The sequence below is a fragment of the Spermophilus citellus genome, assembly GCF_964194105.1.
Source record: "Spermophilus citellus genome assembly, chromosome: 1".
In the NCBI taxonomy this organism is placed as follows: Eukaryota; Metazoa; Chordata; class Mammalia; order Rodentia; family Sciuridae; genus Spermophilus; species Spermophilus citellus.
Genome location: NC_138182.1, coordinates 89,695,048 through 89,767,136, shown reverse-complemented (window position 1 = coordinate 89,767,136; position 72,089 = coordinate 89,695,048).

Here is a 72,089-nt window from a genome sequence, read left to right as displayed (position 1 = left end):
TTTTCAATTCATTGTTTATATTTGCGAAGGGGCTGGCCTTGAGCTTGGGATACTCCTGCTTTATTTAGTCCCTTATTAGCTGGAACTTCCGGATGTGTACTGTCATATTGAGTAAATATTGTAATTTTTATCAACAAAAATTTTATTTCTCGCATTTAAAAGATAAGCATTTATATTAAATATATCCTTCAAGCGCCACAGAAAATACTTTTGAATGGTGCCCAATTTCAAATCTCTCTTCTCACAAACAATCCAAATACATAGAAATTATAAATACGTAATGTTTAAATATAAATTTATAGCTAAATCAAACAAATAAACTTATGGTATAGCTATTGGGCCCAAGTTGGAAAGATTATGAGTTTGTACAATCTCAAGGAACCAAGGTGGGAGCTACAGAAATTGGAGGTTTAGATTCCCAAGCACACAGATCAACAGAGACTGGATATCAATCAAGACAGTTCTGAAAAATATAAACGTAGCACAGGGTTTTGATTGAAAGACAATTTTTGTTGTAGGCAAAAATACTTTAAATATTGAAAATATTATAGAATAGTATACCTATATGTTGGTTCTAGATAAAGCTATACCAATATTGAAATATACATGTAGAGATAAAATATGTGAACTCAGAAATATAAGGCTTTATTATCCCCATAGTTAATCATCATAGTACTCTGTCAAATTACTACCTTTTAATGTATTCTTTAAAAGGAAGAAACACTAGCCTTATGGATGTTAGTTTCTTTAGTAATAATTGCTAAATATTGATACTAAATTTCTTTTTTTCTTATGATTAACTACAATAATTATAAATAAATGAGTCTTTCAGAATAAACAACCTCTCCTTGGATTTATATGTAAATTAATTTCATTAGTATTATTTAGAATTTTAAAAAGTAATTTTAAAACCTAGGGCTTTATTTTAAATTTAGAAAAATACTAAGCAAAATTAAAAGTAAATTGGCTTATACCATATTCTCATATGGTAGTACATTTAATCTGAGTCTAAGTAATTTGCCATCTCTTCATTATAATTCTAAAAATGTCAGTCTGACATTTGCTGCAATAATAAATTATAGACTTTTCAATAAAAACAATTTATCTGTTGATTATGGTTAATTCATTGACCTTTGTAAAATGAAATGTAAATTGATTAAAGGGTTTCAAGTTATATTAATAAAATTTAATCTATGGCTAATATAATTTTCCTGCACACAACATATTTCTCTAAGATAAAATATGTGAAATAAGAGTAAATGCAGATAAAAGTACCATTCATTATAACCAATAAAGCATATTGTATTTTTTTTCTGATGAATGAGGAATTACAATTTGTTATGCACAATATCTACTGTAGATAATACTTGGTTAAGTGGGCTAAATAGTTGCACATGAAATTTAGAAAAGAGAAGTTCTGCATATGGTGCAAATATATAGGTTATCAATCAACTTATAACTTTTCTATCACTTCAAAAACTTTCCAAAACAAAAGACTAGTTATTAGTTATAAATTACTACATTACAATGTATAATTCTCACATTATACAAGTTTCATTTCAGCCCAAAGGTATCAAGATCTGGCCAGAACATTGTCCTTACTTCTCTCTGAATAAAACATGGACAAACTGCCATTGATGACATTTCTTAAGCTTACTAGAGTTCTGAAATCATAATTTTAACAGTGAGGATGGGGGACAAAAGGCAGTAGGTAATGAATAATTGAATCAGAAATATGGGAGCTGATTCAGGAAAAAAATAAATTGTTAATAACTTCAGGACACTTCCTCCTCCTCCACTGTTGCTAGAGTAACCTGCCTCAACGGATTGTTCCTGCTTCCAAGAAGCTCTTAATGAATGAATGCCTCCTGGGCTGCTCCCTACCTTTCTTGCTCACAATCACTCTACATTTGGCCACCTTCTGGTCACTAGTCAAGCACACAGGATGGAGGAGGAGAGGCCACAATAACAAAAGAATTCTAAAATGCATAAAAGGGACAGGACACCCCAACTTCTGTGGACACCCAGCTCTGGGGCCCCTTTTTTGGTGGAGATGTCTATCACTGTTCTAGCCATTAAATAAAACTTGCTTTCTATGCTTATCTCAGCCTTTCTCAGATGCTCAACAACATCGGGGGTAACAGAACTAGACCCTAATGGATTCTCATCACTGATATCAGCAGCTAACTGAAAATTTAGGGACAGCTAGATACTTTCAGGGAGAGATACACCCCAAGCATGTGCTGCCCTCAAACAGAAGTCTAAATTTCAAAATACAGTAGAAAGATCCATCTGCAGTATTATATTGCCAAAGGATGGGTGTGAGCCAGAATAAAGCATGAAGATTCTTGAGATCCACAGACATACAGGAGGATTTGTCATATTTTATAGGTTCTTATCAAAATATATTATTAGCCATTCACTCTCAGGGGGAATTAAGAGAGAGTTTATTGGGAAAGGAGGGCAGGAGCCACAACTAAAACCCACCAGACCAATCTCACCTGTCTCCACCAAGGACTAAAAGTTCTTATTCTATGAAGAGAAGGACAATGCAGTTTGTAGTCTGGTGGCAAAAGCAAAGAAGCTGTGTAGCTGGGAGTGGAGAGCTGGACAGGAGAACAAAAGCAATCCCAAAGGAATTTCATAACTGCTTTTTCTATCTCTATGAAGAATGTCACTGGAATTTCATTGAATCTATGTGATGCTTTTGCTAGTATCACCATTTTAACAATATTAATACTGCTTATCCAAGTACATAGGTGGTCTTTTATCTTCTTTTTCAATTTTACTTGTTAGTTTTCTGTAGTTTTCTTTGTAGAAAAAGGAAAATTTTTGTTTGGCTTATTTCCAAGATTTTTGTTGTTGTTGTTGCTGTTGTTGTTTTTGTTACTTTTTAGAGTATCATGAAGGAGATGGTTTTTCTAATTTCCCTTTCATCTAATTTGTCATTGAAGTTTAAGAATGTGATTGACTTATGAGTATTAATTTTGTATACTGCTACTTTGTTGAATTCATTTATAAGTTCAAGAAATTTTCCAGTGGAGTTTTTTGGTTCTTCTAAATATAGAATCATGTCATCAACAAGCAGATAGTTTGAGCTCTTCTTTTCCTATTACTATCCTATAATTTCTTTCTTTTTACTAATAGATCTGGGTAGAGATTTAAGGACTATGTTGAATAGAAGTGGTAAAAGTGGGTAACTTTGTCTTGTTCTGGTTGAAAGGAAATAAATGAAGTTAAAATGAAAGTATTTTAATGTTTTTAATTATTTTTTAAGATAATTTTAAAAGAAAAATGATTAAAAAATATTGGTTTTTTAAAAATATATGTAAAATGAAAACTATGGCAATATTGGCACAGAGAATAGGAAGGAGAAGCTGGAAATGACTGCTATCACATCTGAAATGTTTAATATACCTGAAGTGCTATAAATTTCTTGGAAATAAATGTATTATTTTATCACATATAAAATAAAATCAGAGAAATCACTGTTTTTTGTTTGTTTGTTTGTTTGTTTGTTTGTTGTTTTAAAAAGGTAGGGGTGATTTGGAATATAACACAGAATTATAAAACAGGCTTTGTTAAACCCATAAGAGGCAGGAGAAAAAAAAGGACAGTATAAAATTTTTAAATACATAAGACTGGGACACTTCAATTTTGCCACATCAGTAATTGTTTTAGATTTGAATGTTCTACATCAGTTAAAACACATTTGTCAGGTACATTTTCAGAATCAAAAAACTAGATGCAGCTATAGTTGTTTATAAGATAAAACATTCTTCAGAGAGAACTTCACAAAATCATATCAGATTTCCTTTTTGTATGTTTCCATAATAGCACTCTACTCCCCCTTTTGTGATACTCAGCATGCTGCAAATTACTTAGAGATTATTTTCTATGCTACAACATGAAGTGTTTTTGTTTTTCACAAAAGAATCCTAGTGTATATCATAATACTGAACAAATCCCCTTTTGTAAGCTCTCAGTGTCAAAAATGTACTATAATCAAACAGAAAAGTCATATAAAAATGTGATTATATGGAGAGAATTCTCTAAAATAGCTTGGGAAAAAAGTATACTACAGAAGAATTTAGCTCCTATGGTTGACTTATCTTTGCAAAAATATTTATTTAAATGCAGAATGGAAAATGCTACAATTCCTCATTTAATTGATAAATGAAAAGAAAATCTTAACCCTAACTCTGTAAAGTCATGAAAATATGATAGCATTCAAATTTTATATAACAAAGATAATACAAACAAATCAATAAAAATTCACATGGAAAACAATGAAAAGTTTATCACAATACTTTATAACATTTGGAAAAGCAAATATGATTGCAAATAAAAATTAGAATATTTTAATGTTTTTTTTCTTTGGCTGATGAACTCTAAATTACCTGTAAAATGAAATCAGATCAAGAACAATTACTCAAGAACACATTTGAAGTTTGACAGATACAAAATTTATTAAATAGAAGTTTGTCCTCCCTCAGAGTAATTTATTATCCTGACCAGTAGGTATTAGTTTTATTTTATGTATTTAATTTTTAGCTCATTCTCTCAATCTGATAATATGGATATATTTCCATTAGTTAAAACTTTCTTATAAATTCATTTTGCTCTCAGGTTTGACATGATTTCTAATTATAAACACTATGATATTATTGCTTTATATGATTTATTATCAGAGAAATTCATATTAAATATTGAGCTTTATATCAAGAAATAATATAATGTCCCCAAATCATTAATAAAAGAATACTAAATGACACAGGTTAATGAATAGCTAAAGCATACTTTAAAAGAACATAAGAGGAAGCAAAATACAATTCTTCCTAAAAAAAAAAGTAAATAAAATAATATGTGAAAATCAACAATTGATTCACTATTAGGTAATAGAATTATCTAATAGAATTAAAACATAAAAAACATTTGTTTATATTTCATCTTTATACGTAAATCAGTTAAAATATTCATTTCTCTATGAGAAAGGCACTGTAACAGTGATAGAACAACAAATATTTATAATGTATAAATTTCATAAAACAAAATTATAAGGTAAAAGTGTATACCCATCATTGATGTATAGGATAAAAATCCAATCATGATAATCATATGCCATTATCCTAGATTTATTTCATTGCATGTTTAGCAATAGCAGGTTTAATGGTTATGATTTCCTGGAAGACAGAAGCAGAAAAATGTATTGTTTCTCCTTAGACATACTTTAAATGGTATCTAGTCATGCATGATAAACGATATAGAGATTGATATCTAAAAATAAAAATATATGTATTATTTTATTTTAGAGCAATATACTACCTTTAAATGCCAATGTTTATCTCATTATATTAATGTTTAAGCCAGGGAATGCCTCCAAATTATGCACATACCATCAGCCCATTTTCTTAATCAACATTGATTACAAAATTCTTGCTAATTGACTCAATTGTGTTATGCCTGTCTTGACTCATTCAAATCAAGCAAGGCTCATTAAAATTCAAGTTTCCTGTAATAACATCAAATTATACATTAATATGATCCATTTGTTTAGAGACAAACTAGATTGAAATGTAATATTTTATGCATTAAAAATAAAATTTGACCACTAGGCATAACAATTTTTAATGTAGAATTAGAGACATTGGAAGTGGCATTTTTTTCATAGTTTTAGTTATTCTTGGGATAATGAAAGGGGTAAAGCATGTATAAACAATAAAAATATATTGAAATTGATTATTTAACTAATTGAAAAGAAAAGTGAATATTTTATAAAATAGGATCTTTAGATCTGTTGATTTTTATTTTAAAATTATGAATATTACATGGTTGAAAATGCTAACTTTTGTTGTTGACTAAAGTAAAGAGAGTGCACCTAGAAAAAAATAGAAAATTATCACTTTCTCAGTTATACCTATAAAATGTTTGATTTTTTAGATTGTTTTTAAATTATAAGATAAACCTCTTTTTCTTTCAGTGTATAATTCTATTAATTATAACAAATGTATAATTTACTGTGCCACCACCTTAATACTGATAGAGAACATTTTCATCACCCCCAAAATCCTCACACTATCTCTTTTTAGTCATAACCTCCTGCGACTTCTGACAAACACCAATGTTCTCATTGTAGATTGGTTGGTTTGTTTTTAAGATCACATACATGGAGTCATATTTTACATAACCTTTTCAGAATGACTTCATTGACTCAGTAGAAGACATTTGAAGATAAATCCAAAGTGGTTGCATTTATCAATGTGGGTTCAAATTGCTGCATATATTGGTGACTAATATTCTACTTCATGGATATTCCTCAACTTGTTCATTCACCAATTGATCATCTTTTCCTTCAGAGCTTGTAAAATGTACTTATATATTTGACCAGTTTTCTCATAATCAATAATCTATCACTCCACCTAGCCCCTTTTACTGTCTTTCTTTTTCACATGGCTGGTTTTTTTTAATTTTTTTAATCTATATATTTTGAAACTCTTATAAAAGACTGAATTATTGTAGTTTTTGCTTTGAACTTTTGAAAATACTTTAAAGGAACAAAAATGTAGTTCAGTAGTAGAGCATTTGCTTAGCTTGTGTGAGGCCATGGGTAAAATTCATAAATACACACAAACACATACAAACACGAACGCACATACACACATGTGCACACACAAAAGAAATAAAGACAAGAAATAATGTCCATTATATTTACCATATATTTACAGTTTATGTTCTACTTTATTCCTAATTTTCCATATTTCCTTCTATAATTTCTCTTCTGTGTGAAGAATTTCCTTCAACAATTACTTGAGAACATTTTACAGACTAAAAACTATTTTATTGCATCCAAGAATATCTTTATTCCAATATCATCCCAGAAAATATTTTTACTCAATAAGATATTCTGGGTTAACAGCTCTTTTCTTTTACTACTCAAAATAAAAACAAAAACAAAAAGTACTGTGCCCTGGTTTCTGGCCTCCCAGATTTGCAGTGAGATGCCTGTGGTCATTGAAATCATTGTTCCCCTACAGGCAATGACATATTTTTATTTGACTGTTTTTAAGATTTTTGTTTCGAGTTTACAGCTATCTGATTATATTTGAAGTAAACTTTCTTGTGTTTATTCATCTTTGGATTCATAGGCTATATGAATCTATAAGTATTTATAGTCTATAAATCTATAATATATACGTCTATGTATTTCAAGAAATATGGGACTTCAGATGCACTATTTCTTCCAATATTTTTTGAGCATCACTATTTTTCCTTTCCTTGTGAAAGTCCAAAGTTTCCAAAATTGTTGTTGTCTCCCAGGTTCCTAAGGTTCTGCTCATTATTTTCCTTTAGTGTCTCTCTTTCCCTCCATCCATCCCATTCAGATAGAACAACAGCTTTTGATCTATGTTTAAGTTCCCATTCTCACTCACTCTTTCATTTCAATTTTTCTATTAAGTGTGTTCGGTGGAGTTTTCAGTTCCAAAACTTCCACTCTGTTCTTCATATTTTCTATTTGTTTTGCACATTATATTTTAACATTTGTTTTAAAAGTGTTTTCATTGCTAACTTGAACATTTTTGTAAGAGTTGCTTTCATGGATTTGTCAGAAAATTCCAATGTCTTTATCATTTTATATTTGTCTTTCCCTGGCAAATTAACATTATCATGGTTCATTAACTCTTTGTAATTTCATATTGTATATTTGACATTTTAAATTTTACATTATAAGACACTAACTCTGGTTCACCTCACATGAAAAATTCCAAATTTTATATTTTAGAATGAAATTAACTTGATTTGGTTCAGGCAGCAAGAAAAATCCACATTCTCTGGGACTTAGTGCCAAGGTTAGTTCACTTTTCAAGGTTGGTTCATTTTTCAGATCATTTACCTTGCTATACTTAGGTGATAAAGTGTGCAGCATGATGTTTAGAGAATGACTGGGGCAGAAGTCTATTGGCTGAGTTCTTAAAGGTTTTCATATGCTAATTAGAATTAGATCCCTACAGGCATTAGCCACAAATGGGCCCAGTGGTCCATATACTACTTTTATGGGATTGGTTTTTCAAACTCCTTCTCTCCACCATCTCCTCAGCTAGACTCCATTTTGATATTTCTGGCAGAAAGCAATTATTTGGGCAATTAAGCCTTGTCTGTGGTCAAAAGGTTGGGGAAATCTATAGGTTTATATAAAGACAGATACAGACATAGATATAGATATATATAGTACAGATAGAAATGGATGTAGATATAGAATGATAGGTAACTTACAACTATTAGAACACAAGGGGAGAAAAAGAGAGAAAGAGAAAGAGTGGGAGAGAGAGAGAGAGAGAGAGAGGTTTGACCTACCCTCTGAATCTGCAGTCCCAGAGATGATACCCAGAGGTTCCCACTCCTGCAGGTCTGCCATCATTGTGACTGTCTTCATCATACCACCAACCTTCACTTCAGTATTGTCTGGGATCTGTAGTAGGGGAAAAAAAGAGAGGCAGAGAGAAAATGGGAATAAAATGTTGTTTTTCCTCTCCTTTAAGAATTCTCTTACCTTTTTTTGTTTGTTTGTTTCATTGTGTGTTTGTTTATTTTTCTGAAGGCTTTTATTTATTTTTGTTGTATTTTGTTTTTTGCTCCACAGTCTAGTCTGAGGTTCCCAAATAAGTCAAGTTTTACCCAGAAGTATGTCAAAGGGATGCTGCCTTTTTGGAGGTACTTTGATTTAAGGTAATATGTCTTCACCTGTCTGGTGCTATTTGTTTTCAGTCCTCAAATGTCATTTCACATACTTTGTCAAGGTTTTAAAATTATATTGTATGGGGCAGGAAGGGGTACACTTATTTTTACACAGACACAATTTTCTATAGATAGCATTAACATATGGAGAAAATAAAATAAATAGTGGATGTGCTGCATTGATTTAATGCAGAAAATCCCAGGTATATAACTTTTCATATATTACTTTGCTTTCAAATAACAAATGTATCATTTTTATGCCTAGGATATAAGAAGCTTTAGATTTTTAAATCAGATAAATTTGTCACTATAGAATGACACTGGAGGATCAAATACATATAAAACCAGCAAGTATCTTTGTAACTTTACAAGCATTCTTGGTCTAGATTAAATCTAGGCAGAAAATTTATTTTCCTCATATATTAATACCATATATATCAAAATGTTTATTATATTTTCACTGGCATTAGCTTAATACCACTGTATATTAGTATATTTTAATATTAGTCTTTTAAATAAGCACCTTAAGGGCATACATATAGATGTATATATGTGTGTATGTACAAACATACATAGATATATGTTAACAAGTTAAAATAGCTTGCAAACTACAAATTACTATAAATAACAAATATCCAAAGGAACAAAGTAGCATTCATTTGTGTAAATAATGCATTTATTATTTTTTCAGACCATGTGAATTCTCCCCTTGCCACTTGTGGAAAACGATTTATTTCTACTATCCTTTTATCAGTATGTTAATTTTAATTATATTGTTATAAAATAAGCAAATTTAGTATTTTTTTTACAGATTAAGATATTGAAACTAAAATCATCTACCACAGCTGGGCATAGTGGCACACACCTGTGATCCAAGAAATTAAAGAGGCTGAGGCCAGGGCATCACAAACTAGTAGGCAGCTTTAGCAATGTAGCAAGGCACTGCTCAAAAATAAAAATAAATAAATAAATAAATAAATCCGGGTGTGATGGCACATGCCTGTAATCCCAGCAGCTCAGAAGGCTGATGCAGGAGGATCATGAGTTCAAAGCCAGGCTCAGCAAAAGTGAGGAGCTAAACAAATGCAGTGAGACCATGTTTCTCTATATAAAACACAAATTAGGTCTGGGGATGTGGCTCAGTGGTTGAGTGCCCCTGAGTTCAATCCCTGGTACCAAAATAAATAAAATTAAAAATAAAATAATAACTAAAAATGCCTGGGGTTGTAAGTCAGTGGTTCAACAACCAATACTATTTCAAAGAGTAAGAAAGAAATTATCCTTTAAAAGTGCCAACAGAAGCCAAATCCTGATCTACTGTATTCACAGAACATACGAATGCAGGCAGCTCCCAGTGCTACCCATTATACGAAAGTGCTACCTACTTTGTCAGCTGTTAATGTGTCATTTGAATACTTATCAAACATTCAGTTATAGAACCCCTGTTTTTCAATAAATATAATTAGTATTATTTTTCCAGGTGAATTTGTCAGTTCTTTAGGGGATTTGAAGTATTGACAAAGGCCATTATGTAGGAATACAATAAGTTCTAACATAAAAGAAAATATTATTTTAAATGGTAAAAACAGAGTTGCATCATTCCCATCTTCAGGCTGTGAAAAAATTTCAGGAGCAAATTCAAGCTTTTAGATGAACTTGTCCTCCACTTGTTCTTATCTTTTCAGATTAGAAAAGACTGTGACCTCTGAACTTCAATGGCTTTCTCAAATGATAAGGAGAATGTGGTCCTTTATCATCTGTGTCAGGGATCAATGTTCTATCATTTAGACATGTCAGGTACTTACATTGCCACAATCATATAATTTAAATTGGTGTTGTTTGATGAAAAAAATGACAAAGTACCAATCAACCACTGCATTTTATTATACTAGAATAGATTCATCCTTAGAATTGGGTTGATAGAAACTCAGAAAGCAATTTAAATGTGCTGTGTTTTTTTGTTTTTTCCTTCATGGTTAACTAACATCAACAACTGTATTTTGAAGTCTCTATTTTTAAAGACTGTCCCTTGTGGTCTCTTCCTCAAATGTGAGTTCTGGTTATATTTTTAAATTTAAGAAGCATAAAATTATTTCAAATTAAATACTCACTGAGTGTGAGCATATTTTTATAGTTGAACAAAAACAGTGATTGATTCATACTTTTAAGTAAGGAAATTTGATATTCAGCTTCAAGTGTAACTTTGTTTTAAGAATTAAGTGATGACAATCAATCATCTAAAGTCAGATTACATACAGATATCTGAAGATCTACTTTCTGCAACTATAAGTTTTGAGAACATCAGCTATACTTTGTAAAGTCATCTATGTCATCATAGTAAAAAAAATGTCCTTGGAAGTGAGTTTACTTCTAAGACCCTGTTTCATTAATCAGTAATTTATGGTGTCTTTAATATTCTTCATAGATCCACTTATTTTAAATATGTATGTGTATAAAATTCATATTTTTCAAATCAATTTATATTGGTAAATTATATATTAATACTATACATGAAAAATAAGAGTACCAATGTGCCTCCTGCCAGTCCCACTCCTTAGTCCTCTCTTACATCAAGCAATGGCATATCTTTTGAACCTCTTTGCATTGGTGTTTGTCCCACAGTTTTTAATTAACATGCATAATGTATCTTCTCAACCTTAGTTCATTTCTTTTAAGATTTAGCACTCTAAGTCATCGCCATCTTCCTTAGCTTTGGGGAGAAGGGCCTACTTCCTCCTGGTAGGAAACAGGATTGAGGGCTTTTCCCTATGCAAGGTTAAATCTACTTGATTCAAATAAATAATACTCTGAAGTCCATGTCACCAATTTTGTCATAAATTCAAGATGTTTGACATTTGGACTTATTATGAAACTAGAAACTTTTTCTTATTACAAATTCCATTTGGACAATAATATTTTAAAATGAATAGTAAATCATTTTTAAATATAATTGGAACATACAATTGAGAGGAAACACAAAACAGAGTCACCCAAATTACATTAAAATTAATGTTTTCCATCAGGATATGAGGTGGATAAGGAAAAATGAATCATGGATATTACATTCTTAAGTAACACATCCTATTGCTGACTGTGCTTTGATATTTTGTTTCATTTACGAGAGAGAGAGAGAGAGAGAGAGAGAGAGAGAGAGAGAGAGAGAGAGAGAAAGAACAAGTTTGATCCTAAGGAAAATTTGAAGTATGAGGCATTCAAATATATTCATGTCTGTTTTGCCAACAGTTCTCAAGTCATATTTTATGCCACTAACAAGAGGATAATATAGATCTAGGTAAGTTTTACATTGATGTTATTAGCAAGCTCTCTCTTTAAGATAACATTGTGTATATTACAAAATCCTAACTTGATTTATAGCATTTTAACTAAAATTCAATAAAGCAAAAAAACTTAAAAGTGGCATTTGTTAAGAAGCACTAAGATTTGAAAGTAGATATCAAACTTCCTGAATTGTTACAGGCAGGTTATTTACAGATTATATCTTATATATTAGCTTCATATTACCTTGGAATCCTTGTTAATATGCAATGAGTAAAAGACAAAAATAAAATTTCCAATTAAGCTGTTCTGAATTATAGAAAATTAAGAACAAAAATTAGGAATAGAGAATTCCCTTTAAATGGACAGATATACAAATTTTATTAAAGAAATATCTCAGAATTATCTCACCTAAAGAGTTATTATTCAAATATCCCCTTCATTTCAAGCAAACTTTGAGCATCATTTGTACCTCTTAGTAAACAAAAATTTGAATACATAACAAATCAATATTCTAACTATTTATTCTGAAGGTCTAGAAAAACTTGTTTGAATGATCAGTGTGATATATCGAACAACTAATCCATCATTATTAGAATTTTAAATAAGTATGTCCTTATTCAAAAAAGAGATTTTAATTCATTTACAATAGCACTTCTGAAATGCTAGTGAAGTAAAAATATTAATCCCATATCATCAATAAATATAGTTTTTAGAATAAGCTATAATTATTTGTGAAGAAAACTCTTTAACTGGATACATATTTTCTTGAGTAATATTTATTAGATAAAGGAGTGATTAGTATATGGTATATATTTCCAGAAGTGCAGTTTACACAACGAGAATGGGGAGATGCAGTTCCCTTGAGGATCAGTTCATGAAAATAAAATCTGAAGATATTGTGCTGAAAAACTCCAGTTTCTGTCACTCCAAAACTCAACACCAAAAATACAACTTTGAATTAGAAGTATTTCAAAAATATTAAAAATCCACATTTTTTGAGATGAGGAATATTAACAGATATTAGTATGAAACAAATTATTATTTCTTAAGCAATAAAGACCCCAATTTTGATGAAACAGGAACGATTTTTACAGCATGTTCCCAGAGAGAATTGTACTAGAAACACACAAGTTTTTCCTGATAGAAACAGTTAAAACATACTGCCTAAATTAACACACACACACACACACACATACAATGTATTCATGTCTTCTCTATCATTTTCTTCACAAGACAACGTTAAAATGCAATGATTAACTAAGAAGACAGGCTGGATATTAGTAAGGCCAAATGATACTAGTATGACTTCTTCATGTTACCTCTAATACTTTGCTCAATATACTATCAGCTAATCATTTTGCTACTCTATAATTTTGTTAGCCATGATTTAGCTCCCTGAAGTGTAGGTAAGAACATTTCAGTAATATTGGGATGCACAAAATTCTAATTGACATTTATGCTAAATATTTTGATAGTAGACACTTGAATTCCAATGCATTGGAAAATCTTATTTCTAGTGATCCAGCATGATTTGAAACATGATCAATTCTTGCTTCATCAGCATTTGTCAACCATTATTAAGAGAACTTAAAGGTGAGATAAAACATGGTGTCCTTGAATTGTACCAAATAATTAATTGCTGACACTTCTTTCTTTGAAAAATGTCTTCTGATATGTATTATTATTTAGAACTACAGAGCTTTCATGAATTGGATAACTCCATTATCAGCATCTCCTGATTTAAAAAAAAATGGAAAAATATGCAATTTATCCATATTTACTTAAACAAATAGATCATATATAAACAAGTTTTTGACATACAAAGAAAAATAACCCAATTCCTAAATCAAGTTGCTCTGTATTTAACATCCTGTTTAGCTAATGAAATCTTCCTATTCTGGAATATATCTTCTTGACTTTTACATGAAAATAACAGTATTATTTTTTTTATCTGTGTCACAGAACGCTACCTGAACATCCACACTGAGAATAAGCAGGGAGTATATTGAAAAAAAAGTAATGGTTTATATTTAATAACTAGAGACTGTATGGGGTACTCCCTTATTAAATATTTACCATCTGCTACAAAACCAGATGGCCAAGTTGTTCTTTGATAATATGGTTCACAATAATGAATTAGTTTTGCTTCAGTATAAACAAAATTTTTAAAGTGAAATAAAAAGAAAGCCTTCATATAAAAAGTTTCTATATCAATATTTTTACCATTAAATTTTAAGCTTTTAGAAGCTGAACTTATTATAGTGGTTTTCTAGTATTCGGGGGTTTTTTTGCAAAAAGCTACAAACTCTCTGAAAAGGAATTAAATGAGCCAAAATGTCAATGGGTATAACCTTTAGGTGCATTGATATGATCTTATGACTTTTCCAAATGATAAATACTCAGTTGTTATTGTAGTTTATTTCATCATTTTGAGATCTAGGGAATTGTGGGTTTTTTTTTTTTTTTTTTTTTACTCACCAACTCTATACAGTAAAGACAAGCAAAACTTTCTCTTCTGAGACTAATAGGAAAGATAACAAATGTTTAGTCAGTTTGAGTACGTAGTGTATAGTAGGCATAAGTCATTTGCTTTTAAGACATTTGTATTCATTTTTCTTTCTTAGAAATAATTATACTATATTTTCAATTTTTAGCAATGAATAATATGTAATTTATTTTGAATATTCTACTCAGTGCTAAATTTATGAAAACCTATAAATCAAAATGCATATGTAATGAAATTTTGTAAAATTGTGGTAACATTTATCATAAGTGACTTGCATGATTCATTAGAATCATGGAAGGAAAAATATTTATAAAAATATATTTTATCAGTATTGTATAAAAATGGAAAATAGATGGTACATAAAAATTATGATTAGTTTATTAATTCACATATTTGGGAAGACAATTTATTATTACCTTATGACCTTCCTTTTTTTACACTTTTTTATATATACCTCAGTGTATGTGTGTGTGTATGTATATATATACATATTTATATATAACATATAACATATAAAATATATGTATTATCAGTACTGAAACTTACAAGCATAGTTTTATATCTTACAAAACTTTTCTTTTGTTTCCTATTCTTTAGGGATGACTCAGTAATGATGTACCTAATAAATGAGAAAAATTCTTGAATTCAAAGTGTTGAGAATACATTATGAAGTAAGGTTTTGCGGATCATGATCAAGTAGGAGAGTAACAACTAGTACCTGAGTTGTACCAGTGCTTCATTTATTCGTAAAAACAATATTTAGAAAAGATTTTGTGAGTGATAAATCCTCAGGAAATTAAAATAAAAAATATTCAAGATGGTGTATTTGCATGAACAGTTTGCAAAATTATTAATTGTGATCACCACTGTTATAGAATTTACTTACAGTCTATTAGCTGGGTAGATTTCATGTATAAGAAAATTAAAATAAAAAATACTTTGTGTGTTTTGTTCATAAATTAATTATCATTGACATTTAAAAGTATATAAGGAAGTAAAATTTTTAAAATCTTTTTCTCTGTATTATAGATTAATAGATTGAGAAAAGTAATACTTATGTCACACACTCAGGGTAATATAGATAGTACATGACAAAGGATGAACTTCTGATTCTTTATCATGTAGGATAAGAAAAAATATAAATGACTATGAAATTGCATTTTAAATATTTTCAGATTTTGTACAATTTGCACAACTATTTCTAAAACTAATATCTGGCATAGTGTACAACATAATTGCTACCAGTTTAAGTAGAAATTCCAAAGTCCTTAAATGTACATATGAACATTTTCCTCAGCCATTGTAGGGGCTCCGACCGTGGGAACATACAAGGCATGAGCGAAATGAGTTTGGTCAGCAAACTCCTGGGGGCCCAATGGCAGGTAACAGGCACCCTGTTTCCCATGGTTGGAATATTCTGCAGTTTCTCTTAGAAACTAATACATGGGCAATGCCTAGCTGCTGTGGCAATGCCCTGCATGAGGAGACTCTCAGCCTCAACCTTGATCTCAGGCACACAGCTCCAAGGAATAAAGAAACTCTGTTGTTAGACAGCCACAATGTTTCACCAAGCTTTGCTGCTTCTGAACCTGTCCACATAACAGTAACTTTTTTTTTCACTTTTTTTTTTACTGGTTGTTCAAAACATTACAAAGCTCTTGACAGTAACTTTAACAATGGATTTTCTTGAGAGCTATACAAAGCTCCTAACATTGCACATTGCAACTGTACTATGTAACTGAGGGATAAGCTGCATAATGTTCCTAACTCTAGAAGCTACCTAATGACACAATGAACAATAATGTAGTACTGGTTCCAGTGACCTAATGTAACCTATTGATATAAATAAAGTTGGCAGCTTGGACAAGGAGCCTTTCTGCCACTTTGCGGTTCTGCCTCTGCACCTTGCTTCTGTCTCCTTTTGCTTTTCTTACAAGCCATATTAATATGAATCATCTGGAAGAATTTATCATGATTTATTTGTACAAAAACCACAGAACATGTTATTTCATTGCAGTTAAAAAAATTGTTAAAGATAATCACTTTGTTTGTTAAAAATGTGTATAGGAAAATAGATTGCATAATTTTGCTTGTTTAACCTTTTCCAGTATCAGAAACCTAGGGCAGAATAAAACAATAAACCAATATAAAAAGTGCATACATAGTATCACTCCCTTTTTTCAAAATATGTGGTCTGAATGTCTTGTTTGTCTGATTTTTTCTGTTTTAACAGCATGCTGTTTGTATGTCTATTTTGAAGCTACTAAGAGTGAAATGATTTGATTGCTGGCTTCATGAAAAAGCTTCCTAAACACATTCTTCCTAGCTTCCAAGGAAATCATAACTATTGTGATGCAGAGGTGAAGTGTGTAATATATCTCGATGTTTGATGATAATCAGTGCATTTCATTAAGAATTTTAAAGAGCCTTGTGTATCGTTTTAGATAAAAATATGCACAAATACATTCTGTTTAAAGTCTACTAGAAGAACAATGTGCACAGACAACTAGAGTAGAAGGGGGGATATAATCCCTTTTTATTAAACATAGTCAAAATAATGGCATGGCATCAAAGAAGGAAGAGGTATCTTTTAATACAAAGTTTTGAAAAGGGATTCTTGAATTCTGTACCCGTTGTGTAAGCTCAAAGAATAGCTATGAGTTCAACCTGTTAGCTGTTAAGGAAGGGAAATGTAGGTAGAGAAAACAACAACAACATCAACAAATGAAGAGCTTTCAGGCAATACTTGCATTTCCTTGATGAACTGAGGTTATAATATAGATAAGGTATGTATCTTTATTTATTTTACAATCATGTTTTTAACTTCTATGTTAATATCATTTTTATGGATCTTGTTTTTAAAACTTGATAGATTTATTTTTGCAAAATGTCCTTATATTAGTGCACAAACATATAACATTACTAATTGTTCTTAAAAGTTTTAAATTGCAAAAGTGTGAAGATGGCAAAAGAATATCATATTGAATGGATAAAACATGTAATAAGTAAATGTATTTTAAATGTAAATGGAACATAATGAAAATTTTCATGGTGAAAAGTATACTGAAATAAACAGAAAAGCTATAGAAAATATAATAAAATACTCAGGAATTAAAGTTTTCAAACATCAGTTTTAAAATAGTTATGAACTTTAAACTATATTTAAAGCAATAGATAAAAAGATGAAAGATGGAGAATAGAATTAAAATTTTGTGGATAAAATACCCTACTTTTGGTCAGCACATATTATTGTACAATATACAAGCAAAAATGCATATAGATAGAGATTGATTTTTTTTGAGACACTCTAAGTCAGGCAATATATTACTTTCCTGGGGCTGCTGTACCAAAGTATTATAAATTGTGTAACTTAAATCGCTGAAATTTATTGTCCCACATTTCTGGATGATAGAAGTCCAGGATCAAGATGCTCATAGTTAGCTTCTTTCTGCACTGATAATTTTCTCCCTGCCTCTTTTCTAGCTTCTCTTATCCTCACGTGTTATGTTCCTGTACATGGCTTTTTCCCTAGGTCCTCATATCTTCCCTCTGAATGTTCTCCTTTTTATAAGATTAGTCTCATAGGATGAGGTCTCACCTAATGACCTCAACTTAACTCCTTAACTTCATCATCAGAAAGCACTAACTGGCTAATTGGAGTGGGGGGGCACTAAAGATTATCTATCAAATTATTAATCATAAAAATGTCAAAAAGAAAAGAAACAAAATCCTAAGGTACCCACGTTAGTGGTATGAAATACAGACAAAATAAAAATCCAGTAAAATCAGATGTTGACAATAAAGTAGAAGACTAGAACCCTTAAAGCTGCTAGCATGAATATGAATTAGTACAAAAATTGGGCAAAGAAGCTCACATTATGTTGCAAAGTTTTTACTATATACACTTCAAGACTTAGCAAGTCCACTCCTGGATATGTGTCCTAGACAAAAGCTCACACAAATCCATGAAAAACTACACACATGATTATGTATAGAAAAACTCTGTCTGATAGCAGCATGTAGAAACTTACTCAAATATTCATCAATGTCATAATAAATTAATAAAGTTCTTAATTATTAATCTCAGTCATTAAAATAAGTTAATTATTTTAATTACATTCAACAACATATATTTATCTCATATAATATAGTTAAAAGTTCAAAAAGCAAGGCATAAAATATACATATGGTACTATTATAATTTCACAAATAACAAAAATCTGGGTACAATGTATTATGCCTTTATATTAAACATGTAAAACAACTATGAAGGAAAACAAAAAAATATTAAATATAAGAAATTTAGGCTACTGTTTACCACTTAGGTAGGAGAGAAAGAATGAGATCAGTTAAAGGAACATGAGAGCCAATGAAGATATTTATTTATCATTTGTTTTCATAACCTTGGTATATCTATATATGCCACATTCTTATAATTCTTTTAACCTACATGACTTTATAAAAAACTGTTGTATCTAGTCAATATTTAATATAAAAATATTTAAATGTTAAATAAAATGTGTATATGAATTTATAATTTTTTGCCTGTGCATCTTTACTTCACAGGAGGAACATTTAATATGTAGTTGCGTAGCAAGTAGCAATATTTTGGTAAATATAGATGCATTAATTCGGAACCTAATTAGAGCAGAAAACAGGTTTTATAGTCCACATGTTATTCATGAAACATGACACACCACGTGGAGCTCTATGCAGGTCTGCATATTGATCCTTGTATAAGGTAATCCTGTAGGGACGATGTCATCATTCCACAATTAATATTTGGACATGGACATGGACCTGGGAAATACAGGTAACTCAAACCACACTAGGTTATTCAACCTTGTGTTGCTATTACTAAAATAACTGGCATAAACAACTTAGAGGTGGAAAGATTGATTTTGGCTTTTAATTTCAGAAGTCTCAGTGCATTCATGGCTGACTCCACAGCTCTGGGCTTGAAGTGAGGTAGCTCTTTATGGCAGAAGCGCATGAAAAAGAAAATATGCTCAGCTTTTGGCAGCTGGAAATTAGAAAGAGAAAGAAAAGGCCCAGAAGGATTTTCTGGGAAAGGATTAAACTCTTCCATGGTATGACCCCAGAAACCTACTTCCTTCAAATAGGTCCCACTCATTCATCCAATGGATTCATCATTTGATAGATTATTCCAATGATGAAGTCAAAGTCTTTATAATCCAATCATTGCCTAAAAAGCCCTACCTCTGAACTTTGCTGCACTGAGCACAAAACTTTCTGCACAGGAGCTTTTGGGGATCATCCTATATCTAAAGCACAAGTAGGTAGTCATTTTGTGATACTGTATCCTTTGAACACATAAGCTGGAAGTTATATATTTTCATTCCCAGGAAGAAGTTAGAAATATAAATTTTGGTCTGGGGATGTGGCTCAAGCAGTAACACCCTCCCCTGGCATGCCCAGGGCGCTGAGTTCGATCCTCAGCACCGCATAAAATAATATAAAGATGTTATGTCCACCGAAAACTGAAAAATAAATATTAAAATATTCTCTCTCTCTCTCTCTTTAAAAAAATATAAAAAATAAAAAAGAGAAATATAAGTTTAATCAGACACTAGCAGGAGTTGAAGCTGAAAATATGCATAAGCTAGAAAATGTCGTGGTGTGGCAATTTTTATGCTGAAGTTATGAAGAATCAGAAACTAAGGTAAAATAATCAGTACCTAGAAGGTATAAAAACATATAACAGTAGGATAAAAATAAATCATCCTGTAGGAAAACTGAAAGAAATTCACAAATAATAGAGCAATGCATTCATGTCTGTGATGAAAGCTAAGCCTGAATTCATGGATTCATTTTGATAGACCTCTATAACTTCCTTACAGGTCACGTCTCTCATTTCTGAGTCACTAAGGTTTCTTGAATTGCCTAGCTTCTTCTACATAGACTATTTTACAATATAGATTTCATTGTGTTAATTTAAAAAAAATTAGCAGTGTTGAGAGTTTATGGTAATATCATAAAGAATATTATTGATGAATTTTCTAATTTGTTAATGTTAGACAAAAAGGAAGATTCATATGAACGTGTGCATATGTGTTGATACATTTACATGTACACATATATATATACATGTAAATACAAATATATTTTTATAATTTTTAAGGTAGAATTTAAAGCAATGATTACATATTAATGTATCTTAATATAATAAAAAACAAAATTATGAGATTGGAAATGATATTGCTTCATATTTTTCCTCGTAAAATAAACTTTAATCTGAAAATATACATATTAATGTGATCAGTCATATTATTCAGGCCTATTGCCAAATAATTAAACAATATCTGCAGTGAGATATATGTGGATAAATTACCTGTCCATCCTGGACTTTTAAGTGATGCACCATAGTGCAAAGGGTAATTCATTTTATACTATGCATCACAAAAGATTGCCTAGAATTTAAGTTCTCACCCCCTTCCTGCAAAATGAAAAAAAAAAATCTGTGCCAAGTCTTGCATTAAGAATATGAATTATGTGATAGGAGCTGCAGTTATGTTCAAGGGGATGCATATTCTGGCAAGCACTTTACATCAACTGGATCTGCCTGACATATGAGTGGGCATATTTATATTCTCTTTGTTGAATACTGATAATATAATATTTATAGTGTGAAAGGCATGCTTTTATTCTGGTGCACATTGCATTTATTAATTGCATTTGCATGCATAGAAGGGTGCAAAGATTTATGTATGTGCCTGATCCCTGTCTGAATACACTGCATATACTTCTCTTGGTGCTTTATATTCTAAAGCCTCATCTCATCTACATTTACTCTCACCATCCTAAATCCTTTCTAATGCATTTTGAGTTTTCACTATTTTTTAACAATAAAATCTTACCAGGTTTACACCTGGTTAGACTATATAAAGTATATGTATTTTCTCTATACCTACCACTATTTTATTTGTATCTTTAAAACACAAAATTGAGGAATAGGAGAATAAAACTAAATAATTTAAAACATCATTTAATAAAATATGTGCCCCAAGCTATACTTACTCAGTGTAAGAACATTTTAGAAAAATCTTGAAAGTTTTGAGATTCGAATTTTGTAAAGGATGGTCTTAATAGTGTATGGTGACTTTCAAATTACTCCAATAACACATTTTCATTTACAGCTGGCATATTCAATCCACAGTGATATGAATGAGTTTCACATAGAAAAGTAAAATGCATAGATTCACAAAAAAGTGTTTTGTAGCTCAGCATTTTTAAAATGATATTTTATAGTCACTAGATCTTGAAATGTTATTAGTTTCTATGTAAAACCAAGAAGTATGGCTAAAATCATAGGGAATGTTGAGTTATAAATAAAATGTAAGAATTTCTTTTACTTTAGAACTTTTACGAACAATAAACATTCATGTTACAAAGCAAAGAGAAGACTTCTCTATGTGCTATTTCCCAAATTTATTTGACTACTATTTTGTTTTCTTTTTAAACCTGATTGAACAACTTAAAATTATCTTTAAATATACTCTTCTACCAATTGAAATATTCAAGAAAATTACTCATATAGTCCAGGTTAATGGTAAGTTACTTAGAAATGAATTTTTGTTATTAAATTTCAAGTTATAATATATCAATTTATAAATTAAAAGTACATCATACATCATGATGATGTAATACTTTAAGAAAAAAAAGTCATACAGAATTCATTGTGTTAGATTTGCTTTTCCTATTTCCTAATGTAGGTTATAGATCTAGAAATATTTGAGAAACAATCCAAGTAGAGAATCGTTTTTTATGTTTTTAATTTGTTTTAGTCTTTTACACGTATTGTGTAAATCTTTATTCTATTTATCTTGAACCATGACATGATGAATCCTATTTTTTCCATTGAAAAAGATATCTTCACTTCAGTCAGAATGTCAGTTTTCAAGAATACAAGAAACAATAAATGTTGGCAAGGATGTGGGAGAAAATGTACAATCATACATTGTTGTTGGGACTTTAAATTAGTGCAACCACTCTGGAAAGCAGTATAAAGATTCCTCAGAAAACTAGAAATGGAACCATCATATGACTCAGCTATCCCACTTCTCCATATATACCCCAAAGGTTTAAAATCAGCATACTACAGTCACAAAGCCATATCAATATTTATAGCAGCACTATTCACAATAGCCAAGCTGTGGAACCAAACTAGGAGGCCTTCAACAGATAAGAATATATATATATATATATATATATATATATATATATATATATATATATATATATATCATTATTACTCAGCCATAAATAAGAATGACTTCATGGCATTTGCAGATAAATGGATGGAACTGGAGACTATTATGCTAAGTGAAATAAGCCAATCCCAAGAAGTCAAAAGTTGGATATTTTCTGATATGCAAAAACTAATCCAAAATAAAAACAGGTTGAGATTTTTAGCAAATGTGCATCCCAATTGGTTGGTGAAAATGCACAGGTTAGTTAATTATCCACAAACTTTTAGTGTGAAATGGTCATAGCACAGAACTCTTACAAGACAAAAAATACTGGATAATATGAAAAATGAAGCAATTGGAAGTTTATAAACTATTTTACATATTAGGTCACAATTTTAGTTTAATATGAAAATAATGTTACATCTTAATTAAGAAGCAAACAATCAGAAGATGAAGAAATACATAGGCACATTCTCTTCTAAAATTCATAAAGGCAGAACAATTCTTATTTGATAATAAATTCTGTATGGAATACAGATGATTTTTTTTTTTATTGGTTGTTCACAACATTACGCGATGTGACTCTACAGATGATTTTTGACTCACAGTTGACAATTAATATTTGTTAAGTAATTTAATGAGTGAATGGTTGAACTTTTTTGCCAATTTATGAATATTATTAGCACAAAGGATCAATGCTCATATTTAGAATGCTCACTGACCTAGCTATCTTAAGGACAGGAATTCAGAAGTGCATTGAAGTGCAATTATCAAACTGATATAGGGTAGTGATGAATCTATGCATTGGCATCAAATATGTAGGAAGCTTATTTCATCCAGGCCTTTTCAAAGAACAGTATCCCCATGAATTTTAATCCTTTGAAGATCCGTGGAAATGGAAAGTGGTTTTGTGAAAGGAAATGATGAGAAAGCATAGGAATGATACTGAAAGTTCACTTGTTGTATGAAAGCAAAATCACAAGAAAGCACATGAATAAATTACTCATAATTCAAGCAAGAGAAGTTTTTAATGGGAACACTTCAAGATTCTAAATCTATAGTCAAAACTAATAACTGAAAATTAAAAATAATGTGAGAATGTAATTCAATTTTAGAAAGTTTGAGGTTATATTTTTGGGTACTTTCCTGGACAATTCTATTGTAACAGTAGGGATCTGCAACTGTAGGGACTACAGTGTCTGTGCAGAGGCACAGTCTTTTGATCCTGCTGTCTGGCACATCTGCTTTCAGCCATTTATGAATTCAAATATCACAATTTTTCTTCAAATAATCCTTTCATTCTTATTGAACTTCCATCCTAATTTTTTGTTGATTAAAAATACTCTTTCAAACTAGAGAGGGGGGAAATGTTTAAAAATATGCTTGCATATTTTCTAATTCAAAACTGTTTTAAAGTCTTTTTCTGAGCCTATTTTTTTTCACCTGGTTTGAAATAAATTCTTTATACAGTACTTCTCCATCTCTTTTAGCATTCAGTAACAATAGAGCAAACTGAGTACCATACTTAGGTGAAGCAGCAGAATCAGAAGGTGAAGTGGTTGCCTAGCAACATCACCTGTGAGTAATTAAGCATCTCCTGAGAATTGCTGGATTTGGGTTTAAATTCTTGGCCTTGTTACAAATAGCTATTTGAAATGGTTGTATTTTGCCTAACTATTGCATTAAAGATTATAGTGGTCAAGATGGGCAACCAGGTAAAAAGCTCTCATCAGCAAAAATCGTTTATCCATGAGGCTCATGTCTTACAATTTTCCTTGCAGTCTGTCTAAGGCACGTACTAACATAAATAGAGACAATTGTGACTGTCAGGGATGAAAACCTACATTCCCTCTAAGTAATTCACAATACGACACTCTTTTCTGACTCTGATCCATCCTTTATCATGCTATACTTCAGGTCAATGCTAAATACACATCAAAGAATGTGAGTCAGGTACTTTACCACAAGGCAAGGCATCCATGCATGAATAAGATGGGTTTGAATACCTAAAGAATGTGGGATGTTAACCTAGTATCCATCCACATCTAAAGACATGCAAATCATTTCAAGCTAAAGAAGCATATGATATGGAATGACATCACATTTTGTGGCCCTTCTATTATCATGCTCTAGTGAACTCTCTCTCTCTCTCTCTCTCTCTCTCTCTCTCTCTCTCTCTCTCTCTCTCTCTCTTTTTCCCACACATACAACACTAAACTTTAGGATTTAAATAGGTCTACAGTATCTACAACGTTGACAATAACAATTTTTTATCATGCTTGTAATTTTATAGTTAAAACAGTAATAAAATAAAGATTAAAATGATTCAACAGCTTCATGAAATAAAGATTCAAAAAAGGAAAAAGTAATGGTGTAACTACAAATCTTATAAAAGCAAGCTTTAATGTGGGAGGTTTAAAATGTCTTCTTTTATAGAAAAAAAATAAAAAGATACCACACCATCAATAATAAAATCCTATCAATCTACAAGGAACAAATACTCCATAATCTTTTTTTCAGGAAAAAAAGTAGATTGCTTAAAGAAAAATCATGAAGAAAAATTTGCAATTTTAATAAATGGAAATATATTCTTTTTTTATAATAAGAACAGAGATGTCTTAGTGGACCTGAGATAGACATGACCTAAAGTTTCATTTTGGAAAAAATGAAATAAAGTTTCATTTTGGAATAATATGAACAATCAATTCATACAATTCCAGCAAGTCTTGGAATGTTTGGTCATCAAAGAAGCAGAAAAGGTTTTGAAGGCAATGAAATACATCATCATTTTCAAGAGAAGTAACCTGTCTCTAGGTTTCTGTGTCAGAAATAGGTATGTTACTAAGGGAACCAATAAAACTTAATGGTAACCTGATTATTTACAAGAGATTCTTGGTGTTTTCTGTGACATGTATCTCTTGGGATATCTGCAGAGTTCTCCAGCATTATAAATTTTACACAGAGTGAAGGAGCCAGTAATATAGCAAGAATCAACTATATTAAAACCACTTTTTAAAAATACTTGATTATTTTTGGAGTAAAGAGAAATACAGACATACTTTTGAGAAGAAACATAATTCTGAATTCAGAGAAGTATAAGGAGAAGGCACAGAATTTGTATTTTAGTTTCAAACTGTTAATTTTGTGATTTTTAAATATGTTGTAAAATTCTAAATCTAAATTTTACAATTATAAATTTACAAATTGGTACTATAATACACGATATTTATCTATGTATTTGATTCATTTTGTAATCTTAGTAGGTAATCAGGAAATTAATTTGTTAGTAATATATTATTGAATAATCTTTGAACAAAAATTTATTAATTACTTATTCTCTCTTTATTATGTTAGGCTCTGAAAACAAAGAGGTAAGCAAAATGTAGGTGGTAGTTTTCCTCAAGATAAACACACTTTTCTTTTAGAGAAAAGTAGCCATAGAAATAAAAAATAAATGAAAAATTGTAAATTCTAGTAAATAAGCAGTAAAGAAAACACAGTATGTTCTGAGAAGAAATAATGAAGCTTATATCTAATTTAGACTTTATAGGAAAAAGGAATCACAGAAAATGTCTTCAGTAGGTGACATTCTAAGCAGTTACCTAAAGAGTAAGAAGAAAATAAAACATAGACGCCATTCAACAGAAATGCTAGAGGATAGAAAAGAGATGGGGGTGCTAAGACCTTGGAAGAAAGACAGTAGTGTACTAGAAAAATGAGGATGAGCTTGTGCAACAACAGAAGGCTGCAGAGGCAGAGCAAGGCCTTAACATGGTTAGGAAGACTCCCTGAGATCTGACATTTCTACCCATCAGGTATCTTTATTTAAGGGTGCTTTTTACCTGAATTTTGAAAGATCAATTAAACTAATTTGGTTAGAAATATGGAAGCCCATCAGGATGTGGAATTTGAATTTTATACATTTGAAGGACTCTACCAAGCTTCTAATTGGTATAGTGAGGCTTGAGTATACATTAGGGAACAATTATAATAATCCAAACAATAGATAATACGAATTTATGTACAACAGTTACAGTAAAAATGTGGAAGAGAGAACAGGTATAAACAATATTTAGAAAAGTAAATTCATAAGTTATGACAATTGAGTAGATGTTATTCATTGTCTCTGTGACATAATTTTAACTATTCTCTGTCTCCTTCACTCTTTTCCAGCCATGCTGGTGGACTTAGCTGCTGTAACCATGCCATACTTTTGAGCACTTAAAACTCTGAGGGAGGGTCAGACATTCTGCCCTTCTCTTTAAGAGAAGAATCTCTTTAAGAATCTTTAAGAGAAGAATCTCTTTAAGAATCTTTTGCTGGATTTTTTCAACTTCCAATTCTGTAGAGTTGAACACCTTAATTTTAACAGAAAGATTGTTGGAAATCTTGCTTATGTAGTTTAAGCTGAATTCTGAGTTCCTTTGAAATATGTAGAATGTTACACAGCCATTAATAAAGTCATTTGGTTTTTGTCACCTTTGTTTACATTTCATTTTAGAATCTCAGAAATGAAGAGAAAGTTAATATATGGGAACCCAGACTCACCCATAAATACAGTGTTTATGTATACAAATAATTGATGAAGATCATTATTTTTCCTTTTCATTCTCATTAAATTATTAAAGTAAAATAATAAAAAGAATAAAATAGAATTGGTTCCATATTGAAATCAAAGAAAATTGGTAATATGAAACATTTTACAAGAGAGATATTGAGCTAGGAACACAAATGTAATGTATAATGTATAATCATAAGGGTATCCTGAAGCAATAAAAATTGATGAGAAATAATTGTAAGGGATAAGAAATGGTGGTAAAAGAGATTGAACTTAAAGATTGTAATGAGAGAAAATGAACATTTCAAGATAAGTCTATAGTGTAACATTGCAAGAGTTAAGTATTTTTGAAAAACAGAACAGAAAGAAATACTTGATTAAATATATTTCAAATGTACATGCTTTATTAAACCTCTTGTTTTCATTGTATAATTTTACTATTTTATATAAGACTATTCTACTAAAGACAATAAAATGCCTTCATAAGTTAGAAAATTTTTGAGTGTGTGTTTTCTTTATAGGGGCACTAATGAGTTAATATCTACACATGCAAACACTTTCTTAGCCTTCAAAACTCACCAATTCAATTACATGTCTTTTATACATCTAATAAAGTACTTTTACATACTTATATGTAAGAGGTAGATCTAAGGGGATCTTGAATTTATTAACAGAAATATAGTTTTTCTTTCAAATAAGACAGGTTAAGCATTTATTTTTAATTTTTGTTTTGGTCTCTTCCAGTTTTAATTAAAATATGCAGAATTTTTAAAACATATAGTTGGAATTATTATTTTTTTAAATATTTTCTTTTCACTGTGTTTTTTCAAAATATTTATTCCACTGACATGACCTCTTCCAGTTGGGGTATAAACATGCTATTCTATTTCCCTGCTACTACCAGTTGCCTCACTGAGCAATTGAGCTCTGAGTTAAGTAGGGAACTGTCTATACCCTTTTCACAAAATACAGACTGAGGTCTTTCCTTTCCTGAAGATTTCTCAAAGTATATCTATTTTAAGACTCTGTGTTTTCAATGTAAGATGATCAGCTCAGATATTCCTGCTTAAGTAAATAAATCCAGGACAGCTTTGCTTCTATTTCAGAGTATCACCTTCATAGTTTCTAAGTGGTGGGATTAAGCCATAACATTGAGCATTAATTTCAAAAAGGGTCCATATTCATAAAAGCAAGGTTTACATAAAAAGTTAATCCATAATCATATAAAGAACATAAGGAAAGTAATGCCTTGGAAATGGACATGCATTTTAAATTAAGTGTGAAACTGAAACATTCATAGTGTCTTCATCAAGTTTTTAGAAGAGCATTCTTAAAAGATTTCTTAGTGTTATATTCTCTATGTCATGATTTAACATTGTAAATTCTATTTTCATTTGAAAATATTTGCTCTGCATGTGAAAATTATAATACTCATTTTATCATAGAATTACTAAATTATTAAATTTCTTTATTATAACCTAGAGGGGAATGCCCCAAATGACTACCTATAGCATCAAATGTGCTAGATATGCCACTGAAACAGGTAGCATTTAAAAAATTTGCATTAGATAAAATGAATAAATCCAAATATATATAATATGTACTAAAATATGTATAAAACTATGCTGAGTCCTTAGGATAAAAGGTCTTCACTAAAAACAGATACAGTTTTGTTTATGGGTAAGAAGATTACATAACTTTAAGATGCTAAATCTCCCCTAAGTACACTTTTAACACGATTTCAATTAAAAATATACCCTGTGGGGAGTGGCTTGAGCCACATAGTTTGATTTACTCTAACACTAAAAATAAGTAACCTCTTCTTGGGCGCTACTTTTATCTCCGTGTAATCCTTTATTTGCCCTGTGTACAAAATAAATCAAGATGCTTCTTTTTTTCAACAGAGAACTCCCTGGGAATTGCTGATTTGAGCATAAGCCTCCTTCGAAGTCTTTTATCATTTTTTTCCTCAATGTTATAACACTTCCTGTATCAAGCCAACATAGATGAATGATTTACAAAGCAAAATTAAAACACACAGTATGAACTTGTGACTTCCTAATTATAAAAATGTGCATGTCTTTAGCATTTCAGATTTTTTTTGCTGTTTAAAAATTACAGTATTATGTATCCAATCCATTATCTACATATTTCTGATCTTTGTCTTACTTGTATTTTACTTCATTTTCTTTTTGCTTGTCCTTCTTTCAATGTTATTTGTGAATTATATTTAGTAATATTCTCTGATTCTTACTAAGTCTCATATGAGTACTCTGGAATTTACTGTCACTAGACCTCATGCCTCAACTCCACAGTAAAGAACAAACTCTTCTAAAGCTAAGTGAAATAAGCCAATCCCCCATAACCAAAGGTCAAATGTTCTCTCTGCTATGAAGATGATAAAATACAGTAAAGCTGACAGGGGAAGAATAAAAATTCAGTGGTTAGACAAAAGGGAATGAAAGAGAGGGGAAGTAGGAATAAGAAAGACAGTAGAATGAATCTGACTTAACTTTTCTTTGTACATATACGAATACACCACAGTGAATCTCCATGCCATGTACAACCACAAGAATATGAACCTAATTAGAATAATTTATACTCCATGTATGTATAATATTCAAAATTCACTCCACTATAAAAAGAGAAGAAACTCATGAAGTTATTATCATTTCAAGAAATGTGCACAGGTATAGAAATCATTATGTATCTATCTATATCTCAAGGACATCAAAAAACTAATACATTAGGAAGCCTCTAATTCAGTAAATTACTGAACTAGACATTGTGATAAACACAAAGACGGACAGAAGACAAGCTTATTGTTTACATGCATCATAGAATTCTACAGATAGATTTAGAATGAAGCAAGCAGTTTCTTTTAGTTGTGAAAACTACTCATTTTACTCATTGTATGTTATTTTTTACATACATTTTGTATAATTTTAATGGAAAATGCAGGAGACAAGAATTACAAACTAGGATGCTTTTTATTTTTATTTTTATTTATGTATTTAAATTTTTTTGCCAGAAACAACTTGGAGACATTTCAAAGTATAAAAATCTTATGAATTTTTTGGCTGAAAATGTAATAAACTTTGTAACTAAACCTTTCTGGAACATACATGAACATAGAAATAAAATAGTTTAAGAAACTATTGTCATCATAATTTTCATAAATGTCTTTTGTTCACTGTTGTAACCATGATTTTTTACAAATTATTTGTTCATATATTGGTATTTGTTGATAACTGCCTACAAATAAACTGTTAGTATAATCTATTACCCTGAAACATCAATCATAGCTGCTGTTTAAGCCAATTATCCTGTAACCATTAAAAACATTCTTAGATTATGTCAATATTATACATAAGGTATCTCCTACTCCACTGGACCCCAATTCCATATTTGATGATAAAAAAACAGTACTGTTTTTCTTTAGGAATTAAATGCAATCTTTGCTTCTCAGAAAATTTTTTTTAATGGAAGACAGTTTCCCAAGTGATTTTGGACTGATCCAGTTCTCCTGTTTTCTTGCTTGTAGTTTTCAAGAATAATTGCAGACTGTGTTGTGATTATGGCATCCTGTGATACCTGTATCTGACCAGAAAAGCAAGGGCTCTGCTCCATTTCCTCCTAGAAACTGGATGTCTTTTAATGCATCAGCCCTGAAGTCACATTTCTCCAGGGTTTTAGACTCAGGATGAGATGCTTTCTGGGGCCTCACAGCTTCATAAGTGGTTACACAAGCAATGAGACTCCATCTGCCCTGGACATCTTTCCTGAGCTTTTGAAGACTCAGATTCATAAATCTGAGTGATATGTCTCTTGCTGGTTATCCATGACTGATAAATCTATTTTATGGAGCCATTTGTATGATGGTATTCTCTCTCACCAGGTTCAGCCACATTGGTAATCAATGCACACTGAACCTACTTTATACCTATGCGCACAATTTAAATATTAGCAATTTTTGTCACTCAAGTTCACTGTCTATAGCCTAACCATGTTGATGAAGAATGTATAGTCTCAACAATGTCCACCACAACATTAGCCCAGCCATAAGAAAAGAAATTAACAGATAATCTAGGAATGGCCAGAGAACTTGCTGCCCACCGAAACAAAAAACACAAAAAAACAACTTTCCCTATGGGACACTTCTGTTCTTTCCTTTATAATTCCAATCTACTGCTGTAGGCTTCTGCTTCTCCATTATTGTTATTGTGGGTCTTGCTACCGGGCAGGTACCTCTGTTAGGTGATCTAGTTATCCTGTGTCTTCTCTCTTTCTCCCCTCTATCTCTATCTCTCCCCCTTCTCTTCCTCCCTCACACTTCCTTTTTCTCCCTCCCCTGCCCCTCCTCTTTTCTCTGTTTCTCCCTGACCTTACATTCTTCCCTCAGGAGTAGAGGTTTCACTGCTCTCTCTTATTGAACAATTGAGTTCTCCATTGGTTTCCAAAGTTATTTCACTTTCATCCATATGATACTGTGGTGTCTAAATTGCATGCTTGTGTTCGGTGAAATGAGAGAGTAGTATAGCTCAGTAGTAAAATGTTTGCCTATTATGGGAAAGGCCCTGTGTTCCATCCACAGCATCCAGGCAGCAGTGGGGAGAGACAGACAGAGGGAAGCAACAAAAAATGCCATTGGAACAGCGTAATTCTCACACACTCTCAAGTTCAATATTAAGAAAGTGCTACTCTGTGAAAATAATTGGGTTTTTAAATCTGTGTGGTACATGTTACCTCCCAATCCATACATAACGTCTATGTACCTTAGGTTAATACAGATATTGCATCATTCATGTAGATGTTTATTACCCATTCTCTCTCATATTTTTTTATAAAAAATAATAGTCCTATTGTTCTTCCTCATATGGAGAACCTAAAAAAACGTTAAGTCCATAGAAGAAGAGAATAGGATAGTTGTCACTGGAGGCAAGGAAAAGTTTGAGAGAGGACAGGAGGATGCATAATGAGTACCACAACATACTCAAATAAAAGTAGCAAGTATTCATTTTTTATAGAACAGTAGGGTAACTATAGTTAAATGAATTAGTATAAATTTTTATTATAAAAAATACAAATACCATAAAATATATCATAAAGAACTATAAAAAAAGCATTAAAGTTGCCAATACAATGAAATTATACATATTTAAGGAGAGGGATATGCTAATTATCCTGATTATATCTTTATGCATTGTATATATGTAGCAAAGTATTATACTGTACTGAATAAACATGTATATTTATTATGTCAATTAAAATATATTTTAATTAAAATGAATACTTCTAAAAATTTATGATCTTATATGAAATTGTTAAAGTCACCTGTGAGAAACGATTTAAACAGGAATAAAACTGGGTTTGTAAGTAAAGAAAGATATGTAAGTACATTAATGAGACTTGGCCAGAATTAAGGGATCCTTTATTATTAGAAGGAAAGCCACAGGGCTGAATGTTTACTCTGAACATTAAATGTTTTGTCGAATGAGCTTTTGGAACAAATTCTTCTATCAACTTTGAATTAATATTTATACTGATCCTTATTTTCTATAGGGTACTTGGAAAGTGATTTTTTATCAGCATTAATTCAGATGGTTCAGAATAATTACAAACAGGTAATATGATTTTTCTTTTAAAATGTGCCTATTCTAGAACACATATGGTGTTTACTGCATTACTAAATTCTTTTATTTTTGCCATTTGAAGATCTCATACAATGAATTTTACTTGCATTAATTCTATTAGAGCATTTCAAGATAATATAACTTTTGTTTAAATAGCATGCACCTATTATAAAAAGATGCTCCCTGCAACTTAGACTCAAAGGAAACAAGCATTTGTTCTACTAAATCTTATAGTAAGAACACTTGTCAAGTCGTTTGGGTGCAAAACTTCACTTTTTTTCAATTTTTTAAATGCTTATTTAAAATGCTTATTAACTCTCTCAATTACATAACAAGTGGGTTGTTTTTCTTGACATTTTCCTCCACAATAGCTCATAAAAAGCATTTAAGCAAATAGCCTAGATATATCCAATTTAAAGATGATTGCTTGAAATTATTTTATTTTTTTTAATATCAGTGATTAAACACACTGATTTAGTTCTCAAAATGTGATTTGAGCTGATGACAAGGTCCTTTATATAGAGACTCAAAAAGCTCCACCAGTAAAATTTATAGAAATCATAAACAAATTCAGCAAAGTAGCAAGATATAAAATTAACACGTGTAAATTAATTATGTTCATATACAAGAATGATGAATCAACTGAAAGTGAAATTAGGGAAAAAATCTATTCATAATAGCATCAAAAAATTACTTGAGAATAAATCTAACAAAAGAAGTGAAAGAAATCTACAAGGAAAACTATTGAATGCCAAGGAATCAAACTGAGGAAGATCTTAGAAGAAGGAGGGATCTCCCATGTTCTTGCATAGGCAGCATTAATATTGTTGAAATGACAATGCTACCAAAAGCTCTAGACAGATTCAATGAAATTCCCATCAAAATTATAATGCTGTTCATCATAGACATAGAAAAAGCAGTCATTAAATCATTTGCAAAAATAAGAGAACTATAAAAGACAAAACAATCCTTAATGTGAAAAGTAAGGCAGGAGGCATCACAATACCAGACCCTAAATTATGCTACAGAACTATAGTAACAAAAACAGCATGGTACTGGCATCAAAACAGACATGAAAACCAATAGAACGGAACACAAGGCACATAGACAAAACCACGTAAATACAGTTATCTCTTACTAGACAAAGGAATCATAAACATAAACTGGAGAAAATTCGGCTTCCAACAAATGGCACAAGAAAAACTAGAAGTCCATATTTAGCAGAATGAAATTTAACTCTCTCACCCTGTACAAAAATTCATCTCAAAGTGGATCAAGGACCTAGGCTTTAGACCAAAAACACTGACCTACTGGAAGAACAAGCAAGCCCAACTCTCTATCTTGAACTATTTGTTCAAGCATAAACAAATAGTATAGTAGTAAACTTAAAAGCTTCCTCATCAGCAAAAAAATAAATAAACAAATAAAAAACAATCAAGGGCATGATGAAAGAGCCTAAAGACAGGAGAAAATTTTTGCCACCTACACTTCAGATAGAGCATTAATCTCTAGGATATACAAAGAACTCAAAAGGGGGGATTCCAACATGGTGGAGGCCGCGGAGAGATCAAGTCTCTGACCTCTTCAGCTGTGCAGGCATAGGGAGTCGTAAACAATCTAAATTCTGTTTGCTCAGGATCACTAGGCAATGCTGAGCTGACGTGGATCTGGGGCAAACAGTCTGGGCCTCTCAGAACACACACTGAGCCTGGATCGGCTGAATTCAAGCTCCCGCTCGCCTGCTTCCCGCAGAGAAACAGCTGTGACTCAGCACTAATCCATCCGGCTGAAACAACTGGTCAGCCCTTCTCATCCTACGGAAGTAAATACCTACCGAGCCTTCATAGGGAGTGGCCACAGGTTTGAAACAGGGCTTGGGAGAGACAGTCAGGACCCACCCATTGCATTGGTCACCCGGCAAAGGGAAACAAACTGTCGCCATTTGCAAGAGATACCACCATGGCAGAGAACTGACATCACCAGACTGCAGCGGAGGAGATAACTTTATTGAAACCTGCGTCTACAGGTGTGTAATTCCGTAGCCTTCCCTCTCCACACATCGGGGAAACATTAAGGGCCCCTCCCAGCTCTCCCTTGAGCACGATAGCCAGACCGAGGGAATCAGAGGTGGCGCGGGACCCGTGGCGCGGAACTCCCAACTACCGCTCCCACCAGTGCTGACAACTGAGGTCTCTTGCACCAGCTACCGTGGGCGTGGCTACCAGAGGGCAAGTAAAATTCGCTGAGGATTCTCAGCCCCAAGCTCTACAAACTTAGGGTCTGAGGGAATGGCAAACAGGGAGAGTGTGCCCAGTAGTTCATGAAAACAGGGTGCCTGGGAGCAACAGACATGGCGTGTAGCCAGTATTGTGGTGAACAGCACCCGTGAGAGGGTCCTGGCTAGAGGAAAAGTGGGGAAGTGACTAGACACAAGAGGAGGCCCTAGGCACTCAGGATTGGAGACTCGCCCAGTCTGGGAGGAGGAGCTGCTGCACAGTGATTGGTTCCCGCATATTGACAGGAGAAACTTGGCCGGGTGGGCACAGCGCCACCTACTGGAAGACAAGTTAATCAAACTCTAAGACTGCATTTATTAGTTTTTGTTTTTTTCTCTTTTCTTTTGATTTGGGTTTTTTCTTTCATTTTCATTTTTATTTCTTCTTGTTTTTTAAATTTTTTAAAAATTTTTTAAATTTTTTTTCTTCTAATTTTAATTTATATTTTTTTATTATTTTTTTAATTTTTTTCTTTTTTTATTTCTTATTTTTTTCTTCTTTTGTCTTTTCATTTCTTTTCAATTTTCTTATTCCCCCTTCCTTGAATTCTACCTGCTTACTCTCATTCTCTTTAGTGACTTCTTCCCTTCCCTTCTAATACCTTTCCTCCCAAGCATCAAATAAATTTATAGGAGTAAACAGTAACTCAGCAGTCAAACAGAACAAGAAGTAACATGAGCAGCTTCAAAAAGCAAGGAAGAAAAGGAGTACAAACAATGCAGGACAGCCTAAATATTCAGGAGGACCTAGAGTCATCAGAAAAATGGTCATATAAAGAACTCAAGGAACACCTTAGACAGATGGAATGGAACCTTAAAGAGGATACAAGACAGCAAATTCAAGCAGCGAAAGAACACATTGAGAATGAATTACATAAACAGATAAAAGAAGAAGTTAAGCATCTTTATGAGGAGATAGAGATTATAAAAAATAATCAAACAATAATTCTAGAAATGAAGGAAACGATAAACCAAATTAAAAACTCAATTGAGAGTATCACTAACAGAGTGGAGCAAGTAGAAGCCAGAACGTCAGATAATGAAGACAAAATATATCATCTTGAAAAGAGTCTAGCCAACTCAGAAAGGCTGGTAAAAAATCATGAGAAAAACATCCAAGAGTTATGGGATAACATAAAAAAACCAAACTTACGAGTCATCAGGATAGAAGAAGGTACAGAGATTCAAACCAAGGGAATGAGTAACCTACTGAATGAAATAATTACAGAAAACTTTCCAGAAATAAAAAAGAGAAACAGATATACAAATTGAAGATGCATACAGGACACCGAGCACACAAAATCACAGTAGACCAACGCCAAGACACATTGTTATGAAGATATCCAATATACAGAACAAAGAGAAAATATTAAAAGCTACAAGAGAAAGGAGACAGATTACATTCAGGGGTAAACCAATAAAGTTAACAACGGATTTTTCATCACAGACACTGAAAGCAAGAAGGTCATGGAACAATGTATTTCAAACACTGAAAGACAATGGATGCCAACCAAGAATTCTGTATCCAGCAAAATTAAGCCTCAGGTATGACAACGAAATAAAAATCTTTCATGATAAACAAAAGTTAAAAGAATTTGCAGCCAGAAAACCAGCATTGCAAAGCATTTTGAGCAAAACATTACACGAGGAAGAAATGAAAAACAATAACCCAATCCATCAGTGGGAAGTGCCTCAGTAAAGACAGAGGGTGAGGGGAAAGATAATCATGGAGAAACAAACTAAATTATTTTTAAAAAGGATAAATAATCAAACATGGCTTGAAGTACAAACCATATATCAATAGTAACTCTGAATGTTAATGGCTTAAACTCTCCAATAAAGCGACATAAGCTGGTATCATGGATTAAAAAAGCAAATCCAACAATATGCTGCCTCCAGGAGACACATCTGATTGGAAAAGATATACACAGGCTGAAGGTGAAAGGATGGGAAAAAATATACCACGGACATGGTCCTCATAAGCAAGCAGGGGTGGCCATCCTCATATCGAATAAAATCGACTTCAAGACTAAGTTAATCAAAAGGGATAAAGAAGGTCATTATATACTGTTAAAAGGAACCATTCACCAACAAGACATAACAATTATCAATATTTATGCACCAAATAATGGTGCTGCGACATTCATAAAACAAATTCTCCTCAAGTTCAAGAATCAAATAGACCACAACACAATAATTATGGGTGACTTCAACACACCTCTCTCACCATTGGACAGATCCTCCAAACAAAAGTTGAATAAAGAAACTATAGAACTCAATATCACAATCAATAACCTAGACTTAACTGACATATAGAGAATATATCAACCATCATCAAATGGATATACTTTTTTCTCAGCAACACATGGATCCTTCTCAAAAATAGACCATATATTATGCCATAGGGCAACCCTCAGTAAATATAAAGGGGTGGAGATAATACCATGCATTTAATCTGATCATAATGGAATGAAACTGGAAATCAATGATAAAAGAAGGAAGAAAAACTCCTTCATCACATGGAAAATGAACAATATGTTACTGAATGATCAATGGGTTACAGAAGACATAAAGGAGGAAATCAAAAAATTCTTAGAGATAAATGAAAATACAGACACAACATATCGGAATCTATGGGACACAATGAAAGCAGTTTTAAGAGGAAAATTCATCGCCTGGTGGTCATTCCTCAAAAAAAGAAAAAAACAACAAATAAATGAGCTCACACTTCATCTCAAAGCCCTAGAAAAGGAAGAGCAAAACAACAGCAAATGTAGCAGAAGGCAAGAAATAATTAAAATCAGAGCGGACATCAATGAAATTGAAACAACAGAAACTATTGAAAAAATTAACAAAACTAAAAGTTGGTTCTTCGAAAAAATAAATAAGATCGACAGACCTTTAGCCATGCTAACGAAGAGAAGAAGAGAGAGAACTCAAATTACTAACATACGGGATGAAAAAGGCAATATTAGAACAGATGCTACAGAAATACAGAAGATAATTAGAAATTATTTTGAAAACCTATATTCCAATAAAATAGATGATAGTGAAGACATCGATAAATTTCTTAAGTCATATGATTTGCCCAGACTGAGTCAGGAGGATACACAGAATTTGAATAGACCAATATCAATGGATGAAATTGAAGAAGCCATCAAAAGACTATCAACCAAGAAAAGCCCAGGACCGGATGGGTATAGAGAGGAGTTTTACAAAACCTTTAAAGAAGAATTAATACCAATACTTTTCAAGTTATTTCAGGAAATATAAAAAGAGGGAGCTCTTCCAAATTCATTCTATGAGGCCAACATCACCCTGATTCTGAAACCAGACAAAGACACCTCAAAGAAAGAAAACTACAGACCAATATCTCTAATGAACCTAGATGCAAAAATCCTCAATAAAATTCTGGCGAATCGAATACAAAAACACATCAAAAAAATTGTGCACCATGATCAAGTAGGAATCATCCCTGGGATGCAAGGATGGTTCAATATACGGAAATCAATATTCACCACATCAATAGACTTAAAGATAAGAACCATATGATCATCTCGATAGATGCAGAGAAAGCATTTGACAAAGTACAGCATCCCTTTATGTTCAAAACATTAGAAAAACTAGGGATAACAGGAACTTACCTTGACATTGTAAAAGCTATCTATGCTAAGCCTCAGGCTAGCATCATTCTGAATGGACAAAACTTAAAGGCATTCCCTCTAAAATCCGGAACAAGACAGGGATGCCCTCTATCACCACTTCTATTCAATATTGTTCTCGAAACACTGGCCAGAGCAATTAGACAGACGAAAGAAATTAAAGGCATAAAAATTGGAAAAGAAGAACTTAAATTATCACTATTTGCAGATGACATGATTCTATACCTAGAAGACCCAAAAGGGTCTACAAAGAAACTACTAGAACTAATAAATGAATTCAGCAAAGTGGCAGGATATAAAATCAACACGCATAAATCAAAGGCATTTCTGTATATCAGCGACAAAACTTCTGAAACGGAAATGAGGAAAAACACTCCATTCACAATATCCTCAAAAAAAATAAAATACTTGGGAATCAACCTAACAAAAGAGGTGAAAGATTTATACAATGAAAACTACAGAACCCTAAAGAGAGAAGTAGAAGAAGATCTTAGAAGACGGAAAAATATACCCTGTTCATGGATAGGCAGAACTAACATCATCAAAATGGCGATATTACCAAAAGTTCTCTATAGGTTTAATGCAATGCCAATCAAAATCCCAATGGCATTTATTGTAGAAATAGATAAAGCAATCATGAAATTCATATGGAAAAATAAAAGACCCAGAATAGCAAAAGCAATTCTAAGCAGGAAGGGTGAATCAGGCAGTATAGCGATACCAGATTTCAAACTATATTACAGAGCAATAGTGACAAAAACAGCATGGTACTGGTACCAAAACAGGCGGGTGGACCAATGGTATAGAAAAGAGGACACAGAGACTAATCCACAAAGTTACAACTATCTTATATTTGATAAAGGGGCTAAAAGCATGCAATGGAGAAAGGATAGCATCTTCAACAAATGGTGTTGGGAAAACTGGAAATCCATATGCAACAAAATGAAACTGAATCCCTTTCTCTCGCCATGCACAAAAGTTAACTCAAAATGGATCAAGGAGCTTGATATCAAATCAGAGACTCTGCGTCTGATAGAAGAATAAGTTGGCTCTGATCTACATATTGTGTGGTCGGGCTCCAAATTCCTTAATAGGACACCCATAGCACAAGAGTTAATAACAAGAATCAACAAATGGGACTTAATTAAACTTAAAATTTTTTTTCTCAGCAAGAGAAACAATAAGAGAGGTAAATAGGGAGCCTACATTATGGGAACAAATTTTTACTCCTCACACTTCATATAGAGCCCTAATATCCAGAGTATACAAAGAACTCAAAAAATTAGACAATAAGATAACAAATAACCCAATCAACAAATGGGCCAAGGACCTAAACAGACACTTCTCAGAGGAGGACATACAATCAATCAACAAGTACATGAAAAAATGCTCAACATCTCTAGCAGTCAGAGAAATGCAAATCAAAACCACCCTAAGATACTATCTCACTCCAGTAAGATTGGCAGCCACTATGAAGTCAAACAACAACAAGTGCTGGCGAGGATGTGGAGAAAAGGGTACTCTTGTACATTGCTGGTGGGACTGCAAATTGGTGTGGCCAATTTGGAAAGCAGTTTGGAGATTCCTAGGAAAGCTGGGAATGGAACCACCATTTGACCCTGCTATTGCCCTTCTCGGACTATTCCCTGAAGACCTTAAAAGAGCATGCTACAGGGATACTGCCACATCGATGTTCATAGCAGCACAATTCACAATAGCTAGACTGTGGAACCAACCCAGGTGCCCTTCAATAGATGAATGGATAAAAAAATGTGGCATCTATACACAATGGAGTACTATGCAGCAATAAAAAAATGACAAAATCATAGAATTTGCAGGGAAATGGATGGCACTAGAGCAGATTATGCTTAGTGAAGCTAGCCAATCCCTAAAAAACAAATACCAAATGTCTTCTTTGATATAATGAGAGCAACTATGAACAGAGCAGAGAGGAAGAGTAGGAAGAAAAGATTAACATTAAACAGAGACATGAGATGGGAGGGAAAGGGAGAGAAAAGGGAAATTGCATGGAAATGAAGGGAGACCCTCATTGCTATACAAAATTACATATAAGAGGTTGTGAGGGGAATGGGAAAATAAACAAGGAGAGAAATGAATTACAGTAGATGGGGTAGAGAGAGAAGATGGGAGGGGAGGGGAGGGGGGATAGTAGGGGATAGGAAAGGTAGCAGAATACAACAATTACTAATAGGGCATTATGTAAAATTGTGGATGTGTAACTGACGTGATTCTGCAATCTGCATTTGGGGTAAAATTGGGGGTTCATAACCCACTTCAATCTAATGTATGAAATATGATATGTCAAGAGCTTTGTAATGTTGTGAACAACCAATAAAAAAAAAATTTTAAAAAAATAAAAATTAAATTAAAAAAAAAGATATACTCTTAGTATTCCTAGTTTTTCTAGTGTTTTGAACATGAAAGGGTGGTGTATTTTGTCAAATGCTTTCTCTGCATCAATTGATATAATCATATGATTCTCATCTTTAAGTCTATTGATGTGATGAATTATACTTATTGATTTCCTTATTTTGAACCAACCTTGCATCCCAAGTAGGGAATAAGCCCTACTTGATCATCGTGCACTACATTTTAAATATATTTTTATATGAGGACATTATCCAGAATTTTATTGAGAGTTTTTGCATCAATGTTCATCAGGGATATTGGTTTGATATTTGATTTCCTTGATGTGTCTCTGCCTAATTTTGGTATCAGGATGATACTAGCTTCATAGAATGAGTTTGGATGGGTCCCCTTCTTTTTTATTTCATGGAATAATTTAAAGAGAATTTATATTATTTCTTGTTTGTAGGTCCTGAAGAACTTGGCTGTGAATTCTTCTGGTCCTGGGATTTTCTTGGTTGGGAGGCTTTTGATGGCATCATCTATTTCCTTCCTTGAAATTGGTCTGTTTAAATTGTAAATGTCCTCTTGACTCAGTTTGGGTTGATTATATGCCTCTAGAAATTTGTTGGTGTTTCTGAGTTTTTCTATTTTATTGGAGCATAAATTTGCAAAATAGTTTCTATTTGTCTTCTGTATTTCTGTATTTCTTCTTCTTGTAGTGTGTATCGTGATATTTTATTTTCATCATGAATTTTAGTAATCTGAGTTTTCTCTATTTCTTTTCATTGGGGTTTCTAAGGATTTATCAAAATTATTTATTTTTTTATAAAACTAGCTTTTAGTTTTGTCAATTTTTTGAATTGTCTGTTTCAATTTCATATTTCATGTCTTCTACTACTTCTGGCATTGGTTTATTCTTCTTTTTCTAAGATACAATATAATATATGTAAGATATGAGATATAATTCTAGGTAGTTTTTTGTTAACTTTTCATTATTTTAATGAATAAACTTAATGCAATGAACTTTCTTCTTAGCCCTTCCTTCATGGTGTCCCAGAGATTTTGATGAGTTGTATCGGAGTTCTCATTTACCTCTCTGAATGTTTTTTTTAATCTTCTCCCTAATGTCTTCTCTTATCCATGCATCATTCAATAGCATATTATTTTGTCTCCAGGTGTTGGAGTATCTTCTATTATTTATTTTATCATTGATTTCTGATTTTATTCTTTTATGGTCAGATAGAATACAGGGTAGTATCTCTATTTTTCTGTATTTGCTAAGACTTGCTTTGTAGTATAACATATGGTCTATTTTGGAGAAGGACCCATGTGCTGCTGAGAAAAAGGTGTATTTGTTCATTGGTGGATGGAATATTCTATATATGTCTGTTAAGTCTAAATTATTCATTATTTTAATGAGTTCTATAGTTTCTTTAGTTTTTGTTTGGAAGATCTATCCAGTGATAAGAGAGGTGATTTAAAGTCACCCAGAATTACTGTGTTGTGGTTTATTTGATTATTGTAGTTGGAAGGATTTGTTTGATATACATAGATGCCCCACTATTTGGGGCATAGATATTTATACTTGTTATGTCTTGTTGATATATAAATAAATTAAGCAGTAGGAAAATGTCTTTTTTTATCCATTTTCAATAATTTTGGTTTGAAGTCCACTTTATCTTATATGAGGATGGAAACTCCGGCTTGTTTACATGCTCCATATGAGTGTCATGTTTTTTCCCACCTTTTTACTTTCAGTCTCTGGATGTCTTTTCTTGTGAGGTGAGTCTCTTGAAGACAGCGTATTGTTCTCTCTCTCTCTCTCTCTCTCTCTCTCTCTCTCTCTCTCTCTCTCATTCAATCTGTCAGTCTATATATTTTAATTCATGAGTTTAGGCCTTTCCCATTCACAGTTAGTATTGAAATATGATTTGTATTCTCGGACACTTTGGTTTATTTTTGGTTTTTAACTTTATTTGGTGTCTTCTTTGATTGGTCTTTCCTTTAGTGTAGTTCCTCCATTTGCTGATTTTCATTCTTATTTTTCATTTTCTTTTGAAGAGAATGCTCTGTAGTGCAGGCTTTCTCACTGAAATTCTTTTAAGTTTTGTTTATCAGGAAAGGTTTTTATTTTGTCATCAAATCAGAAGCTTAATTTTGCTCGATATAAGATTCTTGATTGGCATTCATTTTCTTTCACTGCTTGGTATAAGTTGTTCCAAGATCTCTTGGCTTTGAGGGTCTGGGTTGAAAAACTGGCTGAGATGCAAATTGGTCTCCCCCTCTATGTAATCTGATTCCTCTGTTTTGCAGCCTCTAAGATTCTATCTTTAGTCTGTATTCTAGGCATTTTCATTATAATGTGACTTGGTGTTCATCTGTTATATTTTTATACATTTTGTGTCCTGTAAGTCTCTTGTATTTGATTTTCCAATTCATTCTTCATGTTTGGGAAATTTTGTGATATTATTTCATTGAAGAGACTGAGCAAGGAATGATTTGAATCTCTGTGATTTCCTCTATCCCAATAAATCTTGGATTTCATCTTTTGATGTTTTACCATAATTCTTGGATGTTCTGTTCATGGTTTCTTACCATCTTCACTGTGTGGTCAACTTTATTTTCAAGACTGTATATTTTGTCTTCATTAACTAATGTTCTGTCTTCCAATTGATCTAGTCTGTTGGTGATGCTTTCTAGTGAGTTTTATTTGTTTTTTTTTTCCTTTCATTTCAAGAATTTCTTATTTTTTTAGAACCTTTATCTCTTTCTTGAAGTAATCTTTTGCTACCTGTATTTGCTATCTTTTCTCTTTGTTGGAGTGATCAATTTTTCCTGTATTTGCTCTCTTATGTTATTCTTTAATTCAGAGGTCATTTTCATTATGTTCATTCTGAACTTCTTCTCTGAAATTTCATCAACGTCACTGTCAATGGATTCTATTACTATAGTATCTTAGTTTGTTTGGGGCACTTTCTTCCCTTATTTTTTCAAGTTGTCTATGTGTCTTTCTTTCTTGCAGTGCGGATCTGAGATATTGCAGTGTCTACCCTATAATCTTGTAGTGTCCCTGCAGATTATGTGTACCTCACCTTAATATAGGGCTTCCAGTATCTAGGCCGGTGTCCCATGATGGATGCTACTGCAACTGAAGATGATGGGGGCAGTAGTGGAGGCAACTCAAGATAGCAGTGGGTATGTCCCAAGATGAATGCAACCACTTTCAGAGATGGGGCTGAAAGGCAGACTTTACAATGACTTTAGGCTGCCTGTTCAGAGATACAGTGCTGGGGTCTGCTGTGCTGTGGGCAGCTGCCTCTAGGCCCTGTCTTTTGTCTCCAAGATAGAGGCTAGGATGTGGGGAGGGCTATGGCAATGGCTGCAGTGTCTCAAGATGGAGGCGGGCTGGGGAGCAACATGTGGTAAGTGGGGCGCCTCTGTACAGAGGTGGTCCTGGGCCTGGGCTCTCACACATGTCAGCAGAGGTGGTCCTGGGTCTGACCTGATCCTAGGATCTCATGTGGGTCTGCAGAAATAGTCCTGGGTCTAGGCTCTGAACTGACTGTATTTACTTATGACCAAAAGGACTGATGAAATTTTTCAGGTTAAACTTTATAAATAATTTAATATATTAAACCTAAACAAATCCAATGTACATTAGACAGAACAGTGATATGAAGGTAACAGGTAAGTAAATAATTAATAAAACTCCAGGTAGTAATATGACTTTTACAATGTTCAAAAGTAGAAAAATGGGTGGCTGTTAAGAGTAATGTTGGAGTGTAAGCAGCAAATCATACTTGTGGCGATAAAAGAAAAAGAGCTCAAGTAAATGAAATAACATTTAAGAATTTTTGGCAATTGGCAGAATCTTCTACCCATTGCAATCTGTCTTCTAGCCTACCTTCTCCCTTCTTTTGAAATATTTATCAACAAGATCATCAATGAAGTCCTTATTGAAAAATCTCAGAATCATTGAACATAGTATCTATTCTCCTCTTGGAAAAACATCATGGTGAAGTTTCTAGTTAAATCAGAATGATTGTTTTTCCAAATTCTTCCAAATCTTTTCATAAAGTATTTTCAACAAATTTATCTAAAGTCTCACTCTTGCATCTAATGCACTCTGTAAATAATGCAGGTATATAAAAACTAGCACCTATTCAGAGTATAAATCATACCTTGTGTTTAATGTAAATTTTCAAAATGCCAAGTTGATAGATTCACTGAGCTATTTATGATAACTTAAATGGCTAGTGAGTACTGATTAACAATCCCAATAAAAATAACATGACAGGGAGCAATGTATTTCATTCAGAAATATTTTTAGTTTTTTCTTTTGTTATCTGTCTATCTATCATCATCATTTACCTCTCACCCTGCAAAAGAATGACAAAAGAATGACTGTCTATATCAAAAGCTCTCCTAAATCTCTAAATTTGTTCATCACTGTTATGATATAGCATAACACTAAAATTATCAGCTGTTTATATTGAAAAATGTTACATGTCAACTAAAAATTACCTTGAATCAGTTGTTTGCCTTCTTCATGTATCTTTTATTTAGAATCTAGGAGTATACACTTTCCACCATAAAATTTCACAATGTAGGAAAAAGAGCAAGAGAACTGGTAGAAACACACAATGACTGTTAAATTATCTGTTCAGGTGTGGTATAAGTTTTTATATCTGCTCCCTGATATGGATAAACTAGTGTCATTGAGGTAGGAACGTAAGACAATCAGTGCTATGGGAGGCTCTGCCCTCTTACTAGAAGAGAGAATAATAATTTGAAGAAGAAAAAATACTCTAACATTACGTACTCATTTTTTCTGCCTATTTGTTCCATTTCCTGAGGGGAAAAATATTTTCCATAAGGGTAACATTTCTTGATTATATCTGAATTGATTTTTAATGATTTTGGCTCAGAGGATGTGTTGTAGTGATGGGATAGGCAGACTGAGTGCACTCTAGACTTATTTTCACATAAAAGTACATGAAGTGAGGAAGCACATGATAATTTCCTAAAGGAAATTGGAAGTTTATTTGTAAAGGAAGGAGAACAAAATAAAAATTGATTATTATAGTTAATCATAAACCACTGTTTTTTTTCCTCCCCCCCCAAAAATATATATCCTGTGTTATTTACTAAAACATAAAAAAATTACAGGGACAAGCATTAGCATGCATGATAGAGAGATATATTAGATATTTAGATAATACATAAAAAGAGACAGAGACATGATGTTTTTATCGCACAAATTTATCTAAACAAAACCAGAAAGTTAATCAGAGCTTCTTTATATGTAAAAAAAAAAGTTGAAAAAAATTCATTGAGAATTTTCACCTACAAGTTCTATAGATAAGCATGAAATTTTTCATTGTCTGTGTATCTTTGTATTTATGTTGAATAACTCAGAAAATTTCAGAAGACAAAAATGCATATATTCAATAAGCAAATGTCTTATGCTTTCATGTTTTAAGCATTTTCTACAAGTATCTAACTATCTTTGTTGGCCTTGTTCAACATTTTTCTTTCTTTTTCATACATTTTTTTTACTAAATCCTCCATTTTAGCTAAAATATATTTTTAAAAAACTAATATTTCACACACATACATTAAATGCCTTCCATTTACACATGACTACAGTAGTAATATGGGCATTCTAAAAAATTGCTAAAAAATAAATATTTTTTCATAACATTAATATGACATAAAATGAAGCTATTTTTGTACATGGTGTTCAAATTATTATGCTATGTATATTCATCTATTTGCTTAATAAAAATATTTATTATTTACTCAAATTATTATGCTATGTATATTCATCTATTTGCTTAATCAAAAAACTACCATATAAATTTCTTTTTTAGCCACTAAATATATGGTAATAGAGAAATCAGATAATCTTGATATCTTAGATCTTATATTGTAGTAGGAGACATCAAAATATATTTTAAAATATGCCAAAATTCTAATTTAAAAGAATAAGTATGTTGTCTGAGGGAGCTTAATGATGCAACAGAGTGATTTGATGGATATTCTATACTGAAGGGTCAGAGAAGTCTTTTTTGAATATATTGTATAAGTAAAAGAATACAAAGTCATATGAAAGCCCAAACTTAAGCAGTAGTTAATTGAAAAGAAAAAAAAATAGAATCCAGATTTTTTGAGTTTTTGTTTCAACATTTGTGTTGATGGTAAGGCCATTTATAAAAATAGGAAAAATATAGGGAAAAGCAGGTTTGTGGGGAGGGTTATCTAAAGTATACTATGATGAGGCTAAAACCAAACAATTGATGGTACTAAGGAGTAGATAGAGGGAAAAAGTTATTTTGAAATATAATAGAAGGCCTTATGAAATGTTACATATGCTGAAGATAAATGCATTATCAATTTTTAAAAATGGAGGAAAGTGGACCTAGAAGCATGTTCTGGGGCATCTCAACATTTTATTTTGGAAACAGAACACTGCAAAAAAGAATTTATTAGTGGTCATGGAGTGCAAAACAAAAGAAATACAAAATATTGTCATGTTAACATATATAAAGAAAAAATGTGTTTCAAAGTAGATGAAATGATAAATACAGAAAATTATGTAAGGTTAAGGAATGTACCCCCCAAAAAAAGTCTTCATAGATTTTGTCATAATGGAAGCTCCTGCTCCTGATAGGATTAATTTCATTGGAGTACTTGAAGGGGAAGTAATTTGAGGTTAAATTAAAACCATAAGCTAGTTGAGGAAGTAGTAACAATGTTTTCAATTGTTCTTTAAAATATATCATTTGAAAGGAAATCCCACCATTTGTAACAGCCAGAATTAATTTGGAGGACACCATAATAAATTAAATCAGTCAGACACGGAAAGACAAATACTGCAGAATCTCATGTATGGAAACTCAGAAGTAGAAAATAGAATAGTGGTGCACAGGGTGTAAGAGTGAAGAGTTCTATTGTATAACAATCCAAGAGCTCTATTTACAACATGGTGACTGTAGTTAAAAACACCATAGCATATTCTTTACAAAAGCTGAGAGTAGATTTTAAGTGCTCTCAAAAATAAGTATGATCTAATGCATATGATAATTAGCTCAATGTAACCATTCTACAATGTATGTATATTAAAACTATTACATGCTGTACACAATAAAGGTATACAATTTTATCTTCAACTAAAAATAAATTAAAATATTTAATTTGAGAAAAATTATTTTTACAAACTGATGTTATGACTACTCTTGAATAGTAGGGATGTTACATATATATTCAACTGAATTGTTATTTCAAAGTGCAGAAAGTAGTCCAGTTAAATTAACAAACATTTCCTCTATAACTGGCATTCATCTATTTATAGAAATCAAGAAACACAGATTGATATATGGAAAATGGTCCATGATGTAGTTTTTGTCATTAAAGATTCAGTGGTAAAAAATAAAATAACTGTCAGAGTAAAGTTCTTGAGAAAAGTAAAGGCAGGTGGGGTAAAAATATGAGCATGAGTTTGGGGTAGTAGAGTTACCCTCCTTTATTATTATTGTACATATGAGAAATGCTATTTTCCTTGAATTCTCCAATTATCTATAAAAAACAATAATTTCACAAACACACCAAATTGGCCTTATATAAAATCCAATTTGACCTACTTAAGTGTATAGAACAGATTGCTGTTTTATTAACATTTATTCATGTATTGCTTGTTAGACAGCTGAAGAAGATCTATTGCTTTATAATCACTACTCTTAATGGAGTTTATTATACCAAATGTCATGTGATAAGATCAGATAAAAAAATTAAAGGTGTTTAACTTAATTAGTTTGTCCATTAACACTAAGCCTAGGCTTTTGTGCAGATAATATAAAAGTTCTTTTTGAACTTCCTATATAACTTATTTTTCATTACTGATACAAACTGATGTTATGTATATATTCAACTGAATTGTTATTTCATAGTGCACAAAATAGTCCAGCTAAATTAACAAACATTTCCTCTATAACTGGCATTCATCTATTCATAGAAATCAAGAACACTGATTGATATAAGGAAAATGGTCCATGATGCAGTTTTTGATACAGAAGCAAACATTTCATTACAATTGGTGTTCTATCTATCTTCCAACTTCACATCCAAATCCAAGTTCCACACTACTCTGTTCCATCACTATGAAGAAATCTTACTTGATATCTAGATACAACATACTGTGCATGTGTTCAAAAATACCATACATAGTTCTCCATGTATTTCTATGAAAAAAAAAATAGTATATTAAATTTATGTAAAGAATCAATAAAGGACAAAAATCCTATAAAATTATGGATATTCTTTCTGTTACTTGGAATAGTAACAGATTTGTTCAATTCAAAAAACAGATATATTTAAAACAAAAGTATGTAAAATATAGGTTTTATTTGCTCCCAACTGTCCTAAAAAATCTTAAAGTTCTGTTGAAGATGACTTTCTCAACATATTATGTAAAAAATGTGTAATAACTGACAGCCAAAAGTCAAAATACCTTTACAAATTATGGGTAAAAACTCACAATATGATATTAATATTTGAAATATTTTGTCATAATAAAAAATAAAATATTTTATATTGCTTATATATCTTTTTCTTTTTACAAGATATACCCTGCAGTAATAAATGTTAACACTCATGTACAAGAAAATTGTATATACACATTTTATATCAAGTGGCACACAGTAAACAATATTATATATTATACATATATATAATATTTAGCAGATATTTTCAAATTAATTTAAAGCAATGATAAAAATAATACATAAATGAAAAGACCATTATGTATAATTTGATTAAATAAACAAAAAGGTTTACATCTTAATTTGAATCAAATTCTGCTTAAGTTTTTAAAAACTTCAAAGTTTCTTTTTTCTTTTCTTTTTATCTCCTCCCTTTCTTACTTTTTTTTTTCCTCTCTCTTATCTTTTTAAAGACAGGCTATCACCCTGTTGCCCAGCCTTGGCTCTAGCTTAATTCTTGGGCTCAAATGATACTACTCCCTTGGCCTCCTGAGTAGCTGGGACTACTGGCATATACTGTTTGGCCCACTCAAGTTTTCTCTCTTAGCTGAATTTGTTTTTGTATATTCTTTGTGTTTCAGCAGTAATCATGTTCTAATAATTATCTTGCAATGCAAAAACTGAAAGTGATGGATTATTCTTTTTATATACTACTGAAAATGTTTATATGTAGAATAATGTCTAGATTGAATTTAAATATAAATCACAATTATTAAATAGTAGTAAACAAGCACAACTTTATTAAAAAAACTTAAATTTTTAGATATTAGAGGAATCAAAATCCACGATAAGTTTAGCAATCTAATTTCGACTACAAATACATTTTTGTTAATTATTATTAAAATTTGACCATGCTCTTATTTAATTAAATCAATATTATGTTAAATTAGAAATTCATTGCTGACTATTGTCTTCTTCTAATACTTTTCTTTTTACCAGAAAACTGTTTTACGTCAATTTTACTTAATTTAAGCCTTCAGACTTCATTAAATTCTGGAATACCATTATCTAACTTATATAAAGTTATAACAGGGCCTATTCCATGGGTTATATTGCTTCTGGCTATTTTTTCCAAAAGTTATTTTTATGGCTACTTTGAACCCACTCACATTGTCAAAAATTTGTTAGAAGTTATTTAGCAAAAGTTTGACAAGCGTGTGTGTGTGTGTGTGTGTGTGTGTGTGTTTCTCATAAATAATGCAACAAAGTGAAGAAATGGAGACATCCTTCACAGCCTCAGCAACGTGTTCCATGAAGGTGTAAAATGTGGACCATCAGAAGGGGACAAATACACAATGAAGAGCAGCTTCATCCTCAAATAACTAGCATACAGAATTCAAATTTATAGTTTAGTTGTATTGTTTACCCTGGAGATTAATTTTATATTTTGCACAATCCATATTTTGTATTAAGAACCTTTTATGCTCATCTCTTTGTTCCAATGCTGTTTTATTTCCAGTGTTAAGTTTCTGTAAACCTAATTTGGCGGAAGTACTTAATCCTCTCTCTTCACAGATTTATTGAAACAACTTTTTTATATTCTATAGTATTTCTTGAATATCTCTCAAATACATCCTCATGTATATCATTATATATGTGAGTAGTCCTTTTATTTGTTAAATATAAACATCCCCCTAAAATTACCTATTGCTATATTGGATGGTTTAAATATAATAATTTAAACAATCAGCATGAAAATATACTAAAATATTCTCAAGTCATTTGTTATATAACAAAGCAAAAAATGAAGAAATTATGCAAAAATGTATATAAGAAGGAGATTATGTGTGCATTAGACATATATTGTTTGTCCTGGAAGGTATTAAACAAACAAAATGTTTAAAGTAGAAATATTAGAATGTTTACTACATTTTTCCAATGGTCTAGTCCCTTAAATTTAAATTGGCCCAATTATGAATATTTAGATTTTTTTATAAGTAGATATGTTAAAGTAATATTTTATCTATTCAGAAAGAATCATATATACATACATATGTATTTATTTATAGATTTATTTTACAGCACTAAGGACTGAACCCTGGGATACTTTACAACTGGGATAAATCCACCACTCCTTTGTGTGTGTGTGTGTGTGTGTGTGTGTCCTGGGGATATTGAACTCAGGGGCACTTGGCCACTGAGCCACATCCCAGCCCCATTTTGTATTTATTTAGAGATAGGGTCTCACTGAGTTGTTTAGCACCACGTTTTTGCTGAGACTGGCTTTGAACTTGCGATCCTGTCTCAGTCTCCAGAGCCACAATCCACCACTCCTTTTTATTCTTTACTTTTAGACAAGATCTTTCTAAGTTGCTGAGGCTGGTCTTGAACTTGCTATCTTCTTGCCTCAGTCTCCCAAGACACAGTAGTTACAGGCATGTGCCACTATGCTTAGCTCAAAAAGAATGATGTTTCTTATTCAACAGTACTCTGGGATGCTTTATTCATGATGAAATATTTTAAGGCACAGTATGCTCCCAGATTTGTAGTGTTAATATAATACTGTGATGATACAATTTCAAGTTAGGATTGTGAAAAGTAAGAATTTAAAACTAGGTAAATAAATCAAAGCTTCAATAATCATGATGCCCAACCCTCACTTGAGAGTATGTGTTTTTAATTATGAGAACAAAGTAATGGCAAATCTAAGACTTGGACTCAGATTGTCCAGAGAACTGTCTCCAAAAAGAAAAAAAAAGGAGGTTTTTCTTACACTTGTACTACACAATAAAGGTGGTATTTGTAGCTGCAACCTACTAAATTAACCAAGATTATTTTTACTATCTTGGTGATATAGTTTGGATGTGAAGCATCTTCCAAAAGCTTTTGTGTGAGACAATGCAAGGGGTTCAGAGGAGAGATGATTGATTTGTGAGAGTCTTAACCCTATCAGTGAATTAATCCCCTGATAGGGATTAACTGGTAACTGAAGGTGGGTAGGGTGTGGCTAGAAGAGGGGTTTATTAGGGATATGGCTATGGGATATATATTTGGCATCTGGTGAGTGGAGTCTCTCTCTCCACTTCCTGATCATCATGTGAGCTGCTTCCCTGTGTCACACTCTTCCTCCATGATGTTGAGCTCACCTTGAGTCCCAAGGAAAGGAGTCTACTGTCAATAGATTAAAACTTCTGAAACCCTGAGTCCTAAAATAAACTTTTCCTCATCTACAATTGTTTTTGTGAGATCTTTTAGTCACAGCAGCGAAAAAGTTGACTAAATAGAAATGGGTACCAAGAAGTGGGATCATTGCTGTGACTAACCTGAGCATATGGTTCAGAAGCTTTCTGAGCTTTCTGGACTGGTGAGAGGAATTTTGAGATGGTAGACATAAAAGTGAAAGCTAGAAATGCTTTAGATTTTAAGTGGAGCTTAATGGCTAATTCTGATGGAAGCTCAGAAAACCAGAATGCCAATAGGACTGTGGGCATTGAAGACAAGGTTCAAAAGAGTTTGGAGCAAAAGGAGGACACTATTGGTAATTGGACTATAGGCCAAAATGTTTTCTCTCCTCTAAAATTGTTTTTGTTGAGTCTTTAGTCACAGCAGCAAAAAAGCTAACTAAAACACTTGGCATTTGTTATGTCTTATAATTAGATATTTTGTAGACATTATTTCAATTTAGATATGTAAACTAAAATTTGACTTTAAAGAGCATGAAAGACAGGTTTCGTGTTTAAAGAAAATAATAATTTTGAAAATTCAGATTTTGGTAAATCAAATATAGTGCATGTTAAATATCTAATGTGCGAGTATTAATGTTCATCAACAAATCTTTTAATTAGAACTTTTAAGTGGATAGTGACAAAGTTTACAAACTGTCCAGTTATTCTGTTTTCTTGCTCTGCTCAGGGTCAGTTGAGGAACTCCTAGAAACAAATTAATTAATATTAATTATAGTTAAAGTTAATGATCTATTAATTATTAACAACATTTTTATTGTGACATATTTAGAATAACATATTAATTTTGGGAATTATACATTCGGAGTATTTGTACCATCAAGTATTCCAATGTACTTTCTCAAGTGTTGGGATAACTTTCCAGGTAGATGTAATAATTGCTTATTTTTCCCTTCTAATTTTTTTTTAAATAATCAGTTTGTTAAGATACAATTTTCTTTTCCCAAATTTACCCTTGGAATGCTAAAAAATTTTCACTTGTAGCCTTATTATTGTGTAACTGTTGCCACTAATTTTAGAATGTTTTATTCAGTCCCAAAAGATATCCTGAAACATTACCAGTCCTTTAGCTTTTATCCCTTACTTCCCTTGGTCCCTGGTACTGTCCACCTGTTTTCTGCCTCTATAGATTCACCTCTTCTAGAAATATCACATCAATAACAACACTGAATATGTATAATTTGAGACTGTATTCTTTCATATAGCACATTCTTTCACCCATTATTGTGACAAGAGTATTCTATACCTTTTTGTTTTCAAATATTATTCTATTTTGTGCAAATATTTAATATTTGCATCAGTATTACAGATGCCCTTTCATAGGTTGAGGAAGTTTTCTTTAATTTCTAATATTTCAAGTATCCTTATTGTGAATGGCTATTGCTTCTCCTGCACCTATTGATAGGATTCATTGATTTTCCCCTTGGTTTCAATATCTTACACGAAAGAGAATGCCTTTTATGTGTTAAGTCAAACTTATATATCAGGAATTAAAGCCCCTGATCCTAAGTGCATAGGTCTTTCATACATGACTGAATTTAGTTTGCTATTATTTTGATAAAGATTTTTACATCTATATTTATAAAGAATATTTATTTGTGGTATTATCTAATTAATATGTCTTTATTATATCATGGCAAAACCTCATAGAATAAGTTAGAATAGTTTCTTTCCTATTAATACTTCTGGAAAGTATATGAACAATTGAATTAAATATTCCTTAGGTGTTGGGTAGAATTCACCAGTGTAGACATAGGGACCTTGAATTTTCTTTGTGGGAAGTCTCAAATTTACCAAATTCCATCTATTTACCTGTATAGAACTATTCAAATATTATTTGTTCTCGAATAAGTTCCAAAAGTTTCACTCTTGGAATGTGTTCTTTTCATCAGAAATATCTGATGTGTCTTGAGGGGCTACGATAATTAACAGTATTCCAGTTTTAATTTTCATGAGATGGGCTTTTGTGAAAACTCAATCCCAGTCTACTCCCATGGGACAATAGTTTGCATAGTTACCTTTACTGAAACTGCTTGTTCAAGGCCAACCTGGAGTTGTGAGGGAGTCTGGAATACAGCAAGCTAAAAAAACCTGACACTTTTAATTTTCATTTAATGCAATTTATATTAAAATTTTCTCCAGATATTCTATTATGGTAAAGGAAAACTTTTAGAAATGATAGGCAATAAAAAATTGAATGAATATGCATTAAATACAATATACTACAGCTAATGATTGATTTCAAAAAATCTTTCTTTCTTGGTCATCTGATATGATTACTTATTAAGACTCTTGATTTCAATAATTTTGGCACTCAAATTCTGAGATCTACCTTTCCAGATAAAGTTATTTCATCCATAGACTTATGATGATAATGAAATAAGTATTTTTTTAATTTAAAATGGGGGATTGATACTGACCAGATTATATTATTATATTGTGAGCATGTACAAATATGTAACAATGAATCCCATCATTATGTACTTCTGTATTGTACTGATAAAAATGTGGGAAAAACAAAACATGTCATATAAGCCAGGCACAGAATGACAAAAGATGACATCCTCTCATTCGTATATAGCACCTAAATCTGTTTGTCTGATTGAAGTTAAGAGTAGACTAGTGGTTAAAATACTATGGGCAGTAGGATTGGGAGAATTTCCTCAGTGGGTACCAAATTATAGTTAGAAGGAAGAATCTTTCTGATGCTCTAATGCAGTAAGCTAATATCAGCTAGTGGTAATATAAATTTCAAGGTGACTGAAAGGGCAGATTTTTGTCCTCACAACAAAGACATAATAAACATTAGAGGTCATGGACTTGTATTTATCTATATTTAATCATTATATAATATACACATTATAGATTAATATGCAAATATCAAAATATCATACTGTACCCCATAAATCTGTACAGTTATTATTTGCCAATTAAAAATAAAACTTGCTGGGCTCAGTGGTGCATGACTGTAATCCCAGAGGCTTGTTAGTCTGAGAAAGGAGGATTGAGAGTTCAAAGCCAGCCTCAGCAACAGAGAGGTGCTAAGCAACTCAGTGAGATCCTGTCCCTAAATAAGATATAAAATTGTATTTTGTATCTTATTTAGGGACGGGGTCCCTAGATGTGGCTCAGTGGTCAAGTCCCACTGAGTTCAATCCCCAGTATACACCCCCCCCCAAAAAAAAAACCTTGAAAAACAAAAGTAGGTCTGGGGTTGTGGCTCATTGGTAGAGCGCTCGCCTGCCTCGAATGAGTGAAGCACTGGGTTTGATCCTCAGCACCACATAAAAATAAATTAATTAAATAAAGGTATTGTGTCCATCAACAACTAAAAAAAAATTTAAAAAGTAAACATAAATATGTGGATAAATATATAAAAATCTGTTTAAATTTTTGTATATGTACCATTCATTTAAAGACTTGGATGTGTAACCAATGTGATTCTGCAATCTGTATTTGGGGTAAAAATGGGAGTTCATAACCCACTTGAATCTAATGTATGAAATATGATATGTCAAGAGCTTTGTAATGTTTTGAACAACCAATAAAAAAAGAAAAAAAACAAACAGCTAAAGAAAAATCACTTATGATAGCAACACAAGCTGTGAGAAAATCTAAAACTAATATTAGTACACTTGAAATCTCTTTTAATCTGAATATCATAATGTGAAAAACATGAAATGAATGAGAACTAAAGCGCCTGAATAGCTATGATTGTCAAAAGAAGCCTTCACATATGTATAAGTAGAAATTTTACATAGTACCTTGAAATTACATCCTTTCTCATTTTTTTTTTATTTTTGTCATTGTACTCACAAGTTTCTAAATGTGAAAATTTAGTTTTATCTCAGGAAGTCATATTGATTGTTCAATTTTTTACTTAGAATAAATATTAATGATAAAAATTTTAAAAAAGACTTGACTATTTAAAGCAAAAATAATAAAAAAAATATTGTAACAAACACAATATTAATAAAAACTATATATCTAGATTTACCACTCATAATCATTAATGTTTATCAATCATCTGATAAAAAATATATAAAAAAGACTAATATGTGAAAGGAGCTTACTGTTTAGATAAAAAGAGTAAAAACTAAAATTTTAATACCTATAATCCCAGCAGATAGACTCTGCTTATGTATGTTTCTGTGAATTTTGTCATAGCTTTTAATATATGAAATTTTACATATAAATTAATAGGTGATGTGATAAGTGGAAAAACATTTGAGCACAAAAGGAAAACTATAAATAATTTACATTTTTATTTTGTTTCTCTACATATAAGAACTTTTCATGACATTTTTTTTTACATTCACAATAGCTGAATGCTATTTCAGTGTATACATTTATCTCATTTTTTTCAACCATTTCCTCATTTCTTTTCCCTGTACTTTTAGAGATGGCTAGTTTCAAAAATTATAATGAGTGGTCAAAATCTTTGATCACACAACATTTTGCATTGTTTGCTTAGGAAAAATTTTCAGCAATAGCTGGTCAAAGAAATGGTTAATTTAATACTGTTGTTAATCCTAGAAAATCTCAAATTGTCATGTCATTTTGCTCTTAAAGTTTGTTCTATATTAAGCTCAACATTTATTTATTTAAAGAGAAGGTAATATTTGATGACTAATTTTCTTTCATAGTTGTAGAATGTCATTTTGCTGCAAACTTGAGTTTATTTATATTTTTACTTTAAGATATAAGCACCATTTAAATACTTTTTGGTTTTGTTGCTTTTTCCTTTCAAATTGTTTGTTAACAAATTTTCATATCAATATAATTTTAAGATCCTCATAATGTCTGTGGTTTTAATAAAGATACTCCTCTTTTAATTGCTGATATTGGTTACTTGTGCTATCTCCTTTTAATTTTTAAATCTATTCCTCCAGAGGCTTTTTAAAATTTTTATTAGTTAAGTAAACTCTAATATAAAATAAAGCAATGAATAAATAACTATATTTCTGCCAAATAATTTAAAACACCAGGCAATAGCAGTGAAGTAGCAAAAATTGTGTACAGCACAGAAACCCAGGATGGCTATATGAGGGGGGTGGATCTCGCATCTGTCATCACTTTCCTAGTCAAAACCAAGAGGGTCTTCCCCCTGAAGGAAAAAGTTAAGGAAGAAGATTGTAGGAGCCCCAGTATCACATACCCCTGCAATATTCACTGTTAGTCCCCAGCAGTCCTCACAGCTCCTGAGAGCAGTCCAAAGATTGACCTTCCAAGAATGCTTAAGCTGTCCTGTCCCCAAAGATCTTGCACTCTCCCCACTACTGTCCCTGATCTATGCTTCTACTACACAAACCATCTTGCATCTGGAGCCACAGGGCATATCCTGCTCTGGAACTGAGTCACCATAGCACCCCTCTATTCCTGAGGCTGCAACACCATTGCACCATGCCCATTCAGTTGTCTGCCATCCTTGATCAGATTACTGCTATACTTTACCCAAGGAATGAAGCCAAGCTATTGCTAGCATCTCTATGATCCCCAACCCAGTCACAAGTGCACCCTTCAATTAGGACCTAAGCTGAAGTGTTGGCCTGTATCCTAGATATCTGGAACCTGTAACTACCCCAGAAGTCACTCCCCCAGCACCACCTGCAGGGAAGCACTCAGCATCATGGGAACTCTGGGCTTCTAGCATAACATTATAGAGTTATTTATGAAAACTCAAAGCTAGCAGTATCACCAGTGAGTAAGAACTGAAAGCTTTTCCATGAATATTCAGTATAAGGCAAGAATTCCCACTCTTGTTTCTTGTCTTGACCACAGTACTAGAAAGAAAAAGAGAGAAAGAAGGAAGGAAGGAAGGAAGGAAGGAAGGAAGGAAGGAAGGAAGGAAGGAAGGAAGGAAGGAAGGAAGGAAGGAAGGAAGGAAAGAAAGTGAGGAAGGAAGGAAAGAGAGAGGAAACAAATTGAAAAAGCATACCAAAACCAGAAAAGAAGAAGCAAAATCATTTACATTGCATATGAGATGATGTTGTATGTCAAGATACCCTAATGATTTCAAACACAAGCACATAAACGCTCATGCAGGAACTGTAAGAACTAATAAATTAATTCAGTAAATTGCAAGATACAAATTAACACAAAATAGTACCATTTTTAAATACCAATAGTAACCTGCCTGATTAAAAAAAATGTCATTTACAAAGTCATCAGGGTTAGGTAAAAACAATCAAAAAGTGAAAGACACACTAAAAATTGTAAGATATTAATGAAGAAATTGAAGGGGACAAAAACAAATGGAAGATCTAGGAATAAAAAAACTAATATTGTTAAAATGTCAATATTATTCAAAACAACGTATATATTCAATAAAATTCTTATTAAACTCCCAATAGCATTCTTCATAGAAATATAAAAACAATTATAAAAGTCCTGTGAAACCATAAAAATCCCTGAATAGGCAAAATGCTTTTGAGAAAGAAAAAACTGATGGCTTTATATTTCATGATTTTAATGATATTACAAAACTATAGCAATTTAAAGAATATGCTATTGCATAAAAACAGACACATACTAGTGGGACAGACTAGATATCCCAAAATAAATCCAAACATATGCAGTTGGCTAATATTTAACAAATCACCAAAAGGATAAAATAGAAAGATTTTAGTCTTATTTTGGTCAGCTGTTTCACCACTGTAACTAAAAGACCCAGAACAATCATAGAGGAGAAAAAAAAATTATTTTAGGATTCTGGTTTCAGAGGTCTCAATCCACAGACAGCTGGCTCCATTCCTTGGGGCTCAAGGTGAGGCTAAACATTATGGTGGAAGAGTGTAGCACAGGGAAGCAACTCAACCACTTCCTTCAGCCACACACTACCTGCCCTGAGTCACCAATCAGTGAATACCATTTGGGATTAATTCGCTGATTAGGTTAAGGCAGTAGCCCAATCATTTCTTTTCCAAATCTTGCATGGTCTCACACGTGATTTTTTGGGGTATACCACATCTAAATGAGAATGAATCTCAAATGGTGCTAGTAAAACTGGATTTTCATATGCAAAAGAAAGAAAGTGGACCCTTATTTTTCATCACATATATAAATCAACCTAAAATGGGATAAAGACCAGAAATTATAAAACTCCTAAATGAGTACACAGGGGTAAAATTCCTGGACATTGACCTTGGCAATAAATTTTTGGATATCACATCTAAATCTCAGGCTAAAAAAGCAAAAACAAATATATTAGACCACATTAAATAAAAATAAAAATAAACTTCTGTACAATAAAGGAAACAATCCACAAAATTAAATGGAAGTATACAGATTGGGAAAGTATTTGCAAATCATTTATCTGATAAGGTATCAATATCTAAAATTAACAAAAAACTCAAACAACTATTTGTTGGAAAAATCAAATAACCTGATTAGAAAATTGACAAAGACCTGAAAAGATATTCCCTCAAAGAAGATGTGAAATGTCTGACATATTTATGAAAAGATGCTTAACATCATTATAGTAATTTCCCTTACCTCATGAAGAATTGCTCCAAGAGCCCCAATGAATGGAACCCAGATATCACCAAACTTTAGATAGGCTGTGGTTGGTTCTTTCTATACATACATATCCAAGATAAAATTTAATTTATAAATTGGATGCTGTAAAGGATCAACAATGAATAATAATACATTATAAAATTTAGATTAACAATAAGTAATAAAATATAACAATATAACAATAGACTATATTAAAAGTTATATAAATTTGGTCACCTTCGCTCTCAAAAAACTTAATTGTACTGTACATACCCTTCTTGTGATAATGTAAAATAATGACAGAATGAAACATTTTATGATTTCTTTTTGGCACAAATTGCCAGCATTCTTATTTAGCTCTTTGGGGTAATTATTAAATAAAATAAAGGATTTGGGGCACAAAAACTGGTACTGTAGTAGCCAATCTGATAATGGATGGCCATTAAGTGATTAATGTTTGGATAGAGTATACTGCACGGATACATTGAACAAAGGGAAAATCTTAACCTGGGTTGCACTGAGTGGGATAGTGGGAATTTATCATGCTATTCAGAATGGCATGCTATTTAAAATTTAAAAACCATTATTTTTTGTATTTTTTTAATTTAAACGTTTCAGATCATAGTTGACTTTGGGTGAATGAAACTATGAAAAGGAAAACACTGGATGAGGGATGCCTACCATAACTATCGTGATAATGTAAATCAAAAACCACAATGAGATACCACATCATATCCATTAAAATGGCTATTAACAACAACAAAGTATATAACAATAAGGGTATACAGAAAAGAGAATTTTGTACATTGTTGTTGGGAATATAGACTGATATAGTCACTAAGGAAAATAGTCCAAAAGTGTCTATCAAAAGATTCAGAAATCCTTCCGGGCATTTGCACAAAGAGAGTTAAATCACTACCTTGTATAGTCATCTGTACCTTCATTCTCATTGTAGTGTTATTTGTAATAACCAATATATAGAGACAACTTAAGTATCTATCAGCATATGAATGAATAAAGAAACAGTGGTATATATGCACAATGAAATATCATCTAGCCCCCAAAATTAATGAGTTCTTGGTATTTGCTGCAACTTGAACGAGCCTGGAGGAACATGATGCTAAATGAAATAAGCCAGAATTAAAATGAGGCACATAGCATGATTTTGCTTATATGATGAATAAAAATTAAATATATAAAATAAAGCAAACATATGCAGATATTAAAACAGTGGTTACTAGGGTGCAGAGAAATGGGGAGATGTATGTCAGAGGCTACAATGCAGTTGATATGTGGGATAAACTTATGTAAATTTTAATATGCAACATATGTACTATAGGTAACATAATTATGTTGCTTTTGGGATTTATGCTTCTGATACAAAAATGGCAAGGTAAATATATGAGTTGATGAATATACTAATTTAATTTAGTATAGTAACCTTTATGCAATCAATCTATCTATCTATCTATATATATATATCATATATATGTATCTGTACATATATATGTACATATATATCATAATATCATGTTGTAGTCTTTAAACATATATGATAAAATTTATTTTAAATATATAAAGAAAAAATAAAATGGGAAATGAGGTAAAAAGTGAAGTATTTACCACTTATTAGTCATATCAATGAATTATAGCTTAGATATTACTTTCTGTCACAGTATGGTATTTGAGTGTTTTAATATCATATCCTGTGAATCTGACTTTGTTCTCCTTCTCTACCAACTGAGGGAGAAATACTTTTCCATCTTTCACTTAATTACCTCAGGGTCTATACATCTCTGTTAAAACACTTCTATTACTATGTTCTTTTTTATATACATATATGTTTTATTTCATATTGTAAATATCCAGAAGACAGTGATATAATTTTAAGATGCAGTCCTAATCAGGACCTGGCACATGGCACATATTGAGGTAAAGCTGGAATGGAATGTTCCATTCTCCTTGACTTATTTATGGTTCTGATTTGGGGACTATCTTTTAGGAAAATCATGCCTGACTTCATACTAGAATCCCTCACTACTGCCTTGAAAAGTGAATGGTTTATTTGTGTGATAAATTTTGGAGTAAGAACTAAAAATGAATGTATGTCTTAGTTTCTTCTTTTCCCCTGTACCTTACACTTCTCCTACTTACAGAAAACACATGCTCTAAGTTCATTGCTATCTGAAAGCTTTTGGAATAGACTGCTTTGGAAAGGCCTAAAGTAGAGTGTAATATTATTCTAATTGTTCAGCTCTTTATGTATCCATAAAGTTACATAGGTTCATCACCCTGGAAATAAAATTCTTACCATTAGAGATTGAGTACACCTCCCATTTCCAGGTGTCTTCTCTTTCATCTTTAAAAGACAAAATTACTTTTAATGCTAAAAGATTTAGGAATACATAAGTCCAGAAATGAAAAATGATACCTCATCTTCCTGAGCAATTTGAAGTAAGTCAACTGTGGCAATGGAGAATGTAAATGAAATTAGAAGCAGCTGTAAATCAGACTGCAATTTGCTCCTCTTTTCCACAAGCTACACTAAAAATCTTGCCTGAGTCAAGCCACTTCAGAAAAAAGAAAGAAAGAAAAAAGAAAGGCAATTAAAATGATGTATAATGTGAGCAACTTAATATTTTATTTTCTTTAATTTTAGGAATCCAGTGAAGCAAAACAGAGATAAAATGTGTGGGGAAAGATTTGGAGAATGAGGTTAGTAATGAGAAATTTACATTTGTCTATCTTCTTAACATTCAAACAAATTGAAAAAATAGTTTTAACTATATGCTATAGTCTATTATATCATAGATACGACATAATCTATAATGTATCATAAAACTATATTACATAATCCATAATTTCTTAATCTTAAATCTATACAATCTAAGAGATGTAAAAGAAACATGAGCCAATGACATGAACAGGAAATCTCCAAATAGAAATCAAATGAAAAAATATTTCAAATAAAAGGGGGTTGAATAAAGTGGTTCACACTAGCTTACTAATGCACTCTGGTTTAATCTGTTACTCCCTTATCCATTTGCTAATAACTTTGTAATTACACTATTACATAAATCAAACTTGCATATCATAATGGAAAAGAGCAGTAACTCAAAATGTTAATTTTTATAGGAGGAAGAATCATTCATATTCAACTGCTAATATCTTAACTTGTATAGGTTTGGAAAAAAGACATGTTCTAATTGTTATGTTTGAACTGAAACTTGTGTACTTTCTTTCTTAGTCTGTGTTCATTTATTGCCATTCTGTTTCTCTCACATGATATGCATTGTGCTTCAAAGTCTTACTGTTGTCTCTTTCATCAAATTCATCTGCTGAAATCTCCATTCACAGTACAGGTGTAATGCTGATAAAACAAACTGCAAGCTATATTTTCTCTCTGTACTCTTCTTGAAAAGGACTTCTAATTTTCTATATGACAGTGGTTCTCAAATTTGAGCATAAATTAAAATCATTTGAAGGGCTAGTTAGTATTCACATTGTTAAACATCACCCTCATAAGTTCCAGTCTCGTAACTCAGGCATAGGGGCTGGATCATTTGCATGGCTAGCAATTTCCCATATGCTATTGATCCCTGTTAAGTAGAGAACTCACCTTTACCACCACTGCCGTATGGGACAGAATTTCTTAAAAGATCTACTTTTTGTGTCCTTCTCTGTTATTTTTATCTGAGTCCATTATCTTCCTCTACATTGTGATAAAACCCTTATACCTATGATATTTTTTTCTTTCTTCAACCAAGGCCCTGATATTATTCCTTTGAAATAACAAAGAAGAGCTTAATAACCCATGATCCTTTTGTTTCATATTGCCCACTTTAAAAAGGGATTTTAAATATTATTTTTTAATAATTGATATTACTACTTATAAACATTTTGCTTATTTTTTATATAAACATGGAATGTCATGTACAAATTCATAAAATTTGCTGGAATTACAGTATAATTATCTCAGAATTAAGCTCAGAGTTTGTTTTACAGGAATTTGGGGACCATGTCTACATAAGATATGAGACTATTTTAATAGTTTCATAAAAATTCAGAGTTATAGTCTGTTAAAAACAATATGGAAATTTAAGTGCATTATTCACTGATTTATAAATATTGTCACCAGTCACTACTTCCCCAGTTACCTATCATACTCAGTAGCAAAATCTACTAGCGCCTAGACCTCAATAAACTTATGGTTTCAAATGACCACAGTTGATTATTTATCTTTTGTAGTATATAGGTATATTTATCAGTAGTATATAAGAGTGCTAATATTTTATTCTGGAATACTAATTGTATTGCTATTGTTTGCTGCTGTTTACCCAAGGCAAAATTTTCCACTACCCATTTTTCCTGGGGACTCTGTGGTCTATTTTATTAAGTGTGATTTTTTTTTAAATTAATCACACTGCAGACCTTCTAACAAACCACAAAGAACACTTTAAATAGTCCCACTGCGGGATGGAAAGACCAGAGCCGGTATCCATTAAGTATGATCTCATTTGGCTAAGGGAAGTGTTTGTGGGATGTAGCTATATGCAGTTTAGATATTCTTTACAGCTTGTGGAAGTCAGCAAGGTATGCAACTATCAGCTCTGCTGTAGGATTCAACTATTACAATGTAACATGTTATCCCAAACTTACTCATTTAAAACAACACACATTCATTATTTCATGTTATTTATGGGCTAGAAATTTGGACTTAGCTTACCTTGGCCCTCTGCTTCAGGGTTTCTCAAAAGTCTTACATCGAGAAACTAGCCAGAGCCTAAGTCATCTTGAAGTTCACAGAAGAATGCTATGTTTATGTGTTGACTCATATGGTTGTGGGTAGAATTAAGTTCCTTATGAGATAATTGAACTAAAGGTCTAACTGAACAAAATGCCTCAGTTCTTATCTGAGTAATAGCTACAGGCTTTCCTTGGTTTCTCACTATGACCACTTTTCAGTGAGGTAGTTTGCATCATCAAAACATCTAAGACAAAAAGGTGATAAAGAGGGTCTACAAACAAGATGGATGTGAATGTCTTTTGTAAACTAACTGAAGAAGTAACAACCTACCACTTTATAATTTTTCATAGTTTAAAGAAGGTACTAGGCCCAATTCATACTCAATTGGTAAAAATATAGAAAGTTATGAACACTACACAGTAGTGCTATTGTGGGCCATCTTAGATTTCTGTCCACCGTCCACACATATTATGCTTAGATTATATGTGCTAAAGAAATGTGATCCAGTGCATCAAAACATCTGCTAGAATGAATTAAAATTCTTTAAATGCTTTAATGTAGTAAATGCTTATGAATTTGCATCATTCCACATAAGCATATTAATGAAAACATTCAGATATATAATGCAAATTAAACATACCTTCATATCATAATACTCTTACTTGTTCTCCTCAGAAATGAAGACAAGGAAAAAAAACACAATGAAAGTTATTTTTTGCATTTATTTGATTTTACTTTATATAATTTTTGTTGATTATAGAAAGGAGTTATTCTCTATATATTTTCACTGGGAGGCTCTGGATTCCAGGGATTGCCTGTAGTTTTAGTTTAAGCTAAGGGTTTACAGAACTTCAACAGGCACACTAAAACAGCCAAAGTAAAAACAAATAATACAGCAATTTTTCAATATCATTACTTGATTACAACCAATTAATCATGGCTAGAAAAAAAACCTAATCAAAACTTGTAAAACAAATTATATGCTAGAGAGATTTACAAATGAGTCAATCTTAGCCTAGCCTTTTGGAATCCAAATTCTTACTGAAAAACATTTAGCCCAGTAAATCAAAGTAAAAGGCAAGCAGAACAATAAATTCTTCTGTTTTTCTTTAAGGAGGTAGAAGACTAATACAATGAGAGCCATGATTTATTAATTTTAGCAATGTATGAAAAGTAAAGTGCTAATCTTTACTTTTAGAAAATTTAAACAAAAAGCTGTATCTTATAGACATAAAAATAAGTTTTTCTAGAACTTGTCCCACAAATATTTTTCCTATACCTTGCCAGTGTTTGGTTTGACTTAAAAATACACACACACACACACACACACACACACACACACACACACACAAATACTATGAAACATCAACTTTATTTTCAATCAGCTTATTTATTGAATTCACAGATTGGAAATATTTTTATGATTAATTTTAAATTTTTTTAATTTGCTCTTTTTAGATACACATGACAATAAAGTATATTTTGACATATAATACATACATGTAGTATATCTTATTCTAATTAAGATATCATTCTTATGATTGTATGTGATGTGAAGATTCACTGTGGTATATTCATAAATAAACATAGAAAATTTTGTCTGATGTATTCCAAAATACCTTATTTTCAAATTACTTTATTTGGGGGTTTTGATATGCTCTATTTTCACTATTTTATTATGGTGCTGGTATATCTTAGACATTAACCTATTTTCACTTGAGAAATGATACAATTTATTATTCTAGTTAATAGTGAACATTTTAATTCAGATAAAAATTTGTGGATTTCTTTCCTGTCTGTACTAGACTGTGTTTTTCATAGTAAGCTGTCAATGTAAATATATACATAATTTTTCAGATTGGAAATGCACGTAGGAAATTGTGTTAAGACAAATTGTGGCACTTGGAAGCATTTTCTTGATCAATTTTTTAAAAAGGGGGAGTTTAAAAATAAGCCTGATTATTTTTTATTTAATGAAGAAATTAAGCCTTTAGACACATTACAGAAGGATCGTAATCTTCACTGGTTTTCTTTCATAAAATCAGTTTCACAGCTAACATTCCAAAAAAGCACATTACTAGAGGTTACTGCTGTGTAAACCCTGTCACAGGCCATTTTTCCTCATATTATCAGATACTGGCCACAGTTAGGGAAAAATAGATATTGTGACAAGAAATTTGGAACTCAGGAAATGCATGCTGGAAGATCCATTTCTCTTTTGTCTTGCTTCACCTTGCTCAAGTTCAAAAGAATAATGAGTTAATTAGTTCAGGAACTGATCATTGTGTTCTCTAAAATATGAATTAATTAGCTGAAATATCTAGAGGATAATAACTTAATTGAAATATTTGTTTTAAGTGTTTCTTTAATTTACTTTTATTATATATTTTTAAGTCACACAATATAATGTTTTTATATATACCATGACATATTCATAGTGAAATGATGACTATAATAAAATATATTACATTACACATCACATTCCATAGTTATTGTTGCTTTTGTGGAAAGGACACTTAAACTTACTCTCTTAGCAATTTTCAGGATATAATACAATAATGCTATATGCAGTCTTCATGCAGTGCACTGTATCTAGAGATTTTTTTCATTCTCTAACTGTACATTTCTACCGTTTCATTAACTTCTCCCATATTTCTTCTTCTTCCCAGCCACCGGTAATCACCACTCTACTCTCTGTTTATTTGACATTTTTTCTTTAGAGTCCACATAAGTGAGATCAGATAGTATTTTTCTATTTGTGTCTGGCTTACTGCATTTAGTATAAAATCCTCCAGAATAATTAAATTGTTGCAATTGGCAACATCTCCTTCTTTCGTGAGTTTAAATGATATTTCACTGTGTGTGTGTACCATAATTTCTTTACCAATTCATCCATTAATGGATATGGTCATTTACATATCTTGGCTATTAGGAATAATACTCTAATTAACAAGGGGACATAGAAGTCTCTATGAGATTCTGATTTCATGTCCTTTGGGTATTTACTCAACAGATACTTTGTTGGGTAATATGACAGGTTTATATTCAATTTTTTTTCTTTTTTCTTTTTTTTTTTTTTTGCCTTTAGTACTGGAGATTGAATCCAGGCATGCTTTACTACTGAACTACATACTCAGTCCCCTCCCTCCCTCCCTTCCTTCCTTCCTTCCTTCCTTCCTTCCTTTTTTCCTTCCTTCCTTCCTCTCTTTCTTCCTTTCTTTCTTCCTTTCTTAATTTTTCTTGAGACAGGGTCTCACTAAATTTTTGAAGCCAACCTAGAACTTGCGAGCCTCTTGCATCAGCATCCTGAATCTCTGGCATTTACCATGGCACTTTTGTATTTCTTTATGAAGAAGGTTTATAATTTCTCCATACTGTTTTCCTTAATGTCTGTACCAACTTAACATTTCCCTGATAGTGTATATATTTTTTTTCTCCACACCTTCTCCAACAATAGGTGTTTTTTTATATTTTTGATAATAGCCAGCCTAACAGGTGTCAGGTGATATCTTACCATGGTTTTCATTTGCGTTTTCCTGATGGTTAGTGATGTTCAGCACTTCTTCATGTACATGTTGACCATTTTTATATCTTGTTTGGAAAACATGTCTATTTTCTGTGGTCATATTTAAACCATGTTTCTTATTGATTTTGCTCAACTTTTGAGTTGGGAGAGTTAGTTATGCATTTTGGATATTAACTCTTAGTAGGTATAAGGTTTCCAAGTGTTTTCTCCCAATCCATAAGATTTTTTTTTTATTTTTTAAAAATTTCTTTTGTTTGTCTTTGTTCTTCTGCACAGAAGCTTTTTAGTTTGATATAATGCCACTTGTCTATTTTTACTTTTGTTGCCTAATCTTTTAGTCTGATATCCAAAACAAGTGAAGGTCCTGTTTGTTTCTTGGGTTTTATAGTTTTGTGTCTTACACTTAGGGATTTAATCCATTGGAGATTTTTTTCTGTGTGATGTAATACAAAGGCCTAACTTCATTCTTTTGCATGTGGAAATTTTAATCTCTCAGCACCTTTTATTGGAGAGTTATACTTTCCCTACTGTATCTTCTTGGAGAGCTAGTAAAAAATGGTTGACTGTATGACCTGGATTTATTTCTGGCATGTCTATTTAGTTTCATTGATCTATATGCTCAATTTTATGTCAGCACCATACTGTGTTGATTATAGCATTATAATATCATTTATAATCACAAAGTTTGATGCCTTCAATTTCATTTTACTTTCTTAAATTGCTTTGGATTTTCAAGTTATTTGGGGGTCTTGGGATTCATGGGTGTGTGTCTATATGAACTTTTTAATTGCTTTTTCCATTTCTGTGAAAATTATCATAAGAATTCCAATATGGGTTGTGTTGAATCTGTATGGGCAATATGGACAGTTTAATACTAATTCTTCTGATTCATGAACACAGGCTTTCTTTCTATTTTGTTTACTTGGTTAAGTGTTTTACTTTTTTTTTTTGATACTGTCATAATTTGCCTTGTTTTCAGTGATGGAGTGTATCAGAGTACTTGCATGCAAAAATATATCCTATTTTAACAAATTGTATTAGTGAATGGAGTTTTGTTATAGAAAGTCATACAGAGTTTCATTTTAATGGTATATACAGATAAGTTTACCAAGCATAATTGCCTTTCTAATGTATTTTAACAAATAATAATTAGATTGTTTAACATATTTTAAAATTTTTAAGTTCTAAATAAATAAAAAATACAAAATTATATTATTCAGCTTTTTTTCACTATAACATGACATAAATATCCATGAAAGTAACTTATACATGAAAAACATTATTTTGACTGATAGATCTGGAGGTTCCCCTCAGGTGGTCTCATGACTACTCGCCTCATATGAAACAGCAAATTATATCAGGAGCACATGATTGTATTGACAATTCTTCTCATGATCCAGAAAGCAGAGAGAGAGGGGAAAGGCCAGAATTCCATAGTTTTCTTCAAGTGCACAACCCCAATGACTTAATCACCTTCTGGGAGGCCCCACCTTCTAAAAATCCACAGCATCTCCCAATAATGCAACTCTGTGGATCAATTCTTTAGTGCATGGGCCTTTGCAGTCATTACACATATTCAAACCATAGCACAATATATATCTAAATTAATGTTGAAAATATTGTAATGTATATAACATCATATACATTGTAATGCATAATAACAGATACTTAATGGTTAATATTTTATTTCAGTTTGTATATATGTATGTGCATTCTCCATGCTTACAGAGTTGCACACCTGTGTGTGTGTGTGTGTGTGTGTGTGTGTGTGTTTAAAATAAAAACTATAACTCAATCCTGGAATTCAATTCATATATTTTAATTTCAAATCTCTTAACTTTTCAAGTGTAAATATTCCTGCTATGTTAAATTCATAATCAATCTTCTATACAAGAATATAAAAATTAATTCATTAATTTATTTATTTCTTCTTTATGTATTAACATTAGCCAATTTTAAAAAAAATGCCCCAAATTTGCTCCAAAATGAGAACTTACTGCACCTATACAATGATTAAATCAATTCTAATAAGGGTCTTTAAATTGTGGATTATAACTGGATATTAAACAAAATTTTGTATGAACTGTATATTCTGCATTTTTTCATTTTAGGCTTGTTTTAATTTAGATATAAGTTGTTCCCCAAATGTTCATGTGCAAGACCGCACAAGAAAGTTCAGAGGAGAAATGATTGGGTTATGAGAATCCTAACTCAATCAGCATCTTAATACCTTGATAGGGATTAACTAGGTGGTAACTGTAGGCAGGTAGGATGTGAGTGGAAGAGGTGGATCATAGGAGGTATGCCTTTGGGTTTTATATTTTGTCGGTGGTCTTTAATGTCTCCCTCTCTGTTTCCTGGTGGCCAAGTTCTGAGTGTTTTCCTCTCCCAAGATCTTCTACCTCACCTTCCATTCAGATCAGTAGAGTTGATGGTCTGTGGATTGAGACCTCTTAAACTGTGAGCCCCAAATAAACTTTCCTTCTCTAAAGTTGTTCTTGTCAGGTCTTTTAGTCATAGTGGTAAGAAAGCTAACTCAAATAGGCATCAACTAAAAGTAAAACTTTTTTTTTTGTACATTTGTTAGCTGTCATGATTGTAATTTTGAGTTTTGATTCTTAATTAATAACTAATTTATAGTGTCAAACTTTATATTATTAAATTCAAAAAAATATGAATGACACAAAAGGCAGAAAAAATATTCTACCACACTTAGTTTAGTACAAAGCAAATAGCACGTAACTTTTATTGTAACAAAACTGAGCCTACACAATAACATTATTCCCATTTTATTGGAATGTTTTCTTTAATGATCTTCAATTGAAATGGTGACTTTTGATATTTATTTAAATGACCACTTTTTATTTCTCTTCACTCAGTAAAATACTTAGAATTACATTGAGAGAATCACTCCTATTGAACCAAACAAATGATACATGCATAATCTCATGGTATAATTAAAACATGTATTTACAGATTCAATATTCTTACCCCTTTGTAAATTTGAACCTCAACAATGAAAAATTTTAGTTTATCCTCCACATTGGTTTATACCCCCTAACTCATTCCAATCTATTTTTCTTTTGTGTTTACTTTTAATACTTTTGCTTCATTATCATATCGGAAACCAGTAGCACTCAAATTTTGAGCAAGAAAAAATTTAAGAAAGTAACTGTTTAAAAACAAAAAAGTCTCTAAATATGTGGAGAGGATGCATAGGAACCACAAGTTGCTACCACATTAAAAACTAGAGATTAGATGATAAAGGTGGTGCCAAAAGCCCAAGAAGTTCACTTCTAAAAATGCATAGCTAATCAAGGAGGCTTCCAGGAGGAATGCAAGGGATTAGTATTCTGATCATTCTCTGATTC